This window comes from Eschscholzia californica, unplaced genomic scaffold (genome assembly GCF_041429995.1).
Source record: "Eschscholzia californica isolate CP2 unplaced genomic scaffold, dmEscCali1.0.p SCAF_1, whole genome shotgun sequence".
NCBI classification, from domain to species: domain Eukaryota; kingdom Viridiplantae; phylum Streptophyta; class Magnoliopsida; order Ranunculales; family Papaveraceae; genus Eschscholzia; species Eschscholzia californica.
This window is the reverse complement of record NW_028238198.1, coordinates 62378326-62450414: the sequence shown is the minus strand read 5'-3', so window position 1 is coordinate 62450414 and position 72089 is coordinate 62378326. Positions and strand designations below refer to the sequence as shown.

General features: G+C 35.9%; 5 protein-coding genes and 1 long non-coding RNA gene across 7 annotated transcripts; 3 read left to right on the top strand and 3 right to left on the bottom strand.

Annotated features, from left to right (window-relative positions):
- The first annotated feature begins 19131 nt into the window (after positions 1-19131).
- Positions 19132-19802, top strand: LOC147568078 (histone H2B.3-like). Its single transcript, XM_086654515.1, has one exon. The coding sequence runs from the start codon at positions 19203-19205 to the stop codon at positions 19647-19649; it is 447 nt and encodes a 148-aa protein (XP_086510641.1). The 5' UTR covers positions 19132-19202; the 3' UTR covers positions 19650-19802.
- A 21729-nt stretch (positions 19803-41531) lies between these two features.
- LOC147568077 (histone H2B.3-like) lies at positions 41532-42362 on the top strand. Its single transcript, XM_086654517.1, has one exon. It carries the CDS (start codon positions 41736-41738, stop codon positions 42180-42182), a length of 447 nt encoding a protein of 148 aa, XP_086510643.1. The 5' UTR covers positions 41532-41735; the 3' UTR covers positions 42183-42362.
- Positions 42363-42733: 371 nt separating this feature from the next.
- On the bottom strand, positions 42734-45868 carry ACD1 (Pheophorbide a oxygenase family protein with Rieske 2Fe-2S domain-containing protein). Its single transcript, XM_086654516.1, has 7 exons — positions 45013-45868; positions 44686-44921; positions 44453-44579; positions 44151-44287; positions 43704-43863; positions 43285-43566; positions 42734-43162 (listed from the first exon to the last, which is right to left on the bottom strand). The coding sequence occupies exons 1-7, from the start codon at positions 45433-45435 to the stop codon at positions 42908-42910; spliced, it is 1620 nt and encodes a 539-aa protein (XP_086510642.1). The 5' UTR covers positions 45436-45868; the 3' UTR covers positions 42734-42907.
- A 10456-nt stretch (positions 45869-56324) lies between these two features.
- Positions 56325-58823, bottom strand: LOC147568075 (putative pectinesterase 14). The gene is made up of 5 exons (XM_086670450.1): positions 58364-58823; positions 58078-58249; positions 57645-57851; positions 57009-57259; positions 56325-56925 (listed from the first exon to the last, which is right to left on the bottom strand). The coding sequence occupies exons 1-5, from the start codon at positions 58792-58794 to the stop codon at positions 56688-56690; spliced, it is 1299 nt and encodes a 432-aa protein (XP_086526576.1). The 5' UTR covers positions 58795-58823; the 3' UTR covers positions 56325-56687.
- Positions 58824-58972: 149 nt separating this feature from the next.
- On the top strand, positions 58973-63085 carry LOC147568074 (uncharacterized). Its single transcript, XR_015230954.1, has 3 exons — positions 58973-59114; positions 61615-62474; positions 62587-63085. It is a non-coding gene; the product is annotated as an uncharacterized LOC147568074 (long non-coding RNA).
- A 259-nt stretch (positions 63086-63344) lies between these two features.
- LOC147568073 (uncharacterized) lies at positions 63345-70128 on the bottom strand. 2 transcript variants are annotated; one of them, XM_086654521.1, is made up of 17 exons: positions 68174-69977; positions 67981-68086; positions 66960-67040; positions 66753-66834; positions 66607-66666; positions 66432-66484; positions 66176-66342; positions 65579-65792; positions 65335-65392; positions 65152-65208; positions 64804-65049; positions 64366-64427; positions 64210-64266; positions 64025-64118; positions 63780-63920; positions 63550-63680; positions 63345-63504 (listed from the first exon to the last, which is right to left on the bottom strand). In XM_086654521.1, the coding sequence occupies exons 1-16, from the start codon at positions 69555-69557 to the stop codon at positions 63570-63572; spliced, it is 2973 nt and encodes a 990-aa protein (XP_086510647.1). In that variant the 5' UTR covers positions 69558-69977; the 3' UTR covers positions 63345-63504; positions 63550-63569. The 2 variants fall into 2 exon arrangements, with proteins under 2 accessions (XP_086510647.1, XP_086510646.1); XM_086654520.1 differs by having other exon boundaries at positions 63345-63680; positions 68174-70128.
- Positions 70129-72089: the final 1961 nt, after the last annotated feature.

Sequence of the window (72089 nt, the reverse complement as noted above, 5' to 3'; positions counted from 1 at the left end):
TTAGAAAGGGAATCTCCTTCTTCATGGGCAAGGTGTAGCACCCCAAATCCCAAATCTCAAGCTAACCGCCTTAAAATCGAAGATTTGAGACCTTCAAACTGGATCCACGAGCAACACCTACCATGAGTGCACAATCAATACCTGAAAAACAAAATAGCTGGGCTAAAACCCAACTGCAGTAGATTTCTTCAAACCTAAGTCTCGGGTAGGCAAGCTCAATCCCCAATCAAGGAAGCATTGCATTCATATTCATTATTGGCATTCTGAAATTTAACGATGAATACTAACATAATATATCAGATTTGTCCAATCCCTCTCGAAACTAATAATTTATGTCCTTTGATTAATTATTAAGTTTTCCGGTTCTCGTATTTTAATCTAATACTAACCCTGATAATACAACGATCCTTTTTTTTTTCAGCAGATAGAAAATATCATGCCTTTAACCAAGGTAAACCTTTATAGCCACAAACTTGACATGTACGTCGACAAACACATTATGTCGAAATACACAATCATCAAACTCTTGCTCAGGTATCTAAGACCAATACACAACAAACATTGACTCTTATCAAGAAATACAAACAAGCTCACCAAACAATTCAAGTCAACAACACATGACAAGTCAGAAGGGATGATGCTCATAGTAGATCCTCAAGTGGATCGCAATCTCAAACAAGCAAATAAAAATAATAATTAACAAACATAGACTCACCACTAGAAGGTATCTACCAAGGAGATACATTGCCTAAAGAACAGAAACCATGTGAATTATCTCAATAAATTCGTTCATCGGAGACTGTTCTAACACCTTGTACGAAAACAATCATAACTTCTCACTCGAAAATCGGATTAATGAACCGTTTGAACTAATAAAAAGTAGACGAACAGACCTTTCCAACCATATAAGAACCAGACTTAGATTCATTATATATCTAAACCAGATTCAATTTTAATATAAACCAACGTGAAGTAGACACTGTTTCGACACCTTATACGAAAACTATCGTAACTCTTCACTCGGAACTCGTATTAACAAACCGTTTGAACTACTAGAAATTAGACGAAGAGACCTTTCCAACCATATAAAAATCACACTTAGATTCGTTATATATCTACACCAGATTCAATTTTAATATAAATCGACGTGCAGTAGACACTGTTCTGACACCTTGTACGAAAACTATCGTAACTCTTCACTCGGAACTCGGATTAACGAACCGTTTGAACTAATATAAATTAGACAAACAGACCTTTCCAAACATGTAAAAATCACACCAAGATTCTTCATATATCAATACCAGATGTAAGTTGAATTTAGATCGAAATACTGTCCTCTCTATATGTTGTATGAAATTCTAGATAAAACTAGTCTCTAAGCCATTTAATCGTTCTTTCATGTGATTAAAAATACTATACCTATCATGTAATAAATTGAAAGAGCCTACAAAAAAATTAGGAGATAGGAAATCTACCTCTTTTCGCCTTAGATGGCTTTAAGACCACAACCATGGCTTGTTCTCTCACTAGAGAACTCTATTTCCATCTCTTTTCTTCTTTATTCCTCCTCCCTTCACTAAGGAGCGGCTGCACCCTCTTTCTTTTCTATAGGGTTTCCTCAAAAGTGAAGAGAAATAGGGTTTTTTGTGGATGTGTTTACTTGATGGTTGATACAGTTTTATGTCTTATATTCCAGACAGTTTTATGTCTTATATTCCAGACAGTTTGATGTATCCCATTTTGGCCCCCATTCCCATTTGCCCCAAAACACTCAAAGAGATAACAATCAAACAGATACATTATTCAACAAAAAAACTTTGGTAACAAATAACAATCAAACAGATACATTGTTCAACAAAGAGATACATAATAACTTTGATAACAAATCAAACAGATACATAACTACTTTGATAACAATCAAACAGATACATTGTTCAACAAAAAAAATCAAACAGATACATAATAACTTGGATAACAATTACATTTTGGCCCCCCTTTTCCCATTTGCCCCAATCTCAAAGTAAATCTTTAAACTTCAAACACATTTGATCATATGGAACTTGGATAGTAACCATCTTTCCTTTGGTTACTTTAGTCTTAATAATCCAATCTTCAACCCAATCGAACTTGTTGCAAACAACACAAGAAAAAAATTTCTTTTCATAATTCAGATCTGTTGGCGATGTTCGAATCTTCCTCCTGCCTCGGCAGTTTGATTTTGGGCAGGGGGTGTCTACCCATGGACAATCTTTCGCCCAGTGATCATGAAGACCACAATGGAAACATGACGAATCTTTATTGTGAGATCGAACACCTTTCAACATTTGTTGTGGAGGGGATTTCTGTTCATTTATCTCTATCTTTTTCTCTCCATCTCTCTCTTCATCCTTGGCTTCATCAAGTCACTGGAAAGCAAGACAGGTATGAAATTGGCAAGAAATATAATTTCTAACCCTACCTTCTCTCGTCTTAGCAACCTCAAGACGTCTGATGCCAATGCATTTGGGACTTTTGCACATATTGTAAACCCAAGGACATTCAATTGCTGAATGAAATGGTTCATCACACATTTGACAAGAAACTTTGAAACTTATTGGTGGGGATGAAGAACTGCTGCCTATCTCGTTCTGGTGAAGGAGGGTGAATAAGAAGTTAAAGAAAGATGAAAGTTATTGAGTGAAAACAACACTTGTGTCTTGAGTGTGTTGGTGAAGAAGAAGGGTAAAGACTTGATGAAGAAGTTAAAAAAAGATGAAGAAGGATACAGACTTGATGAAGGGTATTGACTGATGAAATTGGAGTAAATGTGTTGGGAAGGTAAAGTTTTAGGGCATTAAATAGCCGAACAGATGGGATGTGATTTGACGGCTTAGAGATTTGGCGTGGGGAAGTGTAGATATGGTCAGAGGGGTATTTCGGGTATTGGTTAATATAACTTTTGACCTGCTGATGTCAGCACTGCCCGAAAAAACGAATTTGGGGCCAAAACGAACTGGCAGACACAATTGAGGGCCAAAACGGCTAGTTGGTCACAAATCTGGGGCCAAAACGGAATTAACCCAACAAATTATTGTAGTAACTATAAAAATTGAACTAAAAGCATATCCTCAAATTTTTTAGCATTAAATTCTTCAAAATTCAAGTAAGAACATATCCTCAAATTCAAACCCCAATTCGATTTTTCCTCGACAACTTTTTGAGATGGCGAGTGAGAGAGAGAATGATGTAGACGCAGCGGAATAATTAAAGAACAATAAAATAAACTAGGAACAATTAAAGAAAACTGTAAGAAACGATAAACTAAACTTAAATTCTTAATAACTCAATTGTTTTTCTCTTCAAGGTTGGTAATAACATAGACTAGATCTCCTTTTATAAGATAATAAACCTTCCTAGATAGACTCAAACTAGGATTCCTAAAATAATAAACTACTCAAACATAGAAACTTTAAAATAAAGAAATATCAAATTAAAGTAACTTCTCTTCTACTAAATAAACTACTATTATGACTTAATAGGGTGTGGGCATGCGTGGACGTGGGCCCACACGCCTATGCGCCTGCATCAGCACCCTGTTCCCCAGAAGGTTCGTCAAGAACCGTTTCGATGAAGAAAACAATTTGATGCTCCCGAATACGATGAAATCTGTCATTGCGATCCGTAATTCCACTTCGAACGGATTTTGCATTGAAAGTGGAGGATACCAATGTGCAAGAAAGTGTCACCTCATTCTCATTCCCATATTGTAACGAGTATCGCAAAACTATTTTATGTGAATAAACAACGTATAGCTCGCCATCTTCCCACGGTAGTCGCAACCACTTAATAATATTGCAAAAGTCACTTAAATTGTTGTCGTTTTCCGGGTATAGATGATTTTCGAAGCTTTCTGTAGGCAGCAATGGAAACACCAATGCGTCAAAATCAGGAACCTTCTGCGTATAATAATTACCAGGAAAAACCATAGCATAGAATTCAATGTTACGATCAACAGTTAAAAACGTTTCATCTCCACCAACATCCGTTTGGATTGGATTTTCGAGTGTTACATCCTTGGGTATGGCAGTCCCCTTCTTCATTGGAAGTCTCTCAATATCCTTCTTAATTGGTCTAACAAGAGATGGACCCTCATCAGAGTTAATAATCCTAGATAAATCAGCATGAACCAGTTTTGATCTAGGCAACATATAACCTTTCTTCATCTCAGATTGCTTATCAAAAATTCCACAAAGTGAATCAATCATTGCAACAACAGATTTGGTTTTAATGATAAATCTTCTTAGATGACCACCATGAGCAATTGTAAGAAGATTTCTTAAGGTTTTAACAAGCTCAAAGCTGCCAGTTCCATAAATAATAATTGGACCTTGGCGAGCAGTATAATGATGATATTGCACTTTACCTTTACCCGGACGGATCAAATCACTATCTTTGGCTTTCTCGGGACAAGCATTGATCAGTTTCAGTAATTTGATTGCCAATGAAGTTATTTCAATAGATTCAGCTGAACCACCAATAAGGAGTGGAAGTTCAGGTATGGAATCTGTACGGTGACCACGAGCAAGAACGAGAGAAGGTGCGACACAAGCAGTTATAGCAGAAATAATGGCATATCTTCTCAGGTGAACATTGATATTTCTGTGCCACCGACCATAGATTCTGGTTAGTGCAAACATTCGTCCACCACGCCACATGTTACCGAAGACAACTTGATCGGCACGATGAGTACCACAGCCGGGAATACGAGGGATACGAGAAACAACACGACTAGTATCCCACGATTCAGCCATTAATTGGAAGACGGAATCACTTGCTGCTTTTTTTTTCTATTTCCACTTCCATCTCATAATCATCATCTTCTTCTTCCTCTTTTAATGCCACTGATTCTTTTTTTTCCATCTCTTCTTGTTCTCTCTCTCTACCAACACAATCCTTCCTCTCATTATTATTTGTTGATCCAATCAATACACTTCTGTCATTAATGTTAGCTGATCCAATCAAGGTTATGCAGTTATCCACTATTATCACCTTGATGTGCACGTGAATCTGATTAGTAGCCAAAAGACCCTCATAAGATTTGAGACCATAGAAAAAAATATAATTTTGTGTTCGAGGACCAAGTATATCATAAAGTTTCTGGTATCCGGTTGAAGGGTGGACATAGATTTTAGGGTTTAGTGGTTTAACACTTGGGTAATGTGGATGGAAATTATTTATGGATAAATTAGAATTGTTTGGTCCTAATATTGTTGAGTGAACATGGAGTTGATTAGGGTGATGTGTGTTGTGGGTAGGACCAATATAGGAGGGATGGTTGGTGTGTCCTAATGGAGAGATAGTGAAATTTTCAATTAGGGTTTGAGTGTTAAATTCGGTGTGGCTAGGGTGGAGGAAAAGGTTTTCTTGATTTTCTGAAATAAGAGGAGACGGTGGCGGTTTAAAAAATTTATGATTGGAAACAAGGATGTCTTCTCCCGAAATTGCATATGTATCAAATAATTCGACTAGGCATGGATTCTTCCGATCACGACTAGGGTCTATGTCCAATGAAGGAAAACTACTTCCTTCTTCTTTCTTCGTCGTCGATCGAATTTTTCTGTTTGTGTCAATAACTTCTCCTTCAATATTATCAATCTTAGTGATTGAAGTAACTTCGGAGAACTGTCTTCCAGATTCAATTTTTGACGTTTGTTGATCGGTGAAGGAGAAAGGTGGTGTGGTTGGAACGGTTGTAGGGTTTATCTATGTTAATGGGAAAACCGGTGAGAGTGGTGGTGTAGTGTTAAATTGACCAAGTGGTGGATTTGAAATTGGTGTTGTGGTTGGAAGTGATAATGATGCTTGAATGGAAGTAGTAGAAGAAGGAGTAGTGGTAAAAGAGGGAGACTTACATATGCTTTCGAGTTGTTTAGATAGCTTCATGATCGAATCATTGACTCGATCGAATTTTTCCATAGTTTCCTTCTTGTGATTTTCGAATTTTTCCATAGTTTCCTTCTTGTAATTTTCGAAAGCTTCTTCCAATTTTGTAACCGAGGATAACTTCTTGTTGATGTTGTCCCATTCGGAGGCAAAAGTTGGTGTCTTCTCTTTGATTGTTGGAGTAGGAACGGTAGGATTAACCATTGTGATTGGTTAAAAAAAAAATTGGCTCTGAATACCACTTGATGTAGACGCAGCGGAATAATTAAAGAACAATAAAATAAACTAGGAACAATTAAAGAAAACTGTAAGAAACGATAAACTAAACTTAAATTCTTAATAACTCAATTGTTTTTCTCTTCAAGGTTGGTAATAACATAGACTAGATCTCCTTTTATAAGATAATAAACCTTCCTAGATAGACTCAAACTAGGATTCCTAAAATAATAAACTACTCAAACATAGAAACTTTAAAATAAAGAAATATCAAATTAAAGTAACTTCTCTTCTACTAAATAAACTACTATTATGACTTAATAGGGTGTGGGTACGCGTGGACGTGGGACCACACGCCTATGCGCCTGCATCAGAGAACTTGACCTAGAAAGAAACAATGAGAGATAGAGGGAAATGGAGAAGGAAAAAAGGAGATAAAGAGGGAACATGAGAGAGAAATAGTGAGAAAGGTAACAATGAGCGAGAAAGAAGAGAGAAGAGGTGGCAATGGTGGTGGTGGGAAGTTGTGGTAGTGAAGGATAGAGCAAGGTTACCAGATTCGCTGTACGTTCCGGTACGTGGTACGAAAACGGATACGCGGTACGCTTATTTGAATGTATCCGGTACGTTGGGGGTATACCTCTTCGGTACGCTAATTTGGTAATAATTCGCTTAATATAAAATTTCGATTCGTTACCTTAATAAGATATTCCAAAATTTAATTATAAAGTCATAGACATAAATATTTCGAAACTCATAAGGGGTGAAACAACTAATTACTCAAAAGAGTCATATTACTTAAAACATAGATAAATTCATAAAAAAGAAATTACTTGGAAAAACCTCAAACTCAAAATCCAGAAGAAATATTACTAAATTACTAATACTAATTCATCTATCCTTTGCCTTTGTCTTTTGAACTACTTCCTTTTGCAAACTTTGATGTGCTTGAAGTGTTATATGGTGTATTATCTTCTTCATTATCATCATGAACTTGATCATCTTCTAAGGAACTCCAACGTGTATCCTCTAGTATGATAATTGAGTCATCTACGTGTGTGTGTTCAGGATCGATGTCCCACTTTTTGTAAGGGTCTTCCTTATAACCCTTAGTAAAACGTGATTGAAGACGATTATTGGAATGAATATAAACCAATTTATCAGCTCTCGTAGAATTCAACCAATTTCTCTTCACACTATGTATAAATGAATATGTGCTCCAATTCCTTTCAGCAGACGAGCTAGTAATTGGTTGAGCCAGTACCTTCAAAATAAAAATATAAATATTTAAAAACTATGAGAATAACAGTAGAAAAATAATAAATACTAATAAAATTTTACCTTTTTAGCTAATTCAACCAATTTTGGAGTTTCTGAACCATATGTGCACCACCAATCAATTGCATTCATTGTTACAGCATCAGTTTGAGCAGACATCATGGCATATATATCTTTTCTTAAGTGAGATCTCTCAAATTCCTCTCGTAATTCTTTTGATTCATTAACATCTTCGGATATTCTATCAAATGCTTCCAAAACCCCCATCATTACCTCTTTGTCTTGATTTGAAGATTTTCTTGTTGTACCACCTGGGGCAGATGTAGCAAGATAGAGAGATCATAATACCTTGGGGTTAGTGCAATCCAAGACAATGCAATGGAATATTCATTTTTCCCACCTCTTAAGCACAATACTTTCGATTTCAGGATATTTATCGGCATGTTTTCCTTCACATATAATATTTTTTATTTCACCAAGCATATTGTCCATTCTTTCATAAATTCCACCCATTTTTTGACCTTCTCCATCACAAAACTTGATTAAGAAATATATTGGTTTTGTAATGCTTAGTATATGGTCCACAGCATCTCAAAATTTTTCAATAATAATTGTATTTGTAACTAATTCTCCCATTTTCCGATTGTGTTCATCTCCACTTTTTACCATATCTTTCCATGTTCTAACAACAATAGTAGTTGCAAGAGCTTCTCTACAATCGACAAGCCGCTTCAACAAAATATAATGTGAAGCAAACCTAGTTTTTGCCACTTTAAGAAGTTCTAATTTGGAATGATTCCTAAATAAAGCTAAAGCATGTGTGTGGTTAAGAAAGTATTTCACAATATTCTTTCCACTTCTATAAGTACCTATAAACTATGTAAATTCTTTTGCAATATCTTTGAAAATAAGATTTAAAGTGTGAACAACACAAGGATACCAAAAAATGTGTTTGTGTACCTTTTGAACTTCTTTACCAGCAAGCTTGCAATTTGTTGCATTATCAGTAACAACTTGCAATACGTTCGATGAACCTACTGTTTCAATTGCTTCAAGTAAGAACTCTAAAATTGCTAAACCAGTTTTTTCTGTTCCCTCAAAATCTCGAGCATATAAGAACATGGCGCTTAGGCTATTTACTGCAATGATGTTAATCAATGGTTGGTGTTTAACATTAGTCCAACCATCTGAAACAATTAAAACTCTATGGGAATACCATGTATCCTTGACATGCATCATATCCCTTTCAACATTTCTTCTACACTCATCTAACAAAGTAGTTCTTGCCTTTTCATATGATGGAGCCTTGTAATCCTTAGGACCTCTACTTATTGTTGTAATCATCTCATGAGATTGAGGATTTCTAAGAACATTAAAAGGAATTCCATTTGCACACAATCCTTTCATGATTTTCATATCAACCTCGTCTCTATCAATTATTTTGAATGCACTTTCTAGTGGTCCTGAAAATACTTGTTTTGGTTTTGTAAGAGTTGAACTTTTTAGTCACGAAGAAATACCTTTTTTTCCGCTTCAATTGATTTTTTTTACGCACTTTCTCATATAAAGATCGATTGCTCATCAAAACATTAAATCGTTTCATATCAGTTTTTTTGCCTACTGGAGGACCAAAGAAGTGAGTGTAAATACGAGTATATGAACTTGTAAAATTACCTTTACAATGTTTGCAACACCAATTTCTTGACCCACCTCCCGTATTTGTTGATTTATTATCGTTGAAAATAACTTCATCATGCAAAGGTTTTGATTCTTTTGAATTTGAATCATCTTTTTTTTTGTCTTGGTTTGTTCGAATTGTTGGTTCTTGCACATGAACTATTGTTTGCATTAGTAGAATGGTCATCTTCACTAGAACTCTCTTCCAAATTATGAATTTCAATATCTTCTTGATCAACATCTAGTGTGTGAGATGAAGAAATATCTTGATCATCTCTTGTTCTTTTTTTTTCCAAACACCATCTTTGTAAATCACTCCAAAAAATCACACAAAATTATGAGTAATTTATAAACTAAGTAGGAGGTGATCCATATATATATATATATATATATATATATATATATATATATATATATATACATACAAAAGGGTCCTTGATTAGTTGTAGGTTTTTTCAATTAGAGATTGTTATTTAAGATTTTTATTTTAGGCCCGTGATTCATTGAGCTCGAGCTCATACTGTGAGGTATGAGCTCGAGCTGACGGCCGTTAGATTCACTAAGAATCCAACACCAAATCTTTACATCCAGATATGAAAAGTTAATTATATAAAAATGGACCTTATATAACTATTTATTTACAAAAGATGCCATCTTCTCTGTTTTTCTTCCACTAATCAGCTAAGAAATTACACAAGTTATCATCTCTCTAAAATTCCTAATCTAGTCGGAAAAGCTGAATTGGTAATGGAGATTTTGCTCGAGTAAGTAAATAAGGAGCAATATATCTTTCACCAGATTCATCAAAAGGTAGTTCCACCAATCTTCCTTCCATAAACATGGTCAAGATTAAATCCCTTATAAGGAGTAACATTAGCTTCTAAAAATCCATCACAATTAGCTTTTAGTAATCCGTCACGAATTGTCAATTTCTTAATTCTGGTCTAAACACGATACATTGATCAACCCCTTCATAACATCTGGATCAGCTATGCTATAGAATCCACCATTAAAATCGCACCTCCAAGAACTCTTCCTCTTGCATTTGGAACATCTTCTTGATTCATCAAATTAGGGTATTCGTCCTTATGACCACCTCTTTCAAAAGGTGAAATTTTATAATTTTGGGATAATGTTGTTGCTAATGGACAACCGAATGTTTCTCTCTAGAACGATTATGTAATCATAATCATCTTCATATGGAAAGATCTATTGAATTGAAGACGAATTGTATGTATGGTGAACCTGGTATTAGGGTGTCAAACTTTCAATAAACGAAATCAAGATCAATCTCTATTATTGATTTAGCCATTAGTTTCAATACTGAGTTAATCATCTTCACTAGCATCAGAAGAATATTCAAATAACCAGGAATTATTAAGGGTAAAAGGATCTGTTTCTAGTAGCATATATGAAGTTTCTTCCAAGAATCCAAGTCTGAAACTCAGAAGGTAAAAAAAGTTAATTTAGAAGATGGCAGTTTTGGTAAATAACTACTTCTATACGGTCTATTTTCATCTATTTAGGATGCTAGCTGTCCAAAAAACTTACACATGCTTCCGTACCTATGTAAAGGTTTGTCCCTTGATCTTCAAGTAATCTAACGGCCACGAGCTCGAGCTCATGCCTCACCGTATGAGCTCGAGCTCACTAAATCACGCCTCTTTATTTTATCGGTAATAATGAGATGTTTCTAATTAATTAAGTATTTTTTTTTTGTTGAAAGAATTAATTAAGTGGTTAGAAATTAGAATTGTAACATTCTCGTACCTACTAATTAATAAGAAGACCCTAAATTTTTGAATGTTTTTTTGACAAATCTTACAGAGAAATTCGTTATTTTTCTATTAAAACTTCCTTAAATTTTCAATGATTCTCGATACAAAGATATGATCTTTTGGAAAGTATTTAAGTTAAAATTCTACATAGAAAATCGTGTAGAGATGTGAGCTGCCTTTTTATGGAGATTTAATAGAGATATGAGTTGTCCTTGCTGTTTTAGGTTATAAAAAGTAGCCAAAACCCTAAAATCTAATCCGACGGTAAAAAATCCATCAAGATGAAAATATTAGAAACCCTAAAGATAATGAGTTACAAAAAGGAGCATTCCCTATTCTAACTAGCCGACCACTCTGTCTCACTTTCTCTTTTTTCTCTCCTCTCAAGAAAACTATGATAATAGAAAACCTAAAATAGAGTAATAGAAAGAAGAAGAGAAGATCTGTTATTGGGTTTTTGTACTTTATCTCCTTCTTCCCATTACTTTACATTTTTTTTTCTTCAACCATTCTCTAAAAGTTTCATATTTCAAAAAGCTTAGGAGCCTTCAAGTAATCAAGGTATGTATTTTTTCTTCTCTTAAAGAACAGTTCGCTAGATGGTGCGATCTGGTATGCGAACGCACCCTAAAAGGGTACGCGCGATCCAGATCGCGATTCGCAATAGGTACCTACGAATCTGGTAACCTCAGGCTAAAAAAATATAACCCCGAGAATAAATAGGAAAACATGGATTCCCTAGAGAATTTATCCCCAAAGATTATTTTTTATGGTGCTTCTATAGGCACCTGACCAAACGGTTGTAGGCGAGAGCCCATCTCGTTGACTCGAGTCAATGACCATTGACCCGAGATCTCCTAAGCATCCGGACAACTAACCTGGGTAAAGTTCACTTCCATTTTCTTCTTCTTCTTCTTCTTCCAGAACAAAATTTCATTTTTTTTCAAAAATAAAACTTTAGGTAATTATGCACTACTACCTACAATCTCCGGCAACGACGACGGCACAGACACCTACCGGCGGCAACTCAAATAAATGGAACAAACAGTCGGAGTGAGATACGGCAAGGAACATTATTACCAAAAAGTTAATTGTCATGCTTTCTTCTTCCTCATCCCGAAGAAACTTCCTACAGAGAGAAAACAAAAGAAGAAAAATCAACTTCTTTCCTTTCTTCTATGCGTAAATGAATAATCCAATCGATCATTCGTGAATAAATTCAATCCTCTTTTAAAATGCACAGAGGAAATGATAAAGAAACAATCAACAACAATTACCCCAACAAAATGTTTGTTGATTCGACAGAAATCCTTATTCGTTATCGGAGAAAGAGGTTGACGTTTATCTTCTCTCTATTTAATCGTTTATTTCTTCAGAGATTTACAAATTAAAGTTCTCAAAAGGTAGTAATAAGTTTGACACAGATTATGTATATTCAATTGTTTTAGAGTGAGAAAAAGGGGTCCTTTTTTGGGATTCAAAGAGATTGGCAGAGAAAAACCCCAGCTATTTTGGTCTGTTTAATTGATGAACAGTTCGTGTTTATCTAACTGATGTCAATCTCATTCAAACCATAGCTACCAAATCTTCCGAACTAATATCATCATTTTCATTTCGATCATTTTATTCGCAATACGGAGAAATTCCAGATCCCTAATTCGAAAGATCGAACTCTTTCTTGTGCTCAACGAATTTCTTGGAAAGTAGGTGGAGAGTTGAGTTTCGACTTCAGAGCATCCCCAACGCAACACTCAACTTAAATAACTCAAACTGCCACATAGTAAGATTACTTTAGCTTTTAGCAAAAAAAAACACTATCCAATGCAACACTTAACTTGCATCTCAGTATGATGTGGCAACAGCAAATGAGTTTTCTTTTGAGTATCTCTATTGACCCCACATCATCATTTTATATATTTACAATAAAAACCAAGAATAAATTTAAAGTAAATGTTGAGTTTTTTGAGTATTGCATTGGAGAAGTATTTTGAATTGAGTATTTTAATAACCTCACCTAGGAAAGAGAATCTCAACTCATACTTGACACGTTGGATTATTTGAGTTTTTGTTGAGTGTTGCATTGGAGATGCTCTTAGAGAGGGCTTCTCTGAGAGAAACTTCTAGTGTGAAGAAAACCTAAGTCTGGTGAGAAGATTAACGTAGGCGTTTGAGGGAAAAGTCAGGGTACCCCAACCAAATCTCGACAATATAAGGCCGCAACTTTGGGGAATAAAGAGAAGTCTCAGAGGCATAAAGACTTTAGTCAAAATGATTTGACTTAGGGAAAATCTTTATTTTGGATCCAAAGATTGACTTTATTATCTTTTACACCCAAATCTGCATCTCCTCATTTCTTTTTGTTATCTCCTTCCACCTTCACCTCTCTCTTGTTGCTCTCTCTCTCTTTCAGTGTGTCTCTCTCAGTGATTTTCTTTTATAGATTTGATAATTTGATGATTTACTTTTTGTTATTTATGACCATGATTTGGATTTTATTGGTGTTGGTGGAATGGTGGAATCACTGGAATTCTTTTATTAATGGCAGTTGAGTTCTAAATCCATCTTTTCCACCTTCATCTTTATTATTGAATTTCTCCTTTGATAATGTTAAAATAATTCCATTGATAATGTTAGAATAATTCCAAGAATATCTTGGAATTCGATGATTTGTTGTTCATTTTCAATTTCTTAATTATCATCGCCGTCTTTGTGGTGGTTTTTTTAAGCCGGTTCTCAATTTCCACTGGGGCATTCATTGTGGATTTTGATAAAAAAAAAAAAAAAAAAAAAAAAACATGAAATCCAGTGATTTCATATCATCGTATGACATTATCCATAACCAGATTCCAATCGAATTATTGGTTCGTGCAGAAAACAAAGGATGGAGATGAATTGAAGAGGGAGGAAGAAGAGAAGGCGAGTGAGCGGAGTAAAATCAGAAGGGGAGTATAATCATCAAATCACCATGTTTTGTAATTAACTAGTTTAATCATTTGATTGTTATAAATATACAATATATTTATTAAAACTTTTTTTATTTTCTTCAATCTCAATTGTATCAATTAATAAAATATATCTTTAGTTTAAAATTAAATATATGTATCATTTAAATTTGTGAAGATGTACATTTATACAGAATATGTGAGAAGCTTGTGAGGCTTCCAACTTCTAATTTTTTTTCTACGATCTAAATGAGAGATTTAAAAAATGCAGAGAATTAGACGATGATGATAAGACTAATGGAATAGCAAGTAAGTGTTTCTTTACTTGAACTCTATTTTGAAGTCTTTTATTACAAAGATTATGTAAACGAACAATTGGTTTTGTCTTAACAGGTTCAGTCGACATTTTCTTAAAACCTTAAAGAGAAAATTTTTTGAAAAGGCAAATGATAACAAGTCTTCTAATGAGAAGTTAAAATTACAGTTTAGAACAAATCTGAGAGGAGTTTAATATTTTAAAATCAGATTCAGGGTCTTTTTTAATTCAAGGTAAAGATTTGGTGAAAAGAAACTAAACAATTGTAATATTTCTTTATTTTTCCATTTACAAGTGCTAAAACATTATCAAAGTTACCATTAGATTTTTTTTGTTAAAAACTTTGAAGTTTATATATTTCTCAATTTTATTGAAAAAAAATCAACTAAATTTGTTTAATCATTTAATCATTAAAATATAGAATATTTTCAATAAATTTTTTGAAGTTTTAACTTCTTTATTAATTTTTTCGATTTCATCAATAAACTAGTTTAATCATTTGATTGTTATAAATATACAATATGTTTATTAAAACTATTTTTTGTTTTTTTTTCAATCTCAATTTTATTAATTAGTAAAACATATCTTTAGGTTAAAATTAAATATATGTGTCATTTAAATTTGTGAAGATGTACATTTATAGAGAATTAGGTGAGAAGCTTGTGCGCCTTCCAACTTCTGAATTTTTCTTCAGAGGATCTTAACGAGAAGCTTAAAAAGCGCAGAGAAATAAACTATCATGATAGGACTAATGGACTAGTAAGTAAGTTTTTCTCTACTTAAACTCCAATCTAGTTCATTTCAAGTCTTTCAATTAGAAGTTAAAATTAGTTTTGTCTTAACATGGTTCATGCGCCGTTTCTTATAACCTCCAAGAGAAGAACTTGTTGAAAAGGTAAATGATAACATGTCTTTCAATTAGAAGTTAAATTTAAAGCTTAAAAACAATCTGAGTGGAGTTTAATATTTCAAAATCAAATTCAAGGTATTTTTTAGTTAAAGGTAAAGATTCAGTGAAAAGAACCAAAACAATTGTCATATTTTTCTTCGTTTTTCCATTTACAAGTGTTGAAGAATTATCAAAGTTACCTTTAGATTTTCTTGTAAAATTGTGGGTTAGTTGGTTGTTTGGAGCTTAAACCTCTATTTTTTATTTTTTGCAGTTGCAGAACTCTCAGTCAATATCGATCATTTATCGTCTCTTTTACATAAGAAGGTGACCGAGTATAAACACTAACTAAGATCTTTGACATTAAATGTTTGGCCTTGTTATGTACTAGCCATAACCCGTGCCTACGACACGACGTGTTCGGTGAACACTTTACGCATTCAAATGCAGTATATATATAATAGTATGTTATAATTCATTGTTCTTACATAGTGAAACTGAGGTAAAAAATATGACTATGATAAATATAAAGATGAAATCATACCTTTATGAATGTACATAAATAATAAAAATATAACAAAATATAACGGTTCATGAAATAAACATTTATAACTAAATAAATTTTAGTTTTGATATAAATAAAATATTGATTTTTTGAGATTTAAGTTTACAATATTTAGAAAATTTAAGTGGAAATTTCATCGTACCAATAGTGAAAATAAGAGCATCTCCGCAAAATCAAATCGTATAAAATTGCATATATATGAATAAATGTAGCAATTTTTCCTGTTATTTTGTCGACCTTTAGGGTCTTTTCATTCACGATCTTTAGGATCTTTTCATCTTTCGACCTTTAGGGTCATTTTATTGAGTCGGTGTCTAGTCAATTTCATTCTCTTCATGAGGCACTTTACATTTAAAGGTATGTAACTCTCATGAAGTTTTCAGACGAGAGAAATAAGAAGTATCATCCATGTAACATTGTGATTTAATCACTTATGAATGAAAAATGGTTTCGCTTGGTTTCAAAAAAAAAAATATTGACGAAAAAAACATCAGGAGTCTTCGCTTAAAATTCACTACTAACAATGTAAATCATTTTAGAGACTTTGTAGAGCTCAGAAATATGGAACGTGTTCTCTGTGCCTTTCCAGTTGCACCTGGTTATAATAAATAGGTTAATTTAAATACTCTTATTTACTGGATTGTAGAGACATGTAATGAGACAGGAAGATGAGATGAATTTTATCCTCCTAAGGTCGCATGAAGGATACTCATTTCCTCCCAGTGCATTGAAACAATACTTCAATTCCCATAAGAGAATTATTCTTCTATACATAACAAAACAAATAAATAATAAATGAAACTATTCCCCCTCTTTCATCAACAAATGAAAACAAAAGTGAATGAAGGTCAAAACAACATATTGAATCCACAAAATTGACGTAAGAACATCAAAGTTAGATAACCAAATACCTTAATAACACAAATTTGACGTAACCTTTGAGATATAATGTCTGAACTGGTTGAGGACTTTCATCAAACAACTACAACTCCAGAAAATTTCAAACTTTGCTAGGGTTTTAGGATTATTTAGTAAGTAATTCCAAATTTAAAGGAAAATAATGAATCTATTTGCTTCTCGATTTCAATTTTTAATTAAGTTTTTGTGGTGTTTTCGTCGTGTGTTGAGAAGAGAATGAATGAGTGGGGTAATATTGTAACCTTAGGCTCAGCTTAATGAGAATATAATTGGATGGGGTTTGAAAGAAAATTAAAAAGATTGAGAATAACTGAAATAATTATTTAAAGATGGAGTAATCAAGACAGCAATTGTCGAGATGGATTGAATAAGAATTGTTGGAAAAGAGAGAGAGAATCGATGAAGAGAGCGTTGGATGAAGAGAAGGAGAGTTTTTTTATTGAAGGGAGAGGGAGAGTTTAAGAAATTGTAACTCAAAGTCTTAGGTGGTGTTTGTTTTTTTTTTATTTTTGTCTGAATCTGGATTAGCTGAATCTGAATTGGCTGAACTGAATAGGCTGAATCTGAATTGGCTAAATTAATTAACGATGTAGATGTTTGTTTTCTAAGATCTGATTACTAGGTCTGAAACAAAATTTGACATTTTTAGCCCTCATTGATATTTTAAAGAAAAAACCCTAGTTTACTTCATCCCTCTCTCATCTGCTCGTCTCTTTCCCAACCCCAACGGCTGCTTCTCTCTCTTTCTCCTTCTCTTACTTTCTCCTTCTCTTACTTTCTCCTTCTCTCTCTCTAGATAGGAAGATTAGGGCATAGCTCTAAAACTTGTTCACTTTCTTCAACTTTTTCTCTCTCTCACCTGCTATCTGTTTCTATCTCTGCACCCGAAGATTAGGGCAAAGTTAAACCTTCGCCAGATCCGGCGAGGGTTTTGAATAAGACGACCGATTCACAGATCTAGAGCCACAGAAAGATTTTTAAAGCAGTGGTGGTTGTGTGGGCTGTTGTGGTTTGGTGAATTTGTAAAAGAATCGTTACACAGAGAAGTTGTTCCATGAGACTAGATGAGTTTCTTCTTCTGAAGAAAAAAATGAAATCCCTAATATTAGGTTGCGAATCACATGAATCTCGTGCTTTTGTGGCGGTGGTGTTGTAAATTATGGTGATGGTGGTTGTGCAATTTGTGTTGGTGGTGGTGCTGTAATTTGTGGTAGTGGTGGTGTAATTTGTGCTGGTGGTTTAATTTGTGGTGGTGGTGTAATTTGTTTTGGTGCCTTGGCGGTGGTGTAACTTGTGGTAGTGGTGGTGTAATGTGGTGACGGTGGTGTAATTTGGTGGTGGTGGTGCTGTAATTTTGTGTGGTGGTGGTGGTGCTGTAATTTGGTGGTGGTGGTGGTCTGGTCGTCGGTGGGTCTGGTCGGTAGTTGTGGTTGTGTCTGATGGTGTAAAAAAATGAAAGAAAAAGATTTTTCAATATTTCCAGGGGTATACTCGTCATTTGTATTATTTCAGAGGTTGGACTCTCATTTCAGACTTGTTTTAAAGTCTGAAATGAGTGACCCTTTATTCAGCTAATTCAGATGCTACATTAATTCAGACAAAATTTCAGATTTTTTTAAATAAAAAAAACAAACATCTGAAATCTGAATTGGCTCCAAATTCATATTTCAGATCTGAAAAAAGAAAAAAACAAACAGCACCTTAAACTTATTAATTCTTGACTTGACTGATTTAAGACAAATCAATTATTTAATGGGAGGTTATTATTGATCTATAGAGAAGGTGAACGAATTAATATTTTTGTTGAGAAGGTAAGAAATCTAAAGGTCTAGATTAAAAATCATTTATCTTTAGATTTGACCTCGTCAACACAAAACAGTCTAGTTGGCAATTTTTTTTTCTCTTTTTTGTCCTAGTCAGCTTGTCCTAGTCACAACCAATCTGCTTTGTTATATCGATTATTGAAATGTACGAGGTTCTTTAATTTGAAAAGTCCTTTCCACTTTTATCTCTTTCTCTCGCTAGGATCATCGATCAATCTGTCTCTTCCATCTTCGTCTCTTGAAATTGAAGCACCACTTCGGTTAATTCTTGTTCCTGAAAATGATAAGGGCCGGGGTTTATGAGCTTTTGATTCGTGTTTTTCAGATCTGTTTTGTGTTCTTCAAATTGATTAGGTCTAGGGATTCGGAGTGTTCTTTATTCGTGTTCTTCAAATCTGTTTCGTGTTCCTTGATTCATCTTGATTTTATTCGACATTTTGATTACGAGACGAAGGGGCAAAAGAAAACATAGTTAATTTTTGGACATTTATAAGTCAATTTTTTTTTTTACCGAAGTCTTTACGTCCTTGACACTTTCCTTCATTCTTCAAAGCCGCAGCCCAATATAAACAACCGGCCAATGAAAAACAGCGGGAAAGCCAAAGGAGAGATTGAGATTCAATTTTCTTTAAAAATAGTTCCCTCGAGTCATAATCCAAACCCCGCTAATTTCAAATATAATCTCCACCGTTCATTTGACTCACATATCAACGGTTTATTTCGACGATCCGCGTGAAATAAAACAACCAATCAGATCTCACACGTTAGATCTCAATAAATACACGCCATCTCTCCTTTCCTAATCACAATCTCAAGTTCTCTCTCTAAAACCAAACTCGTCTCTTTCATCCTTTATTTTTTCTTTTATCTCTCTAGAAATGGCACCGAAGGCCGAGAAGAAACCCGCGGAGAAGAAGCCAGCCTCAACGACAGAGGAGAAGAAAGCAGAGAAAGCTCCGGTAGCCGAGAAGAAACCGAAAGCAGAGAAGAAGCTCCCAAAAGAAGCAGCATCTTCAGGCGACAAGAAGAAGAAAAGAACAAAGAAGAGTGTTGAAACTTACAAGATCTATATCTTCAAGGTATTGAAACAAGTTCATCCTGATATTGGTATTTCAAGTAAAGCAATGGGAATAATGAACAGTTTCATTAATGATATCTTCGAGAAACTTGCTCAAGAATCATCAAGACTTGCTAGGTATAACAAGAAACCTACTATTACTTCTCGTGAGATTCAAACTGCTGTTCGTCTTGTTTTGCCTGGTGAACTTGCCAAACATGCTGTTTCTGAAGGAACCAAAGCTGTTACCAAGTTTACTAGTTCTTAGGGTTTCAGTTGTTAATGGGGGTTTTTAGTCTTTTTTTCAAATTAAGGGGGGTATTGGATTGTAAATCAGTAGTCCATGTTCAAACTCTGATCTTTATTTTATTTTTGTGTGTGTTCTGATATCAAGTACTTGAATGAATCATGTTCTTTTAGATATGAAGTCTGCAATTCTATTTGTTGTGATTTAATTCTTATTATCTGAATTGGGTACATGATTTTTTATTTGAATCGATATAGTATAAATCTAATCTAGTTTAGTTTATCCAGATCTGAAATTAGTTTCCCTCCCTAGGTCTTGAGTCCAATTGACTCTTAAGAACTAAGATCTGAAATTTATTGTGAATTTGTGATGTTTATATATTGGCATTCCTTTTTATTAATGGTCCTCTGACTCCTAGGGGTTCGTTCGGGTGCTATAGGTTACCCCCATTTGTTGGTAAAACCGTTTACCAACAAATGAAGAAAGGGAGGTGAGATAGATGAATATTAATCTCAAGTCTATCAGAGATTAATCTGATAGATAGTATTTGTGCCCTCTAGAACATTTTGAAATGTACAGGAGTTCCGTCTTTTTTGTTTTCCTTTCATAACAAGTGTATCATCGTGTCATTAATTTAAAATGGGTGAAATCACGAGCTAACCAGTCATTTTTTTTCTCTGTGTGGGCAAAGAATATTTTTTTTTTTTTTGATGAGAGATGTGGGCAAAGAATTTTATAAATCATTAAACACGTTCATGGCTAAAAGCATTGAGATGAATGGATTCAAACAAATAACCATTGTTTTCTATTTAAATTTGTTTGGTCATCAATAATTTGGTAAACATATTAATCTCTTATCAAGCTGATACAGTTTTTCGATTTTTAGTGTGCTAGGCTATTCATCTCATTAAATGTCAAATGTCGGCTTGTTTCCTTCCTTCTTGATTTGAACTTTTATTACTTTAATTTTGTTGCGGTGCTCATAACTGCACAAATCGCCTCATATTGTGCGTTATCACATTGAGGCCTGGATGTTTTGCATTTTTTTTTTTCACACCGAAGTCTCATATTCTTGAGTATTTATGCGGGAACATAAATTGTCTCCATCCTTCTGGATACATAAATCTGCTTCTAAATTAGAATATTTCTTCTTCAAATGTTAAAAACTCAGTTAAACAACAACATAAAAAGTAAATATGGTTTACCAAATGACCAATAGAAAAAAGAACAACAAATTATACATGAAAAAAACACACAACTCAGATTTGGTTATCCAAATGAACAAATAGTCCTTGTTTTTCAAATGAACAAAAACCTGAACCTATACGACAAGCGAAATACGTTGAAGCTTGTAAACTCGGATCAGATGAAACAATATATGAAGTTATTAACAGAGAAAATGACAAATGAAAATATGAATTGTAAAATCTTCCGATCTCTAATGATTTTGTAGTTTATTTTTCGTGCTTCATGAGAACCCGCTTAATATATTATCTTTTTTTTTTCAAAAAAATAAAAACGGTATTACCCTGATACAATGTATGGTCAGACCAATGGGAAGCTACGAAGACTACGAGATTTCAAAGCATGATCGCTACCAGTCTACCAGATTTATGAGCGGGATGATTGGTATGAACATAAAATTTTGACCTTCAGTTGCAGTCGAAAACAAGAACAAATTTTGCTTATGATCATTCAGTAACTAAAACAGTTTTTTCAATAGCTATTCCGCTCAACTTTACAAAGCAACGTTGGGAAAACTCTTTTTAGTCTTTATCTTTTTTTTTCTCTGTGTCTTTACCATCATACGGTTTAGCAGGTTAATAGAATTTTCTTATAAATAAAATGAATTTTTGGGACTATAGTTTGTTAGTGGAGACTAAATACATTAAAACTCTATGTATTGGTTTCGGTGTACCGATTCAACGAGTTGACTCAGCGAGTCTATAACCGAATCACTGGTGAAACTGGTTACTACTTTGATTTTATTTGTAACTCAATCAAAAACACTTTCTTTCCAAACTAATGAAGAAAAACTAAATATCTTTCGTATTTTTAACCGATAATGTCTGTTATCCAGAACAGATGATTCGTAGTCGAATCTCACTATCGATTTAAGATTGGAAAGAGGAATTGTATTCCTTCTGTTTTTATTGATTTATTACTTAAAAATCAACACACTTCTGATTTTAAAAAATCAGAATGTCTTTGATTAAGAAATCAGATAGACTAAAAAGAAAAAGAAAAATCGGAGGATTAGAAGAAGATTTTTTTAATCAAGGCGAGGTATTCCTCTTTCCTTAAGACGATTGACGCCCTGTATAGTACTAAACAGTTACCGACGTTTGTCTCCCAGGATACAACGATTACCTTTCGATTCAATGGTACTTCGAATCAGAAAGCAGTCGAACTTGAAAGTATACTAACCATTGACTTAATGCGAATGGACCGGACTTCCTTCTTATGAAACTCCTTGAATACTCTGTCAAATGATCTTTTTAAACTCTCTAAAAATGAACTTCTAATAATGCTTGCTGCTCTGGAAAAAACGGAATGAAATTTAGAGTTCATTTGGGTCCTATAAATAGGTTTCGAATAGACACATTCATTAGAGACACTTCTGTTGGGTTTAGGGATGCATCTGTTGAGTAAGTAAAGTGACGGATCACTTATTTAGCAACAGACATGTCGGCTGGGATTAGAGCCGCCAGATCGCGCTCAAAATCTCGGGAGGAACGCCCTCCGTTAGATCTAAGAACTTATACCGAAACTAGCCCACAATCTAAAGGAGATGAGCCGTTGGATTGAGGTTCGGGAGATGTCCCACTCCGTGCCCGACAAGGGTTTAACCAGATCCGTTGGATCTTGCGCATTTGCGAGCGAACGCCTGCCATCAAATCTGGTCGTGTTCGCTTTGCGTAAATGGTCCCCAAACCAACTTTTTCTTATTGCGACTTAGTCTCTAAATCAACCAAACATTGATCAAACTTCAGACATGAATATCTCATTCATCCAGACTCGGATTTGAGTGATTCTTGGCTCTAAACTTAAGAGCTCGACGATACGAACGCAATGGTGTGCTTCGTTTCTGATTTTGACGACTTGAACCGATCCAAAATCGGCTCCGATTCCAACACTATGTTTGTCTTTGTGCCTTCTTTTTACGCAGGCACAGATGATTACATAACTGTACTCGAATCATATTGATTACCATGGGAAGACTATATACACCAAGTATGATTAGAAAGGGTAATCCGGAGCGATTTTCTCAGTTTAATTTAGTATTTTATCACGCCCATTTCATTTAAAATTTATCTTTACGATATACTCAAAATATTTAATGTGCTGCATAGTGCATGCAAAGGACATAAAATATATAGACAGGGCCGGCCCTGACACTTTAGTGGCCCGAAGCGAACCAAAAAAATGTGGCCCTGTACCATATGTGTATATGAGGTACGTATTGCATCTACCTACGGTACAATAATTGTTCGATTTCAAATGTGTAATTGATTTTGACCGCCGTTTTAGAGAAAATTTTTGAAGGAAATTCTTTTTTTCCAAACTCCCACCACTACTTCTCATGTTCATGCCGAAAAGGGTTGTCGGCTTACTGTCATCGTCTACGTCCTTAATAAAATCTAAATCGTCTTCCTCGTCTCCTCTCACAATCGACGACAATTATTTCTCTATTTTTCCCCTCTCTCTTTTATTTAAGGGAACTCTCTTCAACTAGATCGGTGCCTCGGCAAAAGGACCTTTCTTTTTTTTTTGTCAAAAAAATAAGAAAGAGAAAAGAGGAAAAGGATGACGGTAGTTGGAGGTGATGATAATGGTGAGGGGTTGGAGGTGATGATAATGGTGAGGGGTCGGAGGAAGGAGAAGAAGATCTGAATCTTTTGAATGGTCATGAGAGAAGAAGGGAGTTTTTCTATGGGAATCATGAGAGATGGTAGAAATTGTGAAAGAGTAGAGAAACCAAAATTTGTGAAAGGATTTGGAAAATAATTCTATTTTTAAGGCAAATAAAATTATTAAAGGTGATAGAAATTGGAATAATGAGAGATGAAATGTATGGTTGTGACGTGTATAGTTTGTTGAGAGAGAAAGAGTAGAGAACGAGAGAAAATGGACGGAGAGAGGCTGACAGCTGACATGTAAGATTTTTATACGGGGCCCACTTTTTGTTATAAAGATTTGGGCCCTTAAAGAACAAAAAAAGTTACATTGTTTGATATACGTAACCCAGTTCCTCAAATATTTGCGGGCACCCACTTATTTCTTTGCTCAATTTTTCTTACTTGGAGGCCCCCTAAAATCGGTGGCCCAAAGCGAGGCTTTGCTCGCTTTGGGCCAGGGCCGGCTCTGTATATAGACTATACAACTAATGAATTTGAGAGAGGACGAACCAAACAACAGACATTTAAAGTACCTATGAGTTATGTTAAGAGGTCATTCAACAAGTCCAATGTTGATACTATATCAAGTAATTTATTTTGTCTGACTTTGTGGTTTCGGGGTAGCATGGTATCTTAAATTTATAGTACCCGTCCTCCCTACTCCCTTGTTCACTGTCTTTGATGATGTGTAAGTGGGTGGAAGTTGAATGGGAGATGACCCTTCATTTCACGGAACTTGTTGGGGTTTTTAAGTAATTTCAAAGGTTGACTATACTCTATTCTGAGTTTGACCGTAAAGGTTCTAGCTAAGTTATAATCTAACCTGTTGATCTAATCAACGACTGAGATCAAGACACCCAATTTAAAAACTGTATTTGGATCAAACACTACTGACGTGAATCTTCTTCATTTCTTCTCATGGGACCAAACAGCTGAGTTTTGAGCTTCTTCTGGCTATGTTTTTGGTGGCCAATACATGCACAGCCAAATATTTTATGTGGACAACAAATTTAGGGTCAGGTGCAAGTTAACTATGTTTGACTTAATTATTTTAGATTTATTAGGGGGCAAAGGACTTAAATATTAAGATAATAATTAATATGAGGACCACCCACAGTACTAAGAGGAAGATTCTCGCTGTAAACACAAGCAATGGCGTTAAAGAACAGTAAGACCACCAACAGTGAAAGTGACAACGCGATCACCAATACCTCTCGATCATCATACCCATCAGCTGTATATCTAGCATTGACTTCATTACAACAACCAATTAATTTTAGTCCTGGTTCAGAAATCAAATCGTTAAGGAGAGTGAGATTAAAATCTCCATGAACAACAAAAATATGAGAAACACCGATTTGCAGCTGAATGGCAACCGAGTACTGTTGGGTTTTCCTCCTAATGGGAAAACCTAGTTGGGTTTGGTTTAGGAAACAAACTGGGCCCGAGTCGAGTTTCTTTGGGTCGGTTACTTATGACGGTGGAATTAGGGTTAACGGGAAGTCTATAAATACTTCCTTAATCTTAATTAAAAGTTGAGAGCACAATTAGAAACGCACAAGAGAAGAACGGAGAAAGACGTTTGTCGAGAAGAGCGGTGGCCGAGTATTTTCAGCACGCACAGCCTTCGTTGTTCGGAAAATTCGACGGTGAGATCTTCTCCAATTAAGCTGAATTTTGCAGAGGTGTTCCTGACTTGTTCATCTAGTATTTGCACGGTGGGATCGTTGATTGGTGGCCAGAATCCTAGTGAATTTAGGGTCGTTTTGGACTGCAGATTTCTGGGTTGTTTTGTTCTTTCTTGTGAGGGTTTCTCCGTGTTTGAGATTGATTCCTTTTGGAGTCTGAGTCTTGGGTGGACGTAGTCTGTAACTACTTTGTTTATTATAGTTGATTTGGTTGGACTACGAGTCTCGTGGTTTTTACTTCTCATCTTGAGGAGGTTTTTCACGTTAAAAATCGTTGTCTTATTTACTTTCAGTTCTTTGTTTATTGCCCCCACTATTCTTCTATATTATCCTCGTAACTAACACAAAGGGGAAAACTTTATATTCTACTGCGTCGTCGACTCGACCCGTTTTTTCCAACAAGTGCTGCCTATGATGATCTTAGAATGGAAGAGGTGACTGAATTTTGGATGATGCATACATTTTCATTAGAAGGAGGACTACCCGCGTGGTTGCTTCTGGGTTTACAAGCATCAATAGCTCTAATTTTGATGTCTACTCTGAATAATTAAAGTTAAAGAGGGAGAATGATCAAAGCTAGAGAGAGAATAAAACAGAGTAATGAATGAACAAAGAGAAACATAAAAGCTTTTATGGTTTATTGGATGGATTTTCTAATATATGATTTTTAGGGGTTCCAGGGTTCATGAACAACACCAGATCTGTCGTGAATTGATTTGTTTTTCTTGATGTCATAATCAACAATGTCTCTCCAAAATTTTTGACACTCTAGAAATTTGTTGTTGATAAAGAAGTAATAGAAGAAGACTAAAGTTACGGTCTATGAAAAAAAAGGAGGGAGTTAAAATAAAGTTCTAATTCTTGGAGGAGAGTGAAAAATAGTGAAGTGTTGTACCCTCAAAAGTTGTTGTCCATACAAAAAATTTAATTTTTCTGGTACATAAAATAGTTGTCCATATAAGAAAATTATCGGTTGTCCACGTATTGGCCACCATGTTTTTCTAGATATTATGATTCATTGGTAAATTTCGTGGCGCGGAAGTACCAATGTATGAGGTTAGTCATTGCAAAAACATCCAAATAATATACAACTCCAAACCCACAAAAGTGGTAGAAATAATATAAAAGGAATTAGAATATTGATTGAGTTCTTTAGCTATTACACTTTGAGACCTTTATATAGGCTCTACAAGAGAATATCAATATTAACTTATCTCATGTGAGACTATTCATCTAACATCTCTCACATACTCTCTAACACTCCCCCTCAAACCAATATACTTATCAAGATATAGACAAGTACAATGGTTTGCTACAATGAATACCTTACTCATTACATTAATATCTAAAAACATAATTAAAATGCAAAACCACTTTTGTTCTTTGTACTTTATTCTGTCAATGGTGATTTGGCTTCTTCCATATTACTTCCCCTCAAACTAGTGGTACCTGTTGTTAGAAAACTAATTCTAAATAGATGCAGAAGTTACATACCTTCAGCCATGGTTGATTAAGTAGAAAATTGGCACTGCAAGATTTCGAAAGTTTGTAAGTATTTTGTTGATTAAGTTGATAAATTGGAACAGAAAGATATACAGAGAATACTGAAAATCTTCTAATCCCGATCCTCTCTGTAAGTTGTTGTCATGTCTTGATGGAAAGACACAAACATTATTATTGGGAGGGGTTAGGGACCTTCATTTAGTATAACTACTCCACATTCTATTCCATCGAGAATGGGTGCAGTGAGTTGGTTATTATAACCAACTTTATCTCTCAAATCTGATTCCCTTATAATAGGGTAACCATCACCAAATACGCCGTCTAACAAATTCAAATTGGTAACTGGTCAAACTATCTCCGAGAGGGAATATATGAATGTGGGCCACCCTTCGTCTCTAATAAAGATAAGTGTCCAACATTCTCCCATTTGACCCACATGATATATTTCATAAGTACATGGGTTATGACAATCTATATGGTCATACAACATCATTTGGGAGGCCACTCATTCTTAATTAAAAAACATACTACGCGAATCGTAACGATCACATTCTGATAAGTGAATTTTCTCTTCCATATATTACAATGCATTATGCTCTCTAACGAAGCTCTTGATGAGCCTAACATCTGAATGAGTAATTTCTGACAAAATTACTCAGGTCTTCCTTTAATATCACACTGGATATAACGTTGTTATTCCGTATGTGCACAAATATGGTGATCTGTTCATAATAACCAAACTTTTCAAGCTGTCAAGGAAAGTACATGGTCAAGCATTACATAAGTTAATAAGATCCTTCTGCACCACATGATCTAAGAACAATTGTGCTGGCAATGTCTTAGTTATAAGCAGAGACGGATCCAGGATTTTCACCTAGGGGGTGCGAATTTATATATCTAAATAATTTTTTTTGCAAACACAATAATTAATAAAACACTTATATTCATTAATTATATTGATACATCAACGATTACAAAAAAAAAAAACACTTATATTCTCTTTTTTGGACACTATTAAGATTTTCATTATTTGGAATTTTCAATTAAAAAAAAAATATATTGATACATCAACGATTACAAACGCAATTGACCTCTACGAGAGTTCATATTTTGAAATGTTCGCATAATCGACTCATTGTCAATTTCACTAAGAACTTCTTTTTCAATAAAGAATACTAAACTATCATTTAGCCACGCATCACTCATCATGTTTCTTAAGCGTGTTTTAACTAGCTTCATAACTGAAAAAGTTTTTTCAACAGAGGCAGTTGCAACCGACAAAGTTAGTGCCAAAGTGATAAACAAATAAACTAAATGATATGCTTTATCCCTCTTAGTTTCCACCAATGTTCTAGCAAGATCTCCAATTCCATCTAAATTTGAGAAATCATCATTTTGCCTCATATCGTAAATGTAATTATCAAGCTGAGAACTTAGTAGCATAGTGTCAAGACTTCTGAAATCTGATGGATAAAATTCAGCGAGACGCATCAATTTACTTTTGTCGAAAAGGGCAAAATCTCTAGATAGACTCAAACGTGCCATACAATGGAGCAACTCGGTATTCTTCTCAGTGAAACGAGCATTTAATTCTTGAAGTTGCATATCAATAACGGTATTGAAAATCTCTACTTGATAGTGATTCAGGTTTGTATTTTGTTGTGCACTCCTTCTGCTTCTTCCTTGAACTATGTACGAACCATTAAGATCAACAACTTCAATATTATGTTTTTCACAAAAAGTACAAACGTTCCAGACCAATGATGACCACTCATGATCTCGTACATATTGGATTCTAGATTTTGATGACTCAACAAAATCCGTTGTAGTCACAATATCTTGGTCTTTTCTTTGTAGTACTTGTGACAGTTCATTTGTTATTCCCAACAAAAGCTTCATCAAATGTAAACAAAATACGAGCTCAAAAGTAACAGTGTCGGTTCCGGTGTTGGAATGGAAAATAACGCTGGAGTCGAGTTCGGAACTTCCGGTGTTGAACTTGATGAACCCGAAAAAAAAATTCTTTTAAATTACCTTTCCGTAGTTACTAGTTGAAATTGAATACTTGATTAGATGAATAAGAAGAAGAAGTGGTAGTAGAGGAGAAGTGATTTTGGTGTGGTTTGAGATGAAAAAATGAGATATATATATATATATATATATATATATATATATATAGAAACTTGTTTAGTTGGATGGTTGAGTAGATGAATTGAAGTTTATAGGGGTTTAAGATAGATGAATTGAATTTTATAGAATTTATAGTAGATGATTTGACGTTTATAGGGTTTAGGCTTTAGGGTAGATGAGTTGAAGTTTGTAGGATTTATGGTTTAGAGTTGGATTTTGTAGGGGTTTAGGGTAGAGGAATTAAAGTTTGTAGGAAGTTTAGGGTAGACGAATTAAAGTTTATAGAGTTTAGGATAGATGAATTGAAGTTTGTATGGATTTAGGGTAGATGAATTGAAGTTTATAGAGTTTAGGGTAGATGAATTGAAGTTTGTATAGATTTATGGTAGATGAATTGAAGTTTATAGAGTTTAGGGTAGATAAATTGAAGTTTGTAGAGGTTTAGGGTAGATGAATTGAAGTTTGTAGGGATTTAGGATATTTGAATTGATTTTTATAGGTTGGTAGTTGAATTGATTATATTTTATAAAAATAAACAAAAATTTAGGGAGGCTAAACCCGTGCCACTTAGGTACTCTGCCCAGAAGACATTCGGTCTTACCATTCAGCCACTCGCTTACTTTAGTACAATTGTACACGCTCATTTAAATATACACATAAAGGAACATGCAAGAGAGTGGGGTTCGAACTCATGACCTTACGGTCAAGTTGATTTAAAACCCATGTTTTAACCATTGCGCCAAAGCCTTCTTCATGTCATCAACACACATCAATATATACATATCTATAGATATCTACACATATAAAAAAAATTATTACTACTACATTTTTTTTTCGGGAGGATCGAGGGGGTGCGGCCGTACCCCCTCGCATCCCCATAGATCCACCCCTGGTTATAAGAATACAATATCATTAACTTGTTACTTATATGCTTAGTGGCCACTTTATGTTCTTTAGCTTTCCTCTGCCAAAGAGATACTTTATGTCGATTTATTTATTTTTGCTCCAACTCTTATTACCTTATGAGAGGAAAACCGTAGCAGAATTATCACAAAGGATCTATAAATGTCTCTATAGTATCGACGATTTTGAGACGAGAAACGATGTTTCTCACCTATATTGCTTGTGTCACTGCTTCATCTATCCTTCAACAAAAAAAAAAAGTAATTATCACCTACATATAAGACTAAAAATGTATACTTGCTCCCATTAACCTCAAGGTATATACATTAAACTTTAATACATTAGTCGTATACAAGTTTTAGTTTATACATAGATTTCTTGAGCTTGCAAACTAAATAGAGTTAGAATTGAGACAATCTTTTTTTTTATGCTCAACCCTTTCGGAGAAGAAACATTCCTGAATGCCATGATACTTTATTGGCGTACTTGTTTCTTTCTACACATTGTTGACATGGTTGCCTTTCTTGGTACTTCCCTTACAATGAGAAACAAAATGGACACTTTTAAGTTTTTCATGTTTTGTTATCTCTTCCTCTTTAAAATAGAAGTTCTTCGATTGACCAATTTTATTTGTGTGTGTTGTAGGAGATTTTGAAAGATTCATATTCTTTTGGAAGAGAATTAAGTTCCAAATACATCAATAATGATTTCAGAACCTCAACAAATGTTGAGCAAAAATTCTTGGATTTCTATAATGTGCTCATGCACGCCTTACAATAGTAAAAATTTATCCGAAATTTTTTTCATTACAGTGTCAGCTCGTGCTTTATTTGAGAGAACTAATCGTTCCTCAACTACTTTATGAAAGTTTTGTGCATGAGGATAATCAGGTATGGGACTCCGAATACGTTCACGCAGGACTTAATGAGCATCAAACTTAGGTGATTGCTACCACCACTTATAGTGCAACCTTTCATGAGGTGTACTTTATTTCTTGGGGGCAGGTGGTATATCCGCATGAAACGGCAAATTCAAATCCATACACGTTGATGTAATTTTTTTTAATTACAGAAAATATTACTGGATTCAACGCTGGGGACAGTACAGATGATATTCACTCAGCCTCGAGAAGTCATATTTTTACATGGATGGAGCTTGTTCAGATGCAATGTCAACCTCTAAGTATTGTTTGCTTCTTCCAACGTCGGTAAGTATAAAAACTCAAATCGATGAAATAAAACAATTATTTAACTAAAATTGCAAGTGTTATAATATTTTTAAGATCGATTGTCATCTTAGTTGCATATTTTTGCGAAGGGTCACCTACTTTCTTATCTATTGTTGGATTAGTTTATTTATTTATTTTTTTAGAAGTTTTACCCAATGTCTGTACAATAACGTGAATTATATTTTGGATTATAGATCATGTCGAATGTTATAAGATATTATGCAAAATTGCTTACTCGAAGATTATTTGTTGGTTATTAGATGCCATTGTTTTTTTTAATTAGTCTTAGACTTATTATTGGGTTATTGAAATACTATTTGATTATCTGAATACTAAAGCATAGGTAAAGAGAAGATTCATATCAATATTTGGTGTGATTGGATACATCGACTTTGCAAACTCAAGCACCACCAGTCACTTGATTTAGAAGTTTGGAGCCATTGACGAAAGGTTCAAGTAGACTCTCGAGATGAACAAAAAGGTCATATTAGTAAGCATCGGTTTTTTAGAAGCTCAAGGTTGAGCGTGGGCGTGATGTTACCATCGATAATGCCATGGAGAAGTTTGGAACCACCGAGTACTATTGTATAGTTATTGATGCTCTCGGACATCATGACCTTATCAACAACATGATTACTGATAAATCTCAAGTCGATTGTGTTGTCCTCATCGTTGACTCCACCGCTGAAGGTTTGAAAGTTGGTGTCTTTAGGGATGCAGACGGATCCGTGCACACTTTCTTCTTGTTGTCACCCTTGGTGTCAACAGATGATCGGTTAGGAACAAGATGAAATATATTTTGTAAGCTTACGATTGTTTTATGTTAGTGCGTTATGAATATCAATGATGTTAATTTGTCAATGAGTTCTTTTATCTTCTTGACTGGTCATAAGAACTCAATTCTTTTATATGTTCACATAGTGATGCTTCATTGTCAATGCTTGTTTTAGAATATGCTTTGGAGAGATCGGAGAATGTATCTAATTCAGCTAGAAGGTAAGTGGATGTTGACCAATTTCAAAGTCTTATACTCCTACATCTTTTATATTCATTTGTTGATCTACTTCTACTTTTTTCATGTTGAGTGTTTCTCTCTCCTACTATCTCGAACCTCTTCCCTTTTATTTATTTATTGGTTATGCGAGTCTCGTGTGATCCGTTGACTTCAGATTGATTTCTTTCAATGATGTACACGTTATGTTGTTTGACATTCCTTGATGAACTAAGGATTACAAATATTTTAACTCATATAGGCTCCAACTAATAGGTTTCTAAGATTGTTTGATAATTTTGTGGTAATTGTTATTGAAAGTGTATGAAACATCTCTGATCATTTTCAAGATCGGTTGAAAATGATAGTTTCAGGTGACCATTATGGTTGACTAATATAATCTAGACAATCTAGGATCTAAAAAATGTTAGCGCATGCGACGAAACAAAATTTCTTATTTTCAATTCATTCTTTGTTGTTCTTCATTTATTGTTCACATTTATTTGTCTAAAATTTAAAGGTGAAAACTAAAAGCACTTTGGGGACAATCTAATCCTTATGTTTAAGTTTATATATTTACCTTTTTTGCATTCCCTGTCTTTTTTGTATTCCATCATTAGTTATTTCTTCATTCGCTAAGGCCTAAATAAAAATAAAATTTCATCCTAAAATACTATTTTTGTAAAAGGAAGTGGATACACCTATTATTAACCTATATATATATATATATATATATATATATATGTACACGTATATCTTCTGTTGCATAACTTAGAAATTACAAGACATTTACGTATAGAAGACATGATAATGCATCTAATTATGTTTCATTAAGATCGATTTTATATTATCTCAAACGTATGTAGTTTTTGCTCCGATTGTGTTTTTTTTAAATCACATAAACAAGGTGAATTTCTTATCTTTCTGTTTCTTTGTCGTACTTGCATTTTTTAACTTTAACATCCACTTACACAGGTAATCTACATACGTAAAGTGCATCATGTAACTGTATGTGCCGGAGGCACGGGTTATAGTTAGTTTATAGACAAAAAAAAATTCCAAAGTGAGCTATATATCAATCAGTGGAGCTTTATCGATCGGACCCAGACGGGAGGCCGGTTATAGATTCTTGTTCGTGTCCGTCCGGTTAAAATTGGCGGTCAGGACTGATAGTGTCACTTCTGGACACCAGACGCTCGTGAACACATCAGACTCGGGTGGTTCGTGGGAGATCCGTACTGCAGACTTTTCTCCCACTGGTTGCGTCCATCCACCCATGTGTGTTTGTAAAATGTATTTAGTGGTGTTAAATGGGGTTTGGTGCCTAAGCCCGACCCATTTTCCCCGGGGACACAACACTGGGTTTGCTTTGGTTAGCCTTAACCACCAGATTGAGCTTGACCGAACCCGTGTATGGTAGGCTGACCGATGGCCAGACGAGTCTACCAGTTTAAAAAACCATAGAACCCAATTACATTTGTTTTTATTTTTTATTTTTTGACATATTATATTAAATATATGTATACGTTCCATCATATACATGATACATAGATCATGATGTAAATGTATCAAGATATTATACGAAAGCTCTAATCCTTTGTCAGATTTCTAAATTTTCATATTGTTTATTTAAGTTTTTGTTGTGTAAGATTTTTGTTTATCCATATACTGGTCATCTTTTCTTAGAAACCAAAATTAAATTGCAAAAAAAATAAAAATGTACAACTTTATGAATAACAGAAACATCATCAGAGAGATTTGACCAACACTCTAAATTGAGATTTTTAAAGAGGCTTTGAAGATGGGAGAAGATAAGAGAGAGGTGGTGGTGGCGGTCGGGGAAGACACTGACCACCATAATAAATGAAAATAAAGATTAGAGAGAAAAACAAATATTTGTTATAGGATGGTGCGGACCAGCCTTCCGGGCTGCTAGTGATACTGTCCGCTTTGACACACCTGAGCCTCACAGTTTTAAAAGGCCTCACTAGGGAAGGATGCTTAACTTCTTAAGAGGAGCACCACACTCCTGTCTCCCATCAATGTGGGGTTGCTTTACAACACACCCTCCCAAGACCACATCATAGTAGAGCGAAACGTGCTGATAACGTGTTATAAGATGGTGCGGACCAGCCTTCCGGACTGCTAGTGATACTGTCCGCTTTGACACACTTGGACCTCACGGTTTTAAAAGGCCTCACTAGGGAAGAGTGCTTAACCTCTTAAGATAAGCACCACACTCCTGTCTCCCACCAATGTGAGATTGCTTTATAACAATATTTTAATTTTTAGATCTTAAAATAATGTTAAACTATAACCCGTCCCCTGGAAAAAAAGATTCTTGAGTTTTTTTAGGAAAGAGAAGGAGCCGGCTGATGTAAGTAAGTCGACTTTCTTCTTTCTCCTTTTTACTGCCGAAACCTAATCCCATCCATGGAAGCTCTTCAAAGCTGCCATAAAAGCCTTTAAATTGCCCATGCAAGGAAAGACATAGATAGGAACAAGACAAATACATGCTTTTTTAGAACCATTATTGTTCATAAAATTAAGTCAGTAAAGACGAGAGAGAAAGAGAAGATCCAAAACATTTATTCTCCTCGAGAAGAGAAGATAGCCTGGAGAAGGATCTCGGAAAGGAACGAGAGGAAGATTATTCGGCTGAACCAAGAAGGTAACCCTAATTCCCTCCTCTTAAGTACATCTGTTGAATTTTAATTCGATTACTCAACATGTGGCATAACTAACTCATAAACCGAGACGGACTGCTCTGTAAACCTCACGCATGCGCCGGATTCACAGGGCAATCTGACGTTAGGCCTTCCCCCATTACTTCCGTTTTAGGGTTCCTCCAAGTGGAGTGATTAGAGTTTTATCTTCGAGAAGACTCGACTGGAGAAGTGTTAGTCGTACACGTGGAGTTGATCTTCTGTTTTCTCTTTATGGTAAAGAGAAGAAGGAAGTGGGGGTCACTAGTAACTCATAACCCCTTCATCTTCCTTATATTTAAGAGAGACAACGTTAGGGTTTTTAGAACACACTATCATCTTCTCTTTCTCCTACTCCTTCTAATGTCGATTACCTCTCCAGACAGTATATAAGAACTCTCTCAACTCATGTCGATACAACTAAGTATGTCTGACTATGGCAAGTTAACTATCAACTACCTCAAACCCTCTGAAAACAAAGAACTCATCATCTCTTCTGGTTTCTTGGCCCGTCTTTGTTGTCAGTATGACTATGGGATAGGATTTATACGCAAGCATCTCTCGGCCCAGTCTAGATTTTTTAGAGAAAGTAAGATCATCCCTTCTTCAACTGGTCCAAACCATTTTATGATCAAACCCAGGAACCTTATAGCCATGAATGAAATTAACCAAGGTCGTCCTTGGATCATAAGAGGGTACCTGGTAGTCATGCAAGAAGTGGACTTTCCTTTTCATGGAGAGGTTCCTGCTCTCATGCAGGAACCTATGTGGTGTAGCTTCTCTGGTCTTCCATCTTCGATTCAGAACAGACATGACTTGGAGATCATTTTTTCATGCATGGGTTTCATCTTACAAATCCAACCGAAAAATTTCAGTAAGGTCACTAACTCTAATATCCGTATCCAATTTCTTTATGATGTTCGTACCCCTCTTCTAGCAACTCTCAACTCGATCTTTACAGATGGTGGAAAGCCTATAAATTTCAGTTATTTCAAGTTCCCTAAGGCCATTTGTCACAAATGTAGAATAGTGGAACACCCAGTTACTCCATGCATTCAGACTCGAGATCATTTGGACAGTGTCCCTATGGAGGTCAATTTTGTAGCCCATGGTCCTGCAGATAACTGGGCTCTCACTATAGTCCATCCCTCTCAAGCTCAATCCAATCCTATTCCCGCCCATGAATTGTTCAATCAGAAAGGAAAAAGAAAGGATTTAGACAAGTTAGTCGAAGTAAAAATAGAAGAAGATGTTAGGAGACAGCTTATGAGCAAGAGGTTGAAGGATTATAGGGAGGGTTTCACTTCTCCTTTCTCGGGTAGTCTACATAGTTGGAATTCAGGAAACTCTTCAGGATCGTCTTCTTTCACAGGTTATGGTCCTTCTAGTTGGTATACTCCACCACCAGAGTCTATAGATAGTGCAGAGGAAAGGCGTAGGCACAAATTCGCAGACTCTCTGCTTGAATCCCATGGTTTTTCAGTGGAGAAGAAAAGTGATGGTGATAAAGAGTAGTCTGTTCTTGGTTCATTTGCATCTCAATCCAGTTGGTTTCAGTTTATGTTTATTAGTTTTAAGTTGTAGTTATTTTGGTTGGATTGCTACTGATAAGTAGTATTAATCTTGTTTTTTGTTGAACTTTGTACTCCCTCCGTCCCATTTTGTTTGTAGTTTTGGGGGATTCAACTTATTAAGGAATGATATTTATTGTTGACAAATATAAAAGACTTTCCCTAAACTACCCTCATCTAGTATAAAGTGTTTCATTAAATACAACATTGGTAGAAGCGTAGAACCAATTAGAACATTTGAATGGTGTTCAAATTAAAGGGTAGTCTTGGAAGTTTCATCCTTTTAATAATTAAATGAATGTTATAAAAGGAAAGTGACCAAACATTTTGGGACATCCATAAAAGGAATAAAACCAAACAAAATGGGACGGAGGGAGTATTAATCTTGTTAGTAGTGATTTCTATTTCTTCTTAAAGGATAAAAGTCTATAATATCATCTCTCTGTTTTTTGATATCTTTGGTTATATGACAATGTTAATTTTCTAATTTGTACTTTTAAGTTGTTAAGAGTATTTCAATGATCCCAGAGGTTAAAATATCATAGCTCAACCTAATAGTTAATGGTGGTAGTGTAATCTATTCTGTTTTTTTCCTGTATTTCCATTTGATTTTCCTCACCATTAGCCTTATTAGTTAGATCTTCTTGGGTCTCTTAGTTAGGAGAGCCTTTTAGGCACTACCCAAATTGACATTCTAGAGAATCTCTTCTAAGTTCTGTCTTTCTTATTATAAGTAGGCGTTTATATTTGACTTAGAAGGCTAACCATTAGGGCCTTGATCCATTCATTCACCAGCCAATAAAGTAGGTGCCCTTAAAAATCTAGATTTAAGCGAGTGCCTCCCTGTTGAATAGAGTCCTTAGGAGTCAACCCTCTTTAGTCTTATCCTTTTAATCACACTCATTAACAGCAGCAGTATTGGTCTATAGACGAACAGACACTTAGGAGTGCCTTTAGCCGGACCCTTAGTAGTAAGCCGTTTGGGCCTTCTGACCTATTTAGATAGAGTTAGTTCAGGAGTTAAACTTAGTCCTTCTTAATGTCGACTAACTCTTACTATGATACCTCGATTTTAAGTTGGAATGTTAGAGGTATATCTTCTTTCACCACTAGAAAATACTTGATGAATCTCATTCACAAGCACAATCCGGATATCATATTTTTGTCAGAAACTAAAACTAAATCGCTAAATATTAATAAATATGTCAAACTTAATAAACAATATAAAAATCATTTTGTGGAACCTATTAATAAAGCTGGTGGATTGGTTATGTACTGGAAACATAATTTAAACCTAAAAATCGAGTTCTCAGATAATAATATTATTCACACAACAATGACGAATAATAGTAACAACTCTCATTATTCGATTACCGGTTTTTATGGTTGTCCACACCATAAAAATAAATGTAGACCTTGGAAAATGTTAGATAATCTGAATATAGACAAGAATTTGCCTTGGCTCTTGATAGGTGACCTGAATACGATTCTAGATAATCAAGATAAACAGGGAGGCTCCATGGCCTCTAATTCTCACATTCCCCGGATCCTATCGTATATCAACAAACTCAATCTTCTAGATGTAGGATTTAAAGGGTACTCGTATACTTGGAATAATATGCTATTTGGGGAAAACTTCATCCAAGAACGCCTAGACAGAGCCTTGGCGAACCTCTCATGGTTTTCCAAGAACAGGGGCCTCAGTGTTAAACACCTAGAAGCGGTGGGTTCAGATCATCTTCCCATTTTCCTTTCCTAAGAGGAAGATCTCCACAACACACCAAAACCTTTCAAATTTATTCGTACATGGATGTCCCATCCAGATTGTCATAATTTCATTTCCACAAAATGGACAAATAATAAAAATATTCAAGTTAATCTTAAAAATCTGAGTAGACATCTCACAAAATGGAACAAGGAAGAATTTGGTAATATTGAGAATAAGATTAAAAACATTATCACTAAGTTAAACAATACTACTAATAGAAGTGAGTATAATAAGTTAAGTCAACAGCTAGAAGAGATGTATAGACTTCAAGAATCGCTTTGGAAAGAGAAATCGATAATTAATTTTTTAGAGCTAGGTGATAAAAATACAAAATTTTTCACTCTCAAGCGATTCAGAATAATAGGAGCAATAAAATTAGGGCGATTAAAAATAACATAGGGGATTGGTGTGATGAACTTAGTGACATTCAGACTGTTTTCACCGAACACCTTCTTAACATTAGTACCTCTACTGGGGTTAACCCCGACCCAAAAATTTTAGATCTCTTCACCAATATGATCACACAAGAACAGAATAGAGAACTAGACAAAATCCCTGATCAAGAAGAAATGAATAGGGCTATTAATAGCCTAAAGAAAGAGGCTGCCCCGGGACCGGACGGATATCCCCCTACTTCTTTCAGACGAATTGGGACACAGTTAGTGATAACATTCTGAGCTTAGTGCAAGATTTCTTTACCTCAGCAGAGTTCCCTCCGGAAACTAATCATACCCATATTTGTCTCATTCCTAAAACCACAACACCACAGAACCTGGCGGACTTTAGACCTATCAGTCTACTAAACACCACTTACAAGATCATCACTAAAATTCTAGCTGATAGACTTAAGTTCTCCTTACAAAACATTATATCCCCATACCAAGCAGCATACATTCCCGGAAGGCAGATTACGGACAATGTGATAATAGGTCAGGAAATCATCTACTCTCTTCGAACTTTGAGAGGAGCCACTGGATACTTTGGACTTAAGTTGGATATGTCCAAAGTGTTCGACAGAATAGAATAGAAATTCTTGACGGATATCATGTCTAAATTAGGATACTCGAGACATTGGATTCGCATGATCACTCATTGTATCTCCACTTCCTCAATGGCAGTTCTTGTTAATGGTCGCCCAGGTCCAATTTTCCACCCATCGAGAGGCATTAGACAAGGTGACCCACTTTCTCCCTTTCTGTTTACTATCGCCATGGAAGCTCTAAGTAGACTCATTAATGCTAATCACGAAGGTAACAAATTTATAGGCTTTCCCACTAATAATCCCAACCTAAACATATCCCATCTCCTCTTCGCTGACGATTGTATTATATTTGGGAGGAACTCACTAGATAATATTCATACTCTCAAATCCATTCTTAAGATGTTTTGCGACTCGTCAGGTCAAATGATTAATTATAGTAAATCCAACATCTTCTATTCTAAAAATTCACATCCTAAATTCAAGAGATTAACTACGAGAACCCTCAAAGTCAAATACGCCTCCACGTCGGAAAAATACCTAGGAGCACAACTTTTCACAGGAGCACACAAAAAGAAGGTCTTTAATGACATTATTGAGAAAAAAAAAAAACAAATTAGATAAATAGAATTATAACTTCCTCTCTCAGGTGGGTCGCACTATTGTCATTTCGACAATCGCGACAGCTGTACGCCGATACCAAATGTAATGCTTTGCCCTTCCTAAAGGCACATGCAAAAGCATCTCGACTTTGCAAAAGTCGTTCTGGTGGGGTAAGTCTAAGGGTATTTGCACCAAAAGTTGGTCTTCCATTTGTTCCCCTAAAAAGCTGGGGGGGCTAGGAATTCACAATACAGAATTGGATAACCAAGCGATGTTGAGTAAACTAGCCTGGAAGATCAAATCTGAGCCTAATGCTATTTGGGTACAATTCCTTAAGTCAAAATATTATAACAATAGCGATCACCCGAGTTTAGCCAAGTCTCATCACTCATGGCACTGGAAAAACATTAGTAAACATCTGCATAATATAGATAAACACTCGTTTTGGGAGGTCCAAAACGGGAATAACATAGAGGTTTGGAAAGACAATTGGATTCCAACACTTAACAACCCCCCGGAGAATATTTACAACTCACAAATTACTAAGGTTTCTCAACTCATAGAGCAGGACCAATGGAATGTAGATCTTCTTAATAGCACATTCGAAGATAAAATAAAAAACTTAATCCTGTCCATCCCTATTGACTATAACAATGAAGACCAACTTAGGTGGTCCCTTACCAAATCAGGAAACTTCTCGGTCAAATCTATGTACCGAAATCTTTCCACCAGTATGAATTCTCCACCTCAGCTGGAACCCAACTGGAATTTTATTTGGTCACTCCAAGTAGTACCTAGAATTAAATTATTTATTTGGAAAATATGCGTTAAAGCCCTCCCGGTTCGGGAGAGAATAGGAAAATACATTGATAATAATCTGAATTGTCCTACCTGCAACGTGGTGGAATCCGTGGAACATGCACTTCTCCACTGTCCATTAGCAAAAAACATTTGGTTTTACTTTAATATCATTTCAGAACGAATCCCCTCGATTCGAGATTGGATTTTCTCATGGGAACAAAACTCTGAATCCAGTCAAACATATAATGGCATTCACTTGGCGACAATAATGTGGAATATATGGAAAATAAGGTGCGATCGTTGCTTTCAACATGAAATCAATTCATTAGAACAAATAATATCAATCATAACAAATTTTCCTCAATATAAGAAGAATACTTAAAACAGAACTAAGGTGGTGCAAGAGAGATGGACACCGCCAATGCAAGATTGGGTAAAAATAAATGTAGATGCATCATTCAGTAACATAAATGAAATTGCAGGTATTGGCCTAGTTATACATAACAATGAATCGAAATACATAGAAGCTCACGCAACAACTACTAGAAGTCGAAATGCAGAGGAATGCGAATCTATAGCTATTTTAAAAGGAATGGAATGGGCGTTAGTCCACAATTACAGAAATATTATCATAGAAAGCGACAATATCAATGTGATACAATATCTTCAAAATAATAGAAATGAAATACAATGGCAAACCAAAAAGAACATTAAAAAAATAAAGGAAATCATATCCAGAATGGAATCTGTTAAGTTTTCGTTTGTGAACAGGAACTTTAATCAAGTAGCAGACAGATTGACAAAGTGGGCAAGGAAGAGGAATAAATCGCAGACATGGAAGAATATCCCTTACTTTATTTCAAATATGTATTGTAATAGAACTCTTGTTGTTTAATATAATATTATCTATTCAATAAAAAAAAAAAAATAACCCGTCCCCTGACCTAAATCCTCGTAAACCCAAGTCCCCAACCAAAACCTGAAGCCCGAACCAAAGGGTCCGGCAAGTGAGAAAAAGCGGGAAAGTGAAAAAGTGAAGGTCCGAGTTTCAATTTTCGTTAAAAATAGTTCCCTCCCTTCCTGTCCTGAATCCGAAACCCCGCTTATTTTAAATATAATCTTCGCCGTTCATTTAACTTTCACAAGCGACGGTTGAATTCCACGATCCGCGTGAAACAAACCAGCCAATCAGATCTCAAGCACTACATGTCAATAAATACACGCCATCTTCCCTGAAGTAATCACAAAAAGTTAACTCTCTCTCTCTCTCTCTCTCTCTCTCTAGAACCAGACTCATCTCTATCAGCTCTTTCATCCTTCCTCTTTCTCACCCTAGAAATGGCACCAAAGGCCGAGAAGAAACCCGCGGAGAAGAAGCCAGCCTCAACAACAGAGGAGAAGAAAGCAGAGAAAGCTCCGGTAGCCGAGAAGAAACCGAAAGCAGAGAAGAAACTCCCGAAGGAAGCAGCATCTTCAGGCGACAAGAAGAAGAAAAGAACGAAGAAGAGTGTTGAAACTTACAAGATCTATATCTTTAAGGTATTGAAACAAGTTCATCCTGATATTGGTATTTCAAGTAAAGCTATGGGTATTATGAACAGTTTTATTAATGATATTTTTGAGAAACTTGCTCAAGAATCATCAAGACTTGCTAGGTATAACAAGAAACCTACTATCACTTCTCGTGAGATTCAAACTGCTGTTCGTCTTGTTTTGCCTGGTGAACTTGCTAAACATGCTGTTTCTGAAGGAACCAAAGCTGTTACTAAATTTACTAGTTCTTAGGGTTTCAGTGGTTAATTGGTTTTTAGTCTTTTTTTGAAATTAGGGTTTCTGTTTGTGTTTTTCGAATTAACTGTTTGCAAATTTGGGGGTATCTGATTGTATATCATTAGTCCATTTAAAAGAATCTGATCTGTGTGATTTGATTTTAACTACTTAATTGAATCGTATTGTTGGTAGAAATCTTTGTTTTGTTTCTTGCAGTTTAGTTCTCATAATCTGAATTGGGGATTAATTATGATTGGGAGTTTTCTTAAATCTGAAATTTCAATTCCCCTCCTTAAGTTATGCATTTTGTCAATGTAGCAATCAAATGGCCTCAAAATTATCAACCTTTTGAAATCTGATTCGTGATAATTAAGATCTCAAGTCAGATGTTAGATCTGAATTTCGGAAAGAAACAGAAACTAAATGTTTGATTCTGTTTCTCACTTCATTGAATGATTTAATATGAATGTGATCTGCTTGAATCAAATGACCTCAAAATTACACCTTTAAACGAGTCATACATCACAAATAAAATGTCTGCAAGTGAATTGAGATATTGAGTCAGATTGCAGTTCTAATTTTAACCCTATACTATTAACCTTTGAACCAGAATGAGATAGAAAATTTTCTTCTAATAATATGTATTCATGACCTACATGTTTATGAACAAATACTTACAGTATATACTTTAGAAGAGCACAAGCAATAGCTTTCCTGGGGTGGATTAATTTTGGTCTAATCTAATCAATTTCTGCGTGTACATAATCGACGAATACAAAGTTCTTTTCGAGTTCATGTAAAGCATAAGCTAAACCAGCGCTAACCAAAGCAAGTCCACTTAAGACGACCCGAATTTGTATCTCAGAAGGAATACCAACTGTTGCACAAAAAAATACAGTTGCAGCAACCAACACTTTCTGCCATGTTTGAAACGCTTTGTAAGCTCCTTTACATGATGAACATTTCAGTGTGTGCTGCTCAAATCTATCGAGCATCTGCAACAAAAAGAAAATGAAGTTTTAGGGAGAGAGAGAGAGTAATAGAACCCAGATACTTTAACGAAGGACACGAAAAGGGAATGGGTGAGATTCGTATAATGAAGTTTTAGATATCATACTTGACGTTTGGATAATGTTATAGAGGGCGGAGGCTGAAGTTGATCGGTTATGCCGAACCAGTCAGGTTCATTATTACCATGTCGTCTTAACCAGTTCCTAAATGCCAAGACAAATCGATCAGCTTGTGTTGGTGTAAATGTGATCTTAGTGTATTCCTTGTTAACATCGAAAGAACTCTCCTTAGTTTTTGAGAGGAAGACCTTCTCTTGACCTTGAAGAACAATCATATCACCGTCGTACACCTTGTTCGATGTCCAGTGCTCATACCATCTCGGGACAACCTGGTATAATATGACATATTAGGGAATTCACCAATTTGTACTAAATTGCAGAGATAAAAATCTAGTTAACCAGACATGAAACAACTATAAACTTAGCTGTATTTGGAAAATCTGAAATTAGAGAAAGAAGCTTTTACCTGCCACCATGAGTTCCCCGGCATTGTGAACTGAAAAAAATTCCTAGCACTACAAACAATCGAACGAGTTTTCCCCGGTGCCATAGGTATATTGAAAGAGCATATCCAAATTGCCCATTTCTGCTCACCAATAATGGGTAACTTCGTGTCTATCTCTACCCTGAAAAGAACAGAAGTAGAAGGTCATGAAATGAAGATAATTAGTTTTAACTTCATGCAGAAAATGGTCCCTCTTACCCCTACCGAGTCTTACATTAGTCGTTAGTGGGCCAGATGGCTCTGTTTGTACATTAAATAGTAGGGCGAAAGCGCACTGCCGCCACTGCTTGTGTGTGTGTCAGCGTGTCCGAGCCAATAGCCAATATTATTGTGATATCGCGTGATAAGTTATGCAGGTATAAGAACTGATAACCAACACCAATGAGGAAATTAAACAGATGAACTTACTTATTAACATAATAACATGGGGCGATAAACTCCGAACTGATTCGTGGGTTCCCTTCGTTGGATCCGGAGAAGCCCCAAAAACCACTAGACTCCAACTTAAATGGCAATGGTTTTGCTCTATCTCTTCTCCCTGTAACCTGTGAAGTAATTCATTCGGTTAAAGCTAAAATGATCTATTTTGGGACTGTCTCCTTGTTTGAGTTGCAAAGTTATGTGGTAGAGTTATAAAATTTCTTAATTTTAATTATCAAGATCTTGGATCAAATTGACAATAAAAATCAACAAAAGAAGAAGCTTTATACCTTGTGATGAGCAAATTCAATATGAGAAGGATCTGAGACATTCTCCATTAATGTATCATAACCATAAAAAAGATCTCTTTGAATCGTCACCGTCGAAAACTCAGGATTATTAAAATCATCAGGTAACCTGTTTGTAACATTTAATTAATCAAAACCCTAACTAGTACTCCAGTTCATATTAAAATAGTCAATTAATAAACAAGTATAAAATCAAGAGTCAAATTCAAATTTACATTATTGGTTTAGTAACAGAAGCTTTTTCAAATCCAAATTCATCAGGCCAAACGAAGAGCAAACCCTGTGAAACAAGAGTAGGAAATCTCGTGGCACAAGCTCTAGGTGATTTGATTGCTCGAGCTTCAGGACCTGATGATGAAGCTTGAGGAATTCGAACACAAGATCCACATTTATCAAATGACCATCCATGATAAGAACACTGTAAATTACCATCTTCATCAATTCGTCCTTCCTGAGAAAAAAAAATGATGAAATTGGTAAAACCCTTAAGAAGGAAACAGAAACCCTAGATATAATTGGGGGAAAAGGTTGAATTTTTATACAGAGAGAGGAGCGAGACGATGAGGGCATTTGTCATCAAAGGCTATCCATTCACCAGTAGATCTATCTTTCCAAAGAACAATTTCTCTGTTAAGTAATTGAAAGGGAGTTGGGAGATTAGGGTCGAGATCTTCGATTAGGGAAACTGGGTACCAGTGATCTCTCCATGAGAATTTCGAAGATGATGAAGAACTACCCTCTTCTTCTTCTTCTTCTTCATCGTTGTATGTTTGTGATGTTGTTGGTGATTCTTCAGTGGGAGGAGCTGAAACACGTAAAACAGTAAAATTTGATCTTTTTCTTCTTTGGGTTGGGACGAAATTGAGAGATGATTTAACCAGATAACTAGTTTTGATTGGAGGAGGATGAGGGAAAATAGGGTTTTGATGATGTCTGAATACTGTAGGAGACAGAATTAATGCCATTTTCAGGGAATTTCTAAAGAGAGAAAGAGAGATGTTTATTGTTAGGTTTTAAACGTTTTATTCATCGTGCCAGTTTTTAGGAAGAGAGAATAGCGTGCACGTTAGTGCCTTTCTAGAATAGGCCGCTTATTTCGAGAGAAGATGCCACCATTTGTTTTGTACTAGATTCGAATTCCATCTTCTTATTGTCAAATTCCAAACAAACAACCCACCTAAGTCCATCATCGTCCTCTCATCAAAAAAAAAGTCCATCATCGTCACAATGAAATCACCACCAGCACCATAGGGACCTCTTAGATTTGGCTTGTTGGAAGATCACAATTGGTTGTAAAAATGTAAAGTGATTTTAAGCCATCAAAGTAATTTGGCGGAGGTTTTTTTGCGATGAGAGAGAGTCCAATGTGACGTCACGCTTTTTGCGTTTTTTCCCTTTCCTCTTTCTACCTTCAAACCCTAGCTAACCTAAATCGAGTTTTCAACCATCCAATATCCCTGAAAATCAGCCATAATCTTAGATCTGAACACATAATTTACACTAGACCATCTACATCTTCTGCATCTAGGAACGGAAAGTAGTTGAAAACCTTCATTGCATACAGATCTGAAATACTATCTCAAACCCTCATTCCAGCTAAAAGTTCAAAGATCCATCTCCTTCAATCTTCAATCATTAGCAGGAAAGACAACGCAACGTCATCAATCAACTGTAGCGTGTAGATCAAAGGCGAGATCGACCCACAATCGTTCACACCCAAAATCAAGGCAAGATCGACCCATCTCTATTGACACAGGAACAACTTGATGATTCATCATCTCCTCGCAGATAAGTACTCAGAGATTTTCTTCTTTATTTTATCTTTGGTAGCTTAATTTCATTTCATATGTAGCAGGTTAATGGAGTATCTTTGCATTAGTTTAGCCACTACCTGATGATTGTATTAGTTTTCATAATATGTTCCTGCACTTAATGTCTCATGCACATCCCCTACTTCCCTACTAATATCAGCACCTGTATTTAATGTCTCATGCATAGTTAAATTAAATGTCTTGCATAATTTCAATTTAATTTCTTAGTTTTCTCCTGTTTACCTTAGCATACTTACTGTTAGTTGTTCTTAGTGTACTTCGTTCCTTCATGTCATAGACTTCCTTTATTTTTTTTTTTCAGTTTATGGTGGTTCCTCTGTCCTTTCTATCTTCTCTGTTTGTGGTTGTTCTTTCTTGTTTGTCTGAGTCTGCTCTATATCTCTTGTGCTGCTGTTCTGTTATTGGACTTTTGGTTGAACTTTTGGGGTTTTAAGGTTGGGATTCTAGTTGCCTAGAATTGGTTTTTTGTTGCAGCAGAGATAGCATTCAGACTTTGGGGGAGTTCTCTGTTCTGTTAGTTTGTTTATGGTTTACTAGTGTCTTCTGCTATGTACTAAGTATCTTGGTGTTTTATGTTTAATATATTATGATTTTTTTTAGATTAAATATTTGTGTTATTGGTTGATTTTCCTCTTTTTGTGTAGTTCTTGCTCTGTTGGTTTTTATTTGCTTGTCTCTGTGAGGACCTGGTTGTGCCTTTTGTCTTCTGGATTAGTCTAGGTTGGGTACCAGAGGGTTCGAGGGTGAAGTGATCATGTAGGTTTGGTTTTGGTTAGTTGGGAGTGGCCTTCAGCTGATTAGGGTCTCTGTGGAGTGTTCGATAGATAGGAGGGTTCCCTGATAGATTTTAGTGCTCTTCTCCTCTTAGCAATGGTTGGCCCTGTCTGGGCCTTTTGGACTTTGTGGTGGCCGCTAGCTTCTGTGGTCTGCCTTTAGACTTCTTTAGACTTAGGTTGTCGGTTTGAGTCTGCCTTCTCTGCGCCTTATCCTCTTTCTGTTGTTGGTTTTTTGGGCTCTTGGACCTTGGGAGGGTAGCGAGTTTGAAGCAGTGGTGGTGCTTATAAGTGGTCGGATCTTAGGGCGCCCTTTGGTGCTTTGGTTTCCTCTTCGGTGGGTTGGGCCTCTGGTTTGATTAGTTTGGTGGTTTTTCCACTTAGGAGCCATTAGACTAATAGGGTTAGGCTGTCCCTGGAGTGGTGGGATCTGTTGGGGCTGCCGTGGTGTCTTTTGTCGTCCTCTACTAGTGCTGAGGATGGAGCCCTCTATATTAGCTTGGAATGTCCGTGGGTGTGGGAACTTTGCTAATCGCAAGCATCTTAGCAGGCTTATTAAGGAGCATAATCCTGATTTTCTTTTTCTTTCTGAAACCAAATGTATTAACACCAATCTTGACAAACTTCTGAATCTTACCAGCATCTACGACAAGCATGTTATAGACCCGGTCAATAAAGCCGGAGGTCTAGCTCTTTATTGGTCTCCCCAATTTGATATTAATGTTATTTACTCTGACAACAATATGATTCACGTTCAGGGAACTCTTTCAGACAAGGATAACATCTTTAATATAACGGGCTTCTATGGAAGCCCGTACAGTAGGGATAAAACTAGACTTTGGGAGATTTTGGCCCAGGTAGTCCCTGACCCCCACATCCCCTGGTTGGTCATAGGAGACTTAAACTGCATTTTTGACCAGTCTGAAAAACTAGGAGGCAAAGAAGTGTCGCAGAGTTCTATTGACCTTAGTAAACATACAATTAATGATATGGGCTTCCAGGATATTGGATATGTGGGCTACCCGTTCACCTGGTCTAACAAACAATTTAGTGGTAACCTCATCCAAGAGAGACTAGATCGGGCCTTAGTGAATTACACCTGGCTTACCACTTATCCCCACTCCAAGCTCACTCATCTGCCTACTTTAGGCTCTGATCACAACCCCATCTTTCTCTCCACTAAACCTAACTCCACTCTTGGGCGTAAACCTTTTAAATTCATTCGTACCTGGATGTCCCATCCAAATTGTGCTCAATTCATAAAAACTAACTGGAGTTCTATTCCCACCCAGATTCAAACCAAACTAAACTCCCTGGCTATCAAACTCTCTAAGTGGAATAAGGAGGTCTTTGGACACATTGACAATAACATTAAGAGCCTCACTCAGCAACTCCAATTCATTAATAATGCTGACCAGTTCAAAGAAACTTTCACTCAGATTGAGACTCTTCTATTACAACAAGAAAGCCTGTGGAAAGAAAAATCGATAGTAGCCAACATCAACTTAGGTGATCGTAACACTCAATACTTCCATGCGAAAGCCACCACGAGACTTCGTAAAAATCAAATCCATTCCATTAAGTTGGCGGACAACTCGTGGACTAATGATGAAACTCAAATAGCCAATGTTTTTGTTTCTCACCTCCAGAATATTTCGGCTTCAGTTGGCTCCACCCTTTCTAGCAATCTCATCGAGTGTTTCAACCCGCAGATATCTCAATTCCATAATGACGCTCTTACTGCCATCCCGGAACTAGATGAAATCCGTAAAGCCACTTTCTCTTTGAAACCTGGAGCTGCTCCTGGGCCGGATGGATATCCTCCTCTTTTCTATCAAGCTAACTGGGATACAGTCAAGGAGGATCTTCACCAGATGGTTTCTATCTTCTTTCGAGAGGCCACTCTCCCTACGATGTCTAACCACACTCACATCTGCCTAATCCCTAAAACTAAAACTCCCCAAACACCGGCTGACTATAGACCGATTAGTCTTCTTAACACTACCTACAAAATCATCACCAAAATCCTTGCCAACAGGCTCAAACCAACTGTGGCTGATATCATATCCCCCTTCCAAGCTGCTTATGTTCCAGGAAGGCAAATCACAGACAACATCATGATAAGCCAGGAGCTAATTCATTCCTTCAAGAAAATCAAAGGAGCGAAAAGCTATTTCAGTCTTAAACTTGATATGTCCAAAGCTTTTGATCGGATTGAATGGCATTATCTGGAGCAAATTATGCTCCTGATGGGTTTCTCTCCTAGCTGGATTAGGCTTGTCAGTACTTGTCTCAACTCTAGCTCCATGGCTATCCTGATCAATGGGCGTCCCGGGCGCACTTTTAATGTTAGCAGAGGGATTCGTCAGGGCGACCCGCTTTCGCCTTTCCTTTTCGTTATTGCCATGGAAGGCCTTAGCCGTCTCCTTGATAGACATAACAGTCATACCCCCTTCATCGACTTCCCGGTCTCTAATTCGGATCTCACTATCAATCATCTACTCTTTGCAGACGACTGTATTATTTTTGGTCAAAATTCTCTTGACAACATCCACAATCTCAAGATGATTCTTAAAGAATTTAGTGATGCATCGGGTCAGATGATAAACTATTCTAAATCCAACATCTTCTTCTCTAAAAACTCGCATCCGAAATTCAAGCGTATGATTATTCGTGAACTTAAGGTTCATCAATCCTTGGCTGGCGACAAATACCTCGACACTAATCTGTTCGTTGGTAAAAACAAAAAATCTATCTTTCAACCCCTTCTCACCCAAATAAAAAACAAACTCGCCAAATGGCAATCGAATCTTCTCTCTCAAGCTGGTCGCTCGGTAGTCATTTCAACTATCGCAGCAGCCGTTCCCCGATACCAAATGCAGTGCTTTGCCATCCCTAAAGGCATATATAACAGCATTGAGTCCCTCCAAAGGACTTTCTGGTGGGGAAAATCCAAAACTTTCCACACTATCAACTGGTTTACTATTTGCAAACCGAAGAAACTGGGTGGTCTGGGGTTACGCCTCCCGCTTCTTGATAATCAGGCCTTTCTCAGCAAGATAATCTGGCGTATTATCAATAACCCTAATGCTATATGGGTTCGCGTGCTCAAAAGCAAGTACTTCCCCGAAACCCATAAGCCTACTCCCCCCAAGGCCACTCATTCTTGGCCCTGGAAATCTATTATTAAGCATTATTCTAATATGGAAGGTCTTATTTTCTGGGACATTAATACAGGGACTAACATTAACATTTGGCAAGATTTTTGGATCCCGAACCACCCCCTCCCATAACTAACCATACGGGGTCTAACTTTAAATGGGTCTCACAACTTATTACTAATAACACTTGGAATTTTCAGATGTTACACCAATGTTTTAATGATGAGATATGCAGATCTATCCTGAGTATCAACCTCCAAAGTAATCAAGAAGATAAACCGATATGGACATTAACTAAATCAGGTAACTTCTCTATAAAATCAATGTATTACTATTTAAGAACAGAAAGCACGAATGTTATGCAGGACCACACCGACTGGGTATTTATCTGGAATTTGAATACTATACCACTTGTGAAACTATTCCTATGGAAATGTTGTACCAATAGCTTACCTGTCAAAGCTAAAATTGGCAAATTCATTGGAGACCAATTCTCGTGTATCAACTGTGATGAAAACGAAACTTTAGACCATGTGATGCTTCACTGCTCGTTTGCTAAAGCAATATGGTTCAATTATTAAGTGAGAACAGATCAGATTAGCTCGACTAATCAATGGATCAAATAATGGAAAACACTAAATGAGGATATTACCAATCAATACGCCAAGATACTCTGGTTCATTTGGAAAGCTAGATGTGAAAACTGTTTTAACACAAACAAACAAAATCCTCGGCAAATAATAGACAGAATTAATAATGTGTCTATCACTCCTCTCAAGATTGAGTCGGCTATCACTAACAAATGCAGGAAATCCACTAAGAAACAAATATGGAGACCTCCATCGACACCATATTTAAAATTGAATGTTGACGCCTCTTTTACCAAAGCTACAGATCCAGCCGGAATAGGATGTATTATCAGAGATGAAGAGTCGAAATTCATTGTAGCAGCAGCAAACTCGGTGCGATGCCAAAACGCGGAAGAATGTGAAGGAATAGCTACCCTCTCAAGTATACAATGGGCATTACAATTAAACATTACTCACGCTCATATAGAAAGTGATAATCAAGCTCTTGTCAATTTCATCAATGGTCAAAATATAGGACTACACTGGCAATCCTTAAAGATTATACAACAAATTAGATCCCTTATAGACAATTTCGAAGGAATCATGTTCACCTGTGTATCGAGGGATTGCAATGCTCCAGCTGATGCGATTGCGAAATGGGGAAGAAGAAATGAAGACAGAAAAGTGTGGAATTTTGTACCTTCTTTTGTTTCGGCTTTACTTCAGTTGTTTGATTTGTATTTTGTACTCTCGTTTTTCTTTAATGCAATGTTCTCTCATAAAAAAAAAAGTGATTTGGCTCCCATTCAAGTTTTCCCGGAGAAGGTCATTTAAACTAGAGTTAATTCCTATATGGCCCCCTACTTTGTGACCAGCTTCCTTTATGACCCCTTTTTTTCGTAAATTCAAATATGACCCCCTTTTCTTAACACCGTCAGTCAACTTTTAAGGTTAATCTTTTTGTTTCCATATTTACCCTTCTTATAAGAATGATTTCAAAATTCAAAATTGACCCCTTTTAAATTTGGGTCAATTTCCAAAAACTTATAGCTACTTTAGAAAAAACTAGGGGGATAAAATAGAATACATATAAAAAAATTTTAAAAACACCTCATCTCTCCCTCTCTCTCCTCCACATCATGTATTCCGCCACCTCATCATCTTCTCCGATGAAGGTCGCCGGCCGGCCAAATTTTCCGGCGACCTTCAAATTTTTTATTTTATCTTTCTCTAACCAATCTCTCTCCCATCTCTCTCTCTCTCTCTCTCTCTAATTTCTCTCTCTCTCTCTAATTTCTCTCTCTCTCTCTAATTTCTCTCTCTCTCTCTCTAATTTCTCTCTCTCTCATCGCCGGAATAACCAGACCTTGAAGGTCTGGTTATTCCGGCGAAGGGGCTCCTCCCCTTCGCCGGAATTATAGAGAGGTGAGAGAGAGAAATGAGAGAGAGAGAGAGAGAGATGAGAGAGAGAGAGATTAGTTAGAGAAAGATAAAAAAAAAAAAAAATTTGAAGGTAGCCGGAAAATTTGGCCGGCCGGCGACCTTCATCGGAGAAGATGATGAGGTGGCGAGATACATGATGTGGAGGAGAGAGGCGATGAGATGGAGAAGAGATGAGGTGTTTTTAAAATTTTTTTATATGTATTCTATTTTGGCCCCCTAGTTTTTTCTAAAGTAGCTATAAGTTTTTGGAAATTGACCCAAATTCAAAAGGGGGTCAATTTTGAATTTTGAAATCATTCTTATAAGAAGGGTAAATATGGAAACAAAAAGATTAACCATAAAAGTTGACTAACGGTTTTAAGAAAAGGGGGCCATATTTGAATTTACGAAAAAAAGGGGGCCATAAAGGAAGCTGGTCACAAAGTAGGGGGCCATATAGGAATTAACTCTTTAAACTATTCTCTTTAGATGATCACCATTTTCTGGTTGTGTACAAATTAAGGTTTAAAAGTTACATTAGTTTATGTTAAAATCTTCATATTAGGTTCATGTTAAGATCTTCATATTAGGGTTCACTCAGTCGAATTAGACTAGATTAGGTGGATCCAATTAAATTAAGGAAAGTTTTATAGGCAATGTCCAAAATTGTTAAAGACAATCTCGCTAAAGGCAATTCCTGAAACGATTAAAGGCAATTTGTTTATAAGAGACAATGCCTCAGTCAATCTTTGACCTAACGAGACAATTGAAGTTTGGTCGTCTAATTCCGATCGGCTATGTAACATCCCATGTTTTAAGGTTAGTTGAGGGACTATTTGGCATTATCAAAATAGGGTCTAAATCAACAAACCGTGCAAATGTGGATGTATTTTGCAATCAGGACAAATAAAGGGACTAAAGTGACATTTTGGCTGTTAAGGGGAGAAAACATAACCGACTTTTCTTCACTTCTTTCAGCCGAGTTCAAGTTTAGGGTTGGTGTTTCAAGTGGATTTCAGAGAGGAATTCGAGTTTATCGGAAGGTAAGTGTATTAGGAGCGAATTAAGTTTTATTGTTTTTGGTAAGAGATTTACATATTCTCTCTCTAAAACTTTATGTTTCTGTATTTTGAGTTTTAATGGAGTATCCAGTTTTGAGTTTTACAGAAATTGGAAAGGGTTCAACGTATCGATGTATCACAATGCCTTTGTAATGACCATTGTAGTCAATATTAAAAAAAAAAAGAATAAGAAAAGTTTTGTTTTGGACATTCGCTTTTGAGATAAAAAAAGTTTGGGTGGAAAAAACTTTTTGATGCCTCGAGTCTCTCCCACTACGTCTCCTCTCTTACACCTTTTTTGATATATCGTATCGATGCCTTTATAATGACCATTGTAGTTAATATTCAAAAAAAGAAGAAGAAAAGTTTTGTTTTGAAAATTCTCTTTTGAGAATAAAAAAGTTTGGGTGCAAAAAAATTTTGATGCCTCGAGTCTTTCCCACTACGTATCCTCTCTTACACCACTAATTGTCTGTTAGCGATCTTTCTTTGGATACATTTCTTTTTTCTTCCTCCTTCGCTCTTTGCACCACCAGACTACCACCACCTCTGTCATCATCTCTGCCTATTATGTTTCTTCGTTTTTGTTCTCCTCCCTCTTCTTTTTTGGCTAGAAACCTCCCTCATTCGTCTAAGGTTTACTAATAAAGTAATTCATTCGTCTGGAGAGAGGAAGAGAGAGAGAGTAAAAAAAAAAAAAAAAAATAGTGAAGGGTCGCTGACAATGGAAATCAGAGATCATTCTTTTCATGTTGTAAAGATATAGCCAAGGCCGACCCAAGGCCTAGGCGACCCAGACTAGGCCACCAAATTAGTGAAGGATCGTCGACAATGGCAACCAGAGATCATGTTTGTATAGTCAGTAGAGTTGGTAAAGTAGTTGATTAGAGAATCTAAGGTCTGAAATTCGAGTCATGAGAGTTATATCATTTTTTAAATAACATTTTTATTTAAAAGGGCGTTAAAAGAACGTGTTAAATACACATTAATGGTGTGTTTGGTTGCATAATTCCTATCAAAAGTGAGATTTGGTAGGAATCAAGAATCCTTGGTCTATTTAGAATTTGAGGACTCTTGAATCTTAAGGATTCTTAATTCCAAAATTTGTCTTGGACCAAAATTCCCACCCTACCCCCTTGGATTTTGGATTAATAAACCTAGATTTTAAACTTAAAATAATAAAAAAAATATTTTCTTCTACAAAATAATTGTTTAAAATTTTTTTTTTTTCAAAAGTCATTTTTTTTTCAAATTCTTTTTCCCTAAAATAATTTTTTTCTTCAAAACGTCGTTTTTTACCGGAAATCATTTTTTCTCCAAAACCCGATTTTTACGACAACCGTCTTTTCCCCAGAAAACTGATTCTTCCCTAAATAATATTTTTCCCGAAATTAGATTTTTTGTTCCGAAAATAGATTTTTCCTAAATAATTTTTCTCCTGCAAACTCGTTTTTTTACCGAAAAATCGTTGTTTTTTCTTTCTCGATAACCGCTTTTCGATAACTGAAATTTTCTGAAAACTTTTTGCTTCATGAAGACTGTTTTCCCCAAATTGTTCTTTTCCAGGAAAATACGTTTTCGAAAAAAATGATTTTTGTGAATAAAAAGTTTTATGAAATCTCGGTTACCGAAAAAATGGTTTTCGAAATTTTTTTTTTTTTTTTATAAAAAGGATTTTCGAGGAAAATGGCTTTTAGGAAAAACTATTTTTGAAAAAAACAAAAATTATTTACGAAAAAAATTCGAAAAACGATTCTCGAAAAAAATAATAATGAAGAAAACAGAGGGTTCTCGAATGAAACGATTTTTGAAAAAACGAGTTTCAAGAACAAGATTTCTTCAATATTTCTTTTAAAGAAGCGTTAAAAAATACTGAAATAATAATGAATAATAGGATTCTTATTAGTTGCCAAACAAACAAAAAAATATTACTTTGATTCATGAATCCGTCATCCAAACACACCATTAATTAACTACTAAGTCTACAAGATACCTACATAAAAAAACGACAAAAAAAAACCAAATTAAATACATATTCTTCTAATTTCATTTCTTCTCTTTTCTAATTTCTCTTCAAACTTCAATCTCACATTTCTATTTGATTCTCTAAGAGGGTTTATTAACAATTACATATGTTCCTTTAATTTTTCTTTGTTTATGTCTAGATTCTTATTGTTACTTCTAGTAAATTAAAATATTTATGTTGATTAGTATATAGTTTTGTTATTATCTCATTAGATTGTTATGGTTCTAAGAAATAATTTATGCGGTTCCCGAAAAAAACATTAGATCAAGATTTGGTTAAATCACAAATGAGAGCTACAAAGAAATTCGTTAAGAAAAAACAAGCTGAAACTGATAACCAAATAAAATTTTGGTTGAAGAATCATTTTTTTCAACTTAAAATGCAGGGTCCGATTGACATGTTAACGTAGGACTCCCAAAACTCAGGGCCGGTACTGGATATACCTTCTAAAGTGGGTTGGTTGTGGCTTTAGCTATAACGATTATGTTTAATGTTATTTCACTCCAACACTCAAAATATCATCCCATTCTTTGACAGCTTTAGTGGTTTGCCTTTACTCACGAAAAGTGTGTTCCCGTAAGTACTTATAGTAAGCTGAAGCGCAAGAAGGTCCATCCAAGATTTTGAAAAAAAATCAATGCCAATGTTTATCTAGTTGATCATATAAGAATTGCAAATACTTTTAATGTGATACATATTTATACTTTTTATCTAGATGCATCTTTTATGCTAAAAATCTCAAGTGTCAAATTCTTTTCAAGCTGGAAATTGGCCAAAAAATTCATGGAAAAAAACTGACGAAATTGAATCTACGGATGTTGGAATTGGACGATATATTGATTGTTGAAGCGCAATAACATTATGCAAAATCGTTGCCGCTAATGCCACGGTCGCCACCCACTTTGGGAGTCAAATTCTCTCTTTTAGGACATCAAATCGGATCAATATATTTATTCGTTCGATTAGGTTTAAGAAACCATAATGCAATACAAAAAAGATTCCATAATTGTTTTAACTAATGTCGTATATTAATAAAATTTCGATATTTCTTTTACTCTTTGGGAGTTTTAGTTTTGGACACTGATCTGGAAAACAATATAAGTTTTGTGCTGCACCATTGTCCCTCGAAGTCTTGAATGCCCCTAAAACCAAAACATTATTCCCCAAAGCGACGGGGAATATTTAAATACACGCTTACGCACTCACTTTTCACTTGACTTTGTAAATTCAATAGGGCTAAGTTAGTGTTAACTCAGTCATTACATTATATCACACACACATATATGTTGGTGTTTCTCTCGTCCATCTTTTCTTAAACTAACGAATGAGTAATTAATAGTTGTTGAACTCCATCATTAAATTGATAACATCAACTAATATGTCTTGACGTAGTCTTCTTCTTCATCATCGTCATTACTGTCATCTTTAATATATCTATCAATAAGATATGATTTATAAACTTCCCGACGGAGAAGCCAATTATTCCCATCTATATATGATACATCCAAGAATGAAAGTGCTTCAGATTGACTAAGTTGTTTACTATATGGTACTCGATATGTATAATTTGATCCTGGTCCCACACATTCGTATTCTCCAAAGAAAACAGTCCTACAAAAAAAAATATACACAATAAGAACAAGAATGATATATTTGTCAATGTAGATAAGAAGATAGTAGAATCAATCTCTTACTGATCTCTAGACGGATCATTCCAATTATTCCATCCATCTGCAGATATGATATTCGACATATATGTTTTAGCGAAAACAACAGATGAATAAGCTCCCCAAGCTCGTCCGAGCCACACTCTCCCTGTTCCAGCAATGTTGCAGTTCACAAATGAAAACCCTGTTTTTTCGTTCGTCGATTGTCTTCCATGAGCTGCTATAGCTCCACTAATTCCAATTGAAACATCGTTTGCTATTGACTTGATGATACATTCCTGCTCACAATAAAAGTATAAGCAATCCAAATATCTAGACTTCCATTGTTTCAGATTGTTCTACATTTTATGGCTCTAATACTAATTGTTACAACCATTTGAGTAAAATTTCCCCTCTGCCGTGTTTATGATGCCCTATTATTCATGTATGTTTAGTTGAGTTGGGCCTATACCACCTTTTTTTTGGGCGTTGATACCAACGTTGGGTGGTCTTGGGGCCTCATTCATCCTAACGATGGATCTGGGGCTTTCCAACCTCATAAACCTATTATCATACCCTTTATTACAAACTATGTACGAGACATTATCTGGACAACATATCGTTCTAGAGGAGACTGAAGTAATATGTTTGTAAGTTTATGTTAAGATGGGATTAACATTTTACCTCATAGAGAGATCTAGCATTTCCAAAGATGAAATCGATAGAACCTTGGATAAAGCAATCTCTAAAATAATGCCTTCCTTGATCATCATGAAGTGTGTCTTGAGCACCATAAAACCCACAACCATAAAATGCAGCTTGGTCTCCAGCAATCCTGAAAGCTATTGCTTGAGCTCCAATTTCACCAGGTAATGGAACAGGAGCTGCATTCTGTATCAAAGTAATTCACACCATAAAAAAGTCATGACTCAATAATTGTTGGGAAGTTTGGGGATTTCTCACCCACCCCAAAAAGCTAGTTCAAGAGTTGCAACTTTTCTCTTTACTTATGAACTGTCTAATGCTTCTTCCGTGACCAATGTGGGATTATCCCAACAATAACAATATTGAAGTTACATTGTCGAAGTTACACGTATATTATCAGAAAGAAAATTACCTGAAAACTTATATTATAAGCTACAAAATTGGCAGCAAAGACGGCGGCTGTATAGCTGTAAATTGTCCCTCCTGTAGAGTTGGCAGTGTCGTTCCAAACAATCGACGTACTTAAATAACCTCTGCCTTCTAGTATCAAATTTGTCTTGTTAACAGAGACAACAACCTTCTCCCTATAAGTTCACACATTCATGGTTATTTTGACATTATATTCTTGAAAAAACACCAAAAAAACAAAAATTTGTTTTAAGCTTAAAACTTTGCATAAAAAATGTAGAATTACCTACCTATAAACACCAGAATCAATAATAATAAGGGTTCTAGTAGGACTAAGATCAGGAACAGCATCAACTGCCTTTTGCACACTAGTAAAATTCGCGCAACCTTTCAAATCTACTGTTAAAGTAATTGATACATTATAATTAGCTGCAATACTAGACTTCCATTTGGTGTTGTCACATGTAATTTTATGGTTAGGATGATGATGGTGATGACGGTGGTGATGTTTTGACGATCGACCGATTATGTTATTTAACAGAGATATGAAGCCTTCAAGTCCAGTTTGTTTGACAACCTTACTAGTTATGGAAGATGAAGAGAAGAAGGTATAATTGAGAGAAAAAAGAATAGAAAGTAGAGCAATAGAAAGAGTTAGGAACCAAAATAAAAAATTGGGTTTTCTTGATCTGGTTGAGGTGAAAGAATTGTTGTTATTCATGTTTTTGGTGAGTGAATGGTTAGTGTGGTGTGAGATTTTTTTTAGGTGGGTAGTGGTGAGTATTTATTTGTGAAGAAAAAAGGGAGGTGTAAAAAATAACGTGAGATGTAAGAAATATGTGTTTTTATATTTAGTTGATATGATTATTATTACAATTTTTGGTCTAAAAGCAAGTAGAGGGTGGTGGTGGAATGAATGAATGAATGAAATATTCAATTGTGGAGATTGGGAAGTCCTTAAGCAACAGAGAGGAGGAACCAAAAGACAAGTAGAGGAAGAAAGAGGTGATTTTGGTTATGATTAATACAGAGGTGATAGTGGTGAGGTTTGTCTTTCTAAATGCACTTTTTAATACTAAATAAGTTGGAAGAGGTGGCTACATAGAGCAATTTTGGGCCTCGGCCTCTTCGGTCCAGTCGGGGGCGCTTGAGGCTGAGCTAAGGCTCAATTCCGAGCAAGCCCTCAGTCGAATTTCAACATATATTCGACTGAGGGCTTCTCTCTATATGATCGTTGGAGTCTCAACGGACAACGGTGATGTGGGGAGTCCCCATGGCTATTGGATTTGCTCCAACTGCCAGATCCAAAATTGGGTTGGTTCCGTATTTGAAGAGAACCGACCCATAACTTCAAAAAAATAAAAATAAAATTGAATGTTAAAGTAAAAATAGTTCATACACCTGTTTTCCATATACACAAGATCACACACGTTTTTCACACACCCATAAAAACTCGCACACGTGTTTTACACATGCACAAATTTTAGGTCTAAACCCCTCTTGAATTGGAGTTGATTTTTGAGATAGAGCTCCTTGATTTAATTATAGTTAAAAAGAAGCGGTTTTTAGACCTAAGACCCTCTTGAGTTGGAGTTACTTTCACAAAAAAAATAAATCTTGTTAGCTTATGAAGGTTGCGTCCCTCACCCACCTATTTTCTGAATCAGCCCAGCTCAGGCGAGGAGCCAATCCAACTTTGAAAATGATTTATGGGCCACCCATGTGACCCCATGCAGCTAATAGGAGGGCAAAATTAGGGGTGAGCAACGGTCGGTTTTTGTCGGTTTTGGCTCGAGCCGAAGCCGAACCAATAAGTGACGGTTTGACTAAATCGTTGGCCGAAGTCGAGCCTATCATTCGGCCGGCCGACGTGGTTCGATTCGGTTTGGTTCGGCTCGGTTGAGTTCGATTGATCGGTTTAGCCGAACACAATTTAAAGAAAACTGTAAACTAATGTTATTCATTTCATTGCATATGCGAAAATAAAAATTAAGAACCTATCATACTTTTCCGCCATTACATATGTCGAGAATGAAAATTAAAAATTCATCGTACTTTTCCACCATTATAAAAAAAAAGGAGAAGTGTGAATACAAAATTTATAATTTTAAGTTACTAACTAAGAATGGGTTGTGGTAAATAGAAAATCAGTGAAGACTTACCTTTGAGACCTTTCAATCAAGTTGAATAGGTGGTTGATGAAGGTGACAACAACAACTAGGAATGAGGATGGATAATAGTATGGAGGACTTAAATTAGGGGTTTTTTTAATTTTTTTTCCTCTTTAGTTTAACACTTTCTAACTTTACAAAATTATTATTTCATTTTTCCTTAGAGTTCAGTCGGTTCGGTTTGGGCGGTTTCTAGAAACTCAAGTCGAGGCCAAACCAAATCGATTTTGGGTTGTTCGGTTTTTCGGCCGAACCAAGTCGAAAGGTAATCGGTTCGGCCCAAAAATCGATCGGTGCGGTTCGACTTGGTTTGGTTCGGCCAATTGGTTCAGTTTTTGCTCACCCCTAGGCAAAATCATCCTTTCACACAAATAAAATGATAATTTTGCCTCTTGTGTCTTATGAGGCGGTCACATAGACTCAACTTAGGGGTACCCGTATCATGCCGATCCAACTTCTAATTTTACCTCATGCATTCTATTGTTCCATGAAAGAAAAAAATGAGGAATAATTAGTATTTTACTTTTATCCTGTTTGTTTTTGTTTGCTATTTTTTATTTTTATTGAAAGACAATAATATATTAAGGCCAGCGCTTTGGAAAAAGCTAAATAGTTTTCGGGGTGTGAAATTTTAAAGGGAATATGCAAAATTTTTCGGGGTAACATATTTTATGGGGAATATTTTTTACCTCTCTCTCTCCCCTCCTCACCTCTCTCTCTCCCCACCTCACCTCTCTCTCTCCCCACCACTCTCTCTGTCTTCTCCGACCAGGTCGCAGGCCGGAAAATTTTTCGGCCGACGACCTGAAAAAAAAGATATATAAAAAAAATTCACTCACTCTCTCTCTCTAGAAACTCCGGCGAAGGGAAACCCCTTCGCCGGAGAAACCGATCTGGCCTGTTCTTCAACATACCGATCTGACCTGTTAAAGAACAGACCGATCTGATCTGTTGAAGAACAAACCAGTTTCTGTCCGTTCTTCAATAGATCGGAACTCCAACGAAGGGAAACCCCTTCGCCGGAGTTTCTAGAGAGAAAGAGAAAGATTTTTTTTTTCAGGTCGGAGAAGACAGAGAGAGTGGTGGGGAGAGAGAGGTAAACAATATTCCCCATAAAATAAAATTGTTAAACAAAATTGACCAATTTTTTACCAAGTCTTCACACCTCAGAACTATTTTGCTTTCCCCAAAGCGCTGACCTATATTAAAGAAAACTCTGAATACAAGAGATTATTACTTGGGAATGTTATGGACCCAAGTCTTTACAAAATGAGATATGAATAGCTATAGTAGTTAGTTTAGGAGCTTTCTCATTGCACTTCCTATCACAGTAAGAAATTTCATGGAAATAATTTTCTTTTGTTTTCTAGATTTTCTATTTTCTTCAGAGTAGCTTGAGAGATGAAAAAAATGGGTTGGAGGCCCAAAAGTTGAAGGGTTAATGAGAGTTCGCCCTAACGTGTACAAGAAATTAGGCACAGGTCCAAAGCGTCAGTTTGTGTACTGTTTGCTGACATTTTTCCTTTCCAGGTGTACATTTATTGTTTTTTTTTCTTCCTCCTTTACCCTTGCACTGTACATTGATAACCAAACTTTCCTTTTTTACTTATTTCTCTCTATAGTTTCTTTATCATTTCTCAATAAACTTTACAGAAATTTTATTTATTCTCTCTCTAAAATTTTATCTACAACATAATGAAGTAAAGATTAATAGGATTTTAAGAAGAAACTTGAAGGATTCATCATCAAAAATACATAAAGTATTTCTTGAACAAACCCTCTAAGAAGCTCCAACCCTATTTCGCCAAAAAAACACAACCAGATCTGCCCTGGGATTCTCAAGAAGAATAGGGGGTCCACGTAAGCAAGGTCAATCCCTTACACTCTGAACGTGCGAAGGCAGAAGCGCGCCGCACGCTTACGGACTTAATCTCGAATCTTCCTAAAGATCTCAGTCGCTACGATCCTAAGTGTTTAATTAACGTGGACTTCAAGAGTCTCAAAGGAGGAAACATTTGTTAGAAGATATATCAACTCGGCAGGATAGCTGAGAAGTATCCTTGAACAAAAGAACTTCTAATTATCTTAGATACGAGATAAATTAAAAAGGAACCCCTAACTACGAAGGGTAGCCTTAATCCTGAACTTTGGATCAAAACCGCTTCATCCCCACCGTCTGTCACAGTCTCCTAAGCAGTCTATAAAAGGGAACCTCATCACCTTCACCAAGGTAAACTCAATAAGTTCCACAAGGATCACTCAATATTCAATACTCAATCTTTTAAATGCAAAGGGTAATCTGACTGTATTGAGCGTCAGAGAGGTTTCCGAACTCTTTGCAGGTTTTTAGGAGCGGGAACCAAAGGAAGGAGTATTGATCCAGACGGAGCATCATTCAATCAGGCGATTCAGCATCAATGTCTCAATTCCCTGACTGATAACCGAAGGTGACATTTTCGACATCAACACATCTACTTTGATTTTGAGAAACAGGGCAGGGGAGGATTCCACATTGTTTGCTTTGCAAGTTGATTACGATACTGATCCTTTTGGAATAGTCTTTTATCATTTTGGTACTTTACCAAGGTTTGAATCTTGTTCACTATTTCCAACGGGTGTATGCGAGTCCTTTGAAATTGGAAGTGACGTCTAGCTTTCTAAATCATCTAGGGGATGACAGGGAAGAGTGACTGTGTTGTTTTATACCTTTTTTTTATGATCTTGTTTCCATCTGTGGATCCATTCAGTCAAGGATTTCTGCTATGGCGGAATTCATGTTTAAATAAACCTAAATGTTTCGAGCATGATCACAATGAAGTAACACATATTCCGTTGTTTCAATGTCCTTATAAGAATTCGAACATGAATTCACTTTGCCAATGTGTTTAGATTTTCTTTGTAGAGCGGGCAGAGCTTCAATAGAGCATTTCAACTGAAAGAGTAAAGATCCCGACCAGTTAACTCTGTCTCTTAAAACTGGGGAGTTAACTCTGTCACCCGACCAGAGATTACAACACTTACCAGAAGTTCATGTTTAAAAATCCCTAATCATCTATTGTATAAAACCAAACCAATGAAACCATATTAAATACTTTCAACATTCAAAATCTATCAATCCATTTATAATTCAAAACTTATTAACTTTTTTTGTGACTTGATTTCCAATCTATCTAAATTCATACCAGAAAGGAGTATGCCAACATTTAAAACTTATGAAGATCAGAACATACAAAAACAGATCAGCTTACAGAATGCATTTGTTTGTCTAGAGAGAGAGACAGAGAGAGAAAGAGAGAGAGAGAGAGAGAGAGAGAGAGAGAGAGAGTCAGCTTTTCGCCACTGTTTTAATGGTGATTCGACAGCTTGGGACGGCTTTGTGTAGCATAGAAGTTCCTTGAAAAAGTGTCACCTGACAGTGCTTCCTGCACTCTTTCACCTGTTGAGACAATCAAATTACAGGTTAGTCTTAATATAACAAATATGAGAAAAGAAAAAATAACATATTACAGAGAAAACAATAATCCCCTAAAATAACCTGATCACTACTCATCTTAATGAAACCAAATTTGTTGGTCCATAAAGATTCAGCTTCTCCAGCAGCTGGGACAACAATCTTCTTCACATTCAAGAACCACAAGTATCTCTCTATGCAAGAGAATAATGCCTCAAAGTAGCCCTATAAAAGAGGAACAAAATTCAATCCAAATGTCCAACAAAAGATAGTATTATACTAAAATATGGATTAAGAGAAGGAATGATCAGGAAAACATATCAACTTACCTGTCCTTGATACTCCTTGCTTGTAGCAACTAATGGAAGCTCTGCCACTTCCGTACCAAATACTCGAAGAAGTGCGACTGATACCACAGAAGAGCTGCACAAGTAGTAGCAAGAAAAATCAGAATGAGAGTCATGAGGCCAAGTTTCAGAAAACCAAATTAAGACCAAGTTGGGATACTCCTTACTTCACGGTCAATACTACACAATACATCCCTCGGAAGTCTTGGTCGTTTCTATTCCCACTGTATAGGCCAAAAGTTATTTCAGATCAAAATAACAAAATTATAGGCAAAAAGTGAGCAACAAGAAAATTTATTGAATAAGATGAAGACTTTGCTTACCCATAAAGCATGGGTGGGATAAGATCGCCACCTAATCCGTCAACTATTGGGTCAAAAGTGTCCTGACCAAGAAAGATGTAAAAGAATGATGATTATCGACTTGAATAAAAAAGGGTATGCAGAGAGAGGATCGAGAAAGTTCAAAATAAAAGGCAAACTAAAAAATGGAACTAATAAAATCCCATGCTTGAAAGTTGATTATTCTTCTAAGTCACTGAATTCCGGAAGGAACTTCCTCTATTAGCAATTTTCTTTTACTAGGAAAGTTCTGGAGAGAGAACAATTCAAAGTTTTCGGAAGTTAAGAGACTCTAAGTATGTTATTTTGAATTTCCCACTTATTTAATCCTGGAACGCTTGCAGGAAATATGTTCTTGATAAGGTTTGGTGCATTACAGAAAAACCAGAGTATCTTGATAAAGCTCAGACGAAAACTTACATGGAAGATTGCTAAAGCCTCATGAAGCAGTGATTTACTCTCAGGACAGTGTCTTTTGCCAGAAAGAAGCGTCCACTTTATATCATGATCTGCATCATCAATCAAACCTTTTTCCTCGCGCTTCTTCTTTATACTACTTAAGATATTGGTGGGGAGCTTTTGTGATCCACCCTTAATCGACTTGTACAATTTAGTAAGAATTGTACAGCACTCTGCAGAGCAGAACCAACTCCCTCGTGGCAATTCCTGTGATATAGCTTGTTAGTCCAAAAGGCAGAAAGTTGTACTGGAGTCTGGACAGAAAGAAAAGGGATTTGCGAATAAGATACATCATGATGTTTTACACACCTTTAGATCTGCCATATTGTTATCCTTCAGACACCCAACATGGTATTCCTTCTCACACTGATTCAAATCGTACAATCAATTGAAATTTAAACATGAGCAATTACGATTTACGAATATACACACATGTCATACTGAAAAGCATTTAAGTACTGGTAAATAAAACTTGAGGAGAAAAAAGAGTACCTGATCACAAATTATTACTGTTCGCGAATCAAACACAGATTTGCTGAAGTCCTGGCATCTACATTGAAAGAAAGAAGAAAAGGGTGAGTAATTAGCGGGAAAAACTATAGGCTAAAGTTAGAGGAAAAAACTATTAATAGATGGAACAACCTAGTCGATTTTAGTTTGGCTTGGTATGCTATGATATATTAATACCACACAATCACATAGTTCTGTTTTATAATGGGCCATTGGGATGATTTACCTGCATAATGTGCATCCACCAACAACTTCACTTTCAAAAGTTTCAACAATTCTTATGCATCTTTTGGATATTTCTTCTATAGGATCAACTCCATCAACCCTCCCAGCAGCCACTGCATTGGCATTAGATGCACCTATTCCTTCTCTTCTGAACATATTTTCGCAACATGAACAGTACCATTTACCTTCTGGGGTGCTTGATAGACCTACACATACTGTGACAGGGAATGACAGAACAAATCAAAACCAAGAAAAGCTCATTTGGTACAACTAATTAACTAAGATTATTAGTAACAATCGTGTGGGTAACTTTGAGAAGCAATATAACTTTCAAGATACTGGTAAAAGATAAACTAAAAAAAAGTGATAACATCTGAAAAATTCAGAGAATGTGACATTGACAATGATCCGAGAAGCAAATATGAGATCTCCACAGGGAAGTTCTAAAGGTGTCCCAGTGTTTGCTAAAATTTTCTGGGGGTGCATTTTGAATAGAGAGGGGGGCTTTAAACAACATCCCTCGCATACTTATAGAAACTTGTATTTAATCAGTTTCACGTACCAGAGATGTAATAAACTCGGAAAATATAAAAATTACCTTTGTGAAATGCCCTAGGGCATCCACTACAACATAAAAGATCCCCAGAATTTTCGCATATTCCACATAAGTCGTCACTGTAATTGGCAGAAAGCTTTCGACCCTTTGATAGAGAGAGTGATAATTCATGTAGTGACACACCAATCGAGGTGAAGATGTTATCATATCTAGGAGAAAACAGGAGAATTTTTTTAATAATAAGTACACAGATTGTCTAGGAAATGTTTTCAACAAATAATTCGCATAACAAACTCACGGTTTGCGTCGTGTACGAAAACCAGCATGACTTTCAAATTGGGACGGACTGACCTGCTCATTGAAAGCATTAGTAAACAAAAACCGCATTTTTTGGTATACAAAAGGAGCAAGTGGTTTTTCTTTTCACCACTTCTAAAATGCAGGTTTATTAGAAATGACCAAATCAAGTATACCTCAGAACTGCAGCATCTACAAAATATTCCAGAACCTTTTTTGTACCCTTCCAGCATTCTCTGTCCAATTACAAGAACCGTTAAAATTATGAAGTAGAAGAAGAGGCGGGCAAGAAAAATTGGAGAACATATAGAAGTGCTACAACCTGCCCCCTATTCATATAGGTCAATTCAGCTCCATCAGGTAAGCCGCCTTCCTCAAAGACCAACTTATGCAACCCCAAATCCCTAAAGAGAAGGCATTTAAAATGTTAACAGGGTCAATAGATATGTCAAAGATAAAGGCTAAGAACTCAAATTTTAACAAAATGGAATCCTTTCGAAGATGGTGCAAGCAAAGAAAGGGTACCGACTTTTTCGTTAGCTTCCCTTGAACACTCCTGTCCTGTGAGGAGAGATCCCGTAAAGCCTGTGGAGACAGACCTGACTTTGACCTGGAGAGGCCCACAAATAAACTTGAGCAATCGTTAAGGGACTTGGGTTTTAAAATACATTTTTACGCCTCAAGGCGCTTTGCTCTCACAAGGCGAGGTGGTGCCTGGAGGCGCGCCTTGATGTGTAAAAGTCGTAAAAGAAATTGCGAAAGCCAATAACATCAATCATGTAAAAGCATAATACAACAAGTTTTTCTACTTTACTACCATAGTATAAAGTCTGAAGTGTTGCCAAACAACTCAAAAGTAACACTGAAAAGTCTACTACCATCGCATATCAAGTCCACTTACCCTAAAATACATCTGTTTTTTCATGGCCTAAATACGTACGCCTCGAGACTGCGTCACCTAAAGGCGCGCCTTGAGGCGTACGCCTCGTCCGTTTTTTTCAAACATTAGGTTCAACATTGACATTAACTTTGTCTGAGATAATAGAATGGTAATAGTATATTTGTTTAAGTTATCTGACCCCGTCACAAATTCTACTATTGATTCTTTTAATGATTCTAAAGATGCCGCAACTTAAACGGGTGATGTTTCTTTCTATATTGCATTCTCTTTATGTATCGAACTAATCATCAACTATAGTTACTGTAAATGTTGTATCTGGTATCATCTTTCTCATACACATCATTCTTATGCCAATTATTAATTCATCACTAATTTTACTCTTGCAACTCTTTACACAAATATTCCAATATGAAAATTTGTTACCTAAGTTACCGCTAAACAGAGAAACCTTTCTTAACATTAAATGACTCAAACATAAGCTTTAATACCTTCTAACTAATAGTTAGAGACCCAATACAAATTAGAAACCAAATGCAAATAAGAACAACTCGAATAATGGTTTTTAATCGGAACAATTAACAATACGATTAACCCATCATGATCCTTTACCGAAGCAGATAAAAATAGCTAGAATATAACCAGGTAATACCTCAAGTTAGTACCAGTCCTATTAGCTGGGCTGCTGTAATGATTTCTTGATTCCAGGCATGAATTGCATATGGGCACTGACCTTTTGGTGTCCACGGGAACAGGCCCTATAAAAAAGATGCACAACGTTACAATATCTGAAATTGAAAACAAAGCAGACATACAAAAGAAAAATCAGTTAGGTGGAATCTCACCTTTACAGTTAACACAGATGGTAGAACTATTCAAGGGTGAAAATTCTTCATTTCGAGTTGCTTCCTGATTCTCCACATTAGTATTCATTTTCTCTTTCTTAAGTTTCAAAGCTGAACGAGTCAAACGCCTAGGTGCTTCCACTGATATGGAATTCTGTACCTCGCCATTGCAATCTATTACTAAGGATTCTGCCTTAAATTCTGTGAGTAAGCGGGACCTCTTCATGGGTTTCTCCAATGAACCGTTCTGTCCAAAACAACTATCAGAGACAGCCGCAGGCTTCACCTCAGGTTCCAAATGAGTACGAGAAAATTGCGCTGTCGATTTCTCCAAGTAAATATTATGTTTCCCACAATTTTTAGAGGTTTCTGCTGATTCTGTCATAGTTTCCAAAGCTACACGAGCACGTTTCATCGTTTTCTCCGCCAGATGGTTTGGTTCTTTGAGTTTTTCAGTGGTCAATACCATATCATCCTCAGGTACCAAATTAGAAATTGTTGGCTTCTCTAGTGGTTTTTCTTCCTCCTGTTCTGTTACTGAACTGGTAATCATCTTAATGGGTGACTCTGATATGGGAATAGGTTTTACCTCTTTATTGTCATCTAATACCATATCCTCTGCATTGGCTTCCGATTCTGATTCCGAATGAGAAAATCGCATGGCAGATTCTCCCATTATAGCATTTTCTACCTCCCTACCACCATCGATTACCATTTTTTCCCCCTTCGGCTCCATAGAGGATCGAGCAAGCTGCCTCTTAGATTTTTCAAGTAAAGTATCATGCACCTCACTATTGTCTTCAACCTTCAATTGCTCTTCCATACCTTTCAAATTTGAACCAGGAAATATCCTTGTAGATTCCGCCACTGCAACATTTGTCAAATCGCCATCGATAATTTTGGGGGTTTCCACATTTGTCTTCATCTCCTCTACACTTGAGGATTTACCCAAATCACTCTTCCCTTCCTCTCCGTCTCGACATTTCAACCGATGATCCATGTTCATGCCCTCGCTTCTTAGATCAACCCGATCGCTTTTCGATGCGCCGTTTTTCAAAATGTCTAGTGATATACTTAGGGTTTCCTCATTAACAGAGCTTTTATTCACAATCTTTAGGGTTTCCTCTTTGATAGGATTTTTTTCTATATCATTAATAATTACCTCTTTTTCTTCCTTATTAAGATAACACTTCAATCTCTTATTACTAAAAGTCACCAACTCATCAACACAATTAGGATTGTCTGGCAACTTTCTAGCTCTACTTCTAATAAACGAATCAGACCCATCTAATTGAGATTTTAGAGAATAAACAAATTCACGGTTTAATCCACTTTGAGGCATTGATAAAACAACACACCCCTCAGAATCTCTACGATTTGCCATTCGGCTCAAATCAAACGGGCAGATTAAATCAACAATCAAATCTATTGAGTTTACAAATATTCAAAATCCAATAACCAGAACGCTAAAACCCTAAGCAAATCTCTAATCCGAAGAACAAAACGATAATATCAATAACTATAAAATTAAATTGAATTGAACCCTAAAATCTATAATCAATTGAGTATAAGAATCAAACCGAGAAAAGTTGAATCTCCAATCTTCTTCCTCTTTCTGTTCACAAAATCCACACAATGAACGCAATAAATAAGTTCTTTTGCGAGATATCAAGAACAGGAAATAGTTAGGGTTTCGCAAAATTTAGAAAGAAAGATTATCGAGTCTTCTTCTAAAAAGGAAATTGCATATTTAACAGTTTTCTTGTATACCTAAAACACCCCCTAAACCCTTTCCACAAAATTCAATTGCCCTAAGATTTGTCCGCCATTTAACAAAATTCCATGGGTATTTTAGTCATTATAATAAGACAAGGGTAACTTAGGTATTTTACACAAGAGTAGAATCTTTTTGCGGTGAATCGGAGAGGCGCGAATTTTTGAAAGATATATGAGCCAATAGAAAGTGGGAGAACGAATCGGTTGGAATATTTGATTATCGCGGGAATCCGGTTATCTTACTTTGAATTTTTCTTGGAGTAAGATAAAAAGCGGGAAAATTAAAACGTGGTGCCACGTGGACATATTCCTATAGCCGTTATAGTACAAATTGAGGGAATATATATTTTTTTTTGTTCAAAGGAATATAGTTGGTTGGTGGGAACTATTTTGGTCCCAAAACTACACCTTTATTTCATTTCGAAAATTACATATATCTTGATTTGATAAAAGATTTGAAAGATGCAACTATTAGACTGTGTTTCTGTAGATGTCAACAAGGTGATGGCAGTAAATGCGCATTTTGATAGAGTGATTTAATAAGACATCTTGTTTCGAACATATACATATCTCATATTGATTAGGCGAGTATACTGGTTCAAAGTATTTCGACGTTTTTTTTATCTACAAGGGAGATGTTAAAACTAAGATAAAATTAGTAGAGATCAAGAAATTTTAGAAATAGTTGAAGAGCCCATTTTAAAATTGCTTGAATATATAATGACAACACATCTTACATAAAGGAATAAAGTGCCTTCATGACAAATCTCACACTACACTTTCATTAAAGGGATTCATGAAACTAACTGGAACACAAAAACATAAAATAATTAGATAGAACCCAGAGAGAAAGGAACTACATGGGATCAGCCTACACAATGGAGCAATATGTACAGTATGGCTAAGTTTGAAAAATATACATGCCGAGGAGAATGAAATTGCTCTTTTCGTAAAGTATTGGGGATTTGCGCGCACATTGTAGCCACGTGCGGACTATGGTTAAGTTGAAAGATATACATGCCGAAGAATGGAATTGCCCTTTTCGTAAATTGGGGATTCGCCCACTTATTGTAGCCATATGCGGATTATGGTTAAGTTCAAAGGTATACATGCCGAGGAATAGGATTGCCCGTTGCCGAACGACTGCTTACCACCAGTCACCCCTTACAGAGTTGCTGCCACGACGACCACCACGACGGTGAGGAAGGCTCGAGGAGCCCTCCTCACTGTGATTTGGAAGTTACAAGACAACTCTTATATAGAAGCACCAAGTATATGTGAGTTAGTACTTTAATAAGTTTTTAGATAACTTTAGTCTTTTTTTTTATGAAAAACTTTAGTCCTTAATAATTTCGACACTATGGTGTCATTTATTACCTTTTAGATCAGCTAAACTAAAGCAGTGAATAGAGATCCAATTGACATTATGGTGTCATGCTTTATATTAATTATTAAATAACTTGTTCTCATCCCCATTTGATAGACTGAAGAGCCAAATATCTATTTTTTATTTTTTATTTTTTTAGTATTTTTTGGGTAAGTGCTAATGTCGGTGGCGTATGTCATACATTCAAGTTTCAACTAGCTAAAAAGACTGAAGTTCGGGTTGTCTACTAAGCAGTCTAGGCATCTAAGCGGAAATTTCTTACTACCGGTTACAATAGTTTAGAAGATCAGAGTTCGTAAAAAAACAAACACATTTCTTCCTTGGTGAGTTGGATGTGCTTTTAAGCTCACTATTGCCTTGTGAAATTACGTTACATCGAAATATTTTTCTACCTAACCATGCCCTAGTTTAAGGGTGGGACGATTTCAAGAAATTTGTATAGGGGAAAAGTTTACGAGAATGTTACAGAAATAAAAAAGTATCTTATAACTTTCCATTAAGGGGATGTTCAGATCTAAGATGGGTTTATAAGGAGACCGGGTTTATAAGGAGACCGCCAAACTAGTTTTGAAGTTCATCCTCAAAATTTATCAATGTAACTATTATTCACTAGATAAACTTAAGCTAGTTTAGGTGGACTTTAAGCCCTCTCGAGATGTCTTTATTTGGTTTTTAAGATTTAAGTGTTAATTGTTGAAGTTTAGATGCTCTTCAAATCCTCGCGATGAAATCAACAGATTGACTATTGAGGTT

Coding starts and splice junctions, on each gene's coding strand:
- LOC147568078 (XM_086654515.1), top strand. CDS start 19,203: ATGGCACCGAAGGCCGAGAAGAAACCCGCGGAGAAGAAGCCAGCCTCA.
- LOC147568077 (XM_086654517.1), top strand. CDS start 41,736: ATGGCACCAAAGGCCGAGAAGAAACCCGCGGAGAAGAAGCCAGCCTCA.
- ACD1 (XM_086654516.1), bottom strand. CDS start 45,435: ATGGCATTAATTCTGTCTCCTACAGTATTCAGACATCATCAAAACCCT. Junction 44,288..44,452: donor TTGAATTTGCTCATCACAAG/GTATAAAGCTTC, acceptor ATTACTTCACAG/GTTACAGGGAGAAGAGATAG. Junction 43,864..44,150: donor CCATGTTATTATGTTAATAA/GTAAGTTCATCT, acceptor TGTTCTTTTCAG/GGTAGAGATAGACACGAAGT.
- LOC147568075 (XM_086670450.1), bottom strand. CDS start 58,794: ATGAATAACAACAATTCTTTCACCTCAACCAGATCAAGAAAACCCAAT. Junction 58,250..58,363: donor ATTGATTCTGGTGTTTATAG/GTAGGTAATTCT, acceptor GTGAACTTATAG/GGAGAAGGTTGTTGTCTCTG. Junction 56,926..57,008: donor AATGATCCGTCTAGAGATCA/GTAAGAGATTGA, acceptor TTTTTTTTGTAG/GACTGTTTTCTTTGGAGAAT.
- LOC147568073 (XM_086654520.1), bottom strand. CDS start 69,557: ATGGCAAATCGTAGAGATTCTGAGGGGTGTGTTGTTTTATCAATGCCT. Junction 66,667..66,752: donor CCTATATGAATAGGGGGCAG/GTTGTAGCACTT, acceptor GTAATTGGACAG/AGAATGCTGGAAGGGTACAA. Junction 64,119..64,209: donor TGTGTAGTATTGACCGTGAA/GTAAGGAGTATC, acceptor CTACTTGTGCAG/CTCTTCTGTGGTATCAGTCG.